This window comes from Heterocephalus glaber, unplaced genomic scaffold (genome assembly GCF_053883595.1).
Source record: "Heterocephalus glaber isolate CG9 unplaced genomic scaffold, H.glaber_assembly_v1.0 deba00000331, whole genome shotgun sequence".
In the NCBI taxonomy this organism is placed as follows: Eukaryota; Metazoa; Chordata; class Mammalia; order Rodentia; family Bathyergidae; genus Heterocephalus; species Heterocephalus glaber.
Window position 1 is genome coordinate 21,566,367 of NW_028258142.1, and position 72,089 is coordinate 21,638,455.

The following is a 72,089-nucleotide window of genomic DNA, read 5'->3' on the forward strand; positions in this document are numbered from 1 at the left end:
AATAATGACAATTTGACTTCTTCATTACCTATCTTTATTCTTTTATTTCTTTCTCTTGTCTAATTGCTGTGGCTAATGTTTCCAGAACTATATTGAACAAGAGTGGTGATAGTGGACATCCTTGTCTTGTTCCTGATTTTAGTGTGAAGGATTTCAGGTTTTGACCATTTAGTATGATATTAGCTGTTGGTTTTTCATAGATGGCTTCTATCAGTTTGAGGTAGAGACCATCTATTCCAATTTTTGGTAGGGTTTTTATCATAAATGCATGTTGGATTTTGTCAAATGCTTTTTCTGCATCTATGGAGATAATCATATGGTTTTTGTCCTTGGCTCTATTGATATAGTGTATTACGTTAATTGATTTTCGTATATTGAACAATCCCTGCATCCCTGGAATGAATCCCACTTGGTCAGGGTGTATGATCTTCTTGATGATCTTCTGCATTCTGTTTGCCAGTATCTTATTAAGGATTTTTGCATCTATGTTCATTAGTGAGATTTGCCTATAGTTCTCCTTTTCGGTTGGGTCTTTCTCTGCTTTGGGGATCAAGGTGATGCTTGCTTCCAGGAATGAATTTGGGTGTATTGCTTCCCTTTCAATTTCACTGAAGAGTTTAAACAGTAGTGGCAGCAATTCCTCTCTAAATGTCTTGTAGAATTCAGCAGTGAAACCATCAGGGCCTGGGCTTTTCTTAGTTGATAAGTTTTTAATGACATTTTCAATTTCATTGGTTGATATTGGGTTGTTTAGAATTTTTAGGTCTTCTTCGTTCAACTTTGGTAATCCATATGTATCTAGGAATCTGTCCATTTCTTCTGTGTTGTCCATCTTATTGGTGTATAGGTTCTGGAAGTAGGTATTGATGATCCTCTGGCTTTCTGCTGGGTCTGTTGTAATTTCACCCTTTTCATTCCTAATTGCATGGATTTGGGCCTTTTTTTTCCTTTTTCTGACAAAGTTGGCCAAAGGTTTATCAATTTTGTTGATTCTCTCAAAGAACCAACTCTTGGCTTCATTGATTTTTTGTATCGTTCTCTTAGTCTCCATTGCATTGATTTCTCCTCTGATCTTTATAATTTCCTCCCTTGTATGAGCTTTGGGGTTGTCCTGCTCTTCTTTTTCTAGAAGCTTGACATTCAGCATCAGGTTGTTTAATTGGACTTGTTCTGTTTTCCTAATATGCATATTCACTGCTACGAATTTCCCTCCTAAGAATGCTTTCATTGTGTCCCATAGATTCCCATATGTTGTATTATCATTGTCATTTAATTGAAGGAACTGTCTGATTTCTTCTTTAATTTCCTCTGTGACCCATTGGTTATTCAGAAGTGTGTTGTGCAATTTCCACATGGTTATGAAATTTTTTGAGTTTCTTTTGCTATAGATCTCCAATTTCATCCCACTATGAACTGATATTATACAGGGGATAACTTCAAATCCTTTGCACTTACTTAAACATGTTCTATGTGTGAGTATGTGGTCGATTTTGGAGAATGACCCATGTGCAGCTGAGAAGAATGTGTATTCTGATTTTGTGGGGTGGAAGACTCTATAAACATCTGTTAAGTTCATTTGTTCAAGAGTTCAATTGAGTTTTAGTATTCCATTACTTATTTTTTGTCTAGTTGATCTATCTATTTGTGACAGTGGGGTGTTGAGGTCCCCCACTACAATTGTATTAGTGCATATATGACTTTTCATGTCCATTAGTATTTGTTTTATATAGCTGGGTGCACTAGTGTTTGGTGCATAGATATTTATGATTATCATCTCTTCCTCTTGGATTCCTCCCTTTACAAGGATGTAGTGTCCTTCTTCATCCCTCTTCATCAGTGTTGGCTTGAAATCTACTTGATCTGCAAAGAGGATAAGTACTCCTGCTGTTTTTCGGGTTCCTGTCACATGGAGTATTGTTTTCCACCCTTTAACTTTCAGTCTATGTGTTTCCTTTTGAATGAAGTGTGTTTCTTGTATGCAGCATATTGTTGGATTTTGCTTCTTGACCCATTCTGCCAGTCTATTTATTTTGATTGGTGAATTGAGACCATTAACATCGATGGTCATAACTGAAACATATTGACTTGTCATTGCCATGACTTTTTCTTTTTGTTGGGTTCTTCCCCTTTACATTTAATTTCTTGTCATGTCAGATGCTTGGGAACTTTTCTGCCATTATTTCAGCGAAGAGATCTTTTATGTCATCTCCACTCTCTCCTGTTTCTTCATTGAGCCCAATCAGTCTTATGTTATTCTTCTTTGCATCATCTAGCAGCTGCTGGATTGATTTCTCATGTTCCCTTAGAATTTTGAAGCAATTTTTCTTTTCCTGGTCACTAATTGCAATCTTATCTTCTATATCTGAAATTCTGTCCTCACATTGGCTCATTCTGCTGTGTAGACTTTCAATGGAGTTTTTCATGTCCTGGAAATCTATTTGCATCTGTTTTATGGATTTCATTTGTTTGTTAGGTTGGGATTCCATCATGTTCCTGAGCTCCTCTCTAGATTTATTAATCATGTCTTGCACTAGGGACACAATTTCTCCTGTTATCTGAGAAATTATTTCTGATTTCTTTTTTTCCAGATCCCCTTTTGTTGCCAGTTCAGTGGGTCCAGGTGGTTGAGTATCAGAGTGTTCCATGTCATTTCCCTTTGGGGTTGCTGTAGGTGATCTGGAAGTCTGGTTTTAAGACTTATTTATGTGTTTTCTCATTTCGACTGGGGTGGGGGCTGTTGGTGCCTGCCCGGATTACCTCCCCTGAGCTGGGAGAGATGGGACAGGCACTGGGAGCAGCTGTAGGGATGGTGGCCCAAAAGCCCTTTCCTGTGGGCTGGGAGCAGCGGGAGGGATGGTGGCCAGGGAGCCCCTTCCTCTGGACCAGAAGCAGTGGGACAGAAGGTGGCCCAAAATCCTTTTCCTCTAGGCTGGGAGCAGCGGGAAGGATGGTGGCCAGGAAGCCCCTTTCTCTGGACCAGGAGCAGTGGGACGGCGGCTCAGAAGCCCCTACCTTTGGGCTGGGAGCAGCGGGACTCAGTACCTTGGTCTGGTGGTCTGGTGTCCTCTGAATCTTTGTAGTGTGGAACCAGGTGGCTGCCTGTCTGCAGTGGGGTGATTCAGTGTCTTCCGCGTGACTGGGGACCTCGGTAGGGCAGCACAGACCTGCCTATCTGCAGCAGGCTGATTTGGCATGTTCCATGTGACTCAGGACCTCAGTAGGGTTTGGGCAGACCTGCCTGTCTGCAGTAGCGTGATTCAGCATCTCCTGTGGGACTCGGGACCTCGGTAGGGCATGCCTACTGAATGTCTTCTTTCAGTAAGGAAGCGTGAAAGTTAAAAATAAATAGTGTGCTAGACGGTATTAAAAGGTTTTCCTATCTAATGAAACTAATAATTGAGAAGGACAGGTAGACCAGACAGAAACACAGGCAGCTGTTTAAGGTATTTATGTCTGAAATAAATTCTCCATACTACAGTCAATACTATAAAATATTGTATACATTTTAATTTCTATAAATCTCAACTTTTCTCCAGAAATAAAGGGCAGTGTTGCCCTAAATTTATTATTTTTTACTATGGTGTAGTAAGAAGGTTTTGGATGATCCTAAACCAAGACAGATAACTGAGCAAAAATGAAATGAAATTTTCAGCAATCAGTAGGAAAACTGTTCAGAAAATGTATTCCCAAATCCACTGACGCAACAAATATTACTTGAGTAACTACTGTGCTATATACTGAGAATATAATCATGAGCAAGACAGAACCTTTCATTATCTCATGAAGCTTATGGAAAGCTGAGTCCAACAATCAAAAAGCAAATCAGATGAAGCACAATGGCATGTTGTTCTGGTATAGAGTGTGTGGTAGATGGTGATGCAATGCCTACCTTTGCTTTCATTGAGGGGCATGCTGAATAGCTGTAGGAGTATGATTAGGAGACAGCTGTTCACACTTCAGCTATCAGGAATTTCAGGCTCTGCTCCAGTTGCTGTGAGCTGCCCAACACAAAGTCATATTCATCCAAAGCCAGCCTGCATTCAGCAAAAAGACAAAGAGGAATAAGCAAGGTTCAGCTATTCTAGCCTAACAGAAAACTCTGGTAGACAGTAGTCATTTCAGGGCATGCTGCTAAGTCAGCTGAGGCTTCATCCTGTCTATGTCATAGTTTGATCAACCCTGGTCTTTTGTTTCTATTGTAGATAGGTAAGTTAATTAGATTACCTTGTAGGCAGTTAAACAGGGCTGCCCTCAAGGAGCCAACACAGTGAGGAGCCAACATGGAGAACAATTAAGGCACATTCACTGGTTAGCATTATAAAAAAGGAAAAGAGGTACTATTTCCACTAGACATAGATAACAGTGATTGATATTCTAAATGGGAAATTCCTTGTATGTGACTTGTTTTCTCATTTGATCCCCATTTAATCAATATTACCTGGGTGACTGTACTTATAATCTGATTGGTTTGTCATGGTTTTGCCCCACCTCATATCCACCTTGTAATTTTCCATTGGGTCTTATAGTTTTGTCCCACCTTGAACCTGCCTCACCTTATGGCTTGCTCCATAAAACCTCCCTGGGAAATAGGGTCCCAGGCAACTCACTTTCCAGTCCCCCTTCTGTCTCTCTTAAACAAACTTTCTTTCTCTCAATAAATTTTTTCTACTCTTAACCTCCATTTTTCCTAGAATTCATTCTTTGATTTTAGAGAACACAAACTTGCATTTCAGATACCAGCAGGTTTGTGAGTTACATCTCTTCCCCCTACATCACTCCCAGTAGAAATGATCCAAAATAACTAATACACCAATTTCCATCTCAACTTCTGTTCCCAACACACTTAGCCTGCAACCGAGTGAATATCAGAAATATTTAACACAGTAGGAAGGAGCAATCAGAGAAAGCTTAACAGAAAAAGTATCATTAAACTAAGATCTAAGCATAGATAGAGGCTCAGGAAGTCATTTTGTAAGATAAAGAACAGAGCACAGAGGAGAACACAGGGTTTCCAGACATAGATCCAAAGTTTTAAGACAGAAGTACCAAAAGAAAAGGAGCAAATTCTCCACAGAGGAAAGAAGCAGGACCTGAGAGACGTTAGGAGTCAGACCTAAAAGCATCTCCCAAGCTAATTTAAGGTCAGAATTTATCATAAGAAACATAAGAAGACTTAAGGAAGGTAGTGATCCTCTTACTTAAAGTTGACACATTTGAAAGGAGACAGTGTTGAAGGCAGGGCACCCAAATGTGCAACTAGTGTTATCTGATGAAATAAAATAGCTCAAATGCACAGAAATGAATTAACACAGCAATACTTAGGTAATAGTATCAATAGAACCTTTTGATTTGTTAGATGGAAGAGGATAAAAGCACAGAAAAATGAAGAATGCTATTTTTTCTACCTCAGGGACCTGTATTGATATTGGCAACATTCAGTGAGATAGGAAACATGAAAAGAGAAGAAGGACCAATAGGGATGATTTCGGGTTTGGATATGCTGAGACTGATATAGAAATCTTCTGTTCAAGAAGGATTCATTAGCATTATCAGCATACTATCAATATAGCATAAGAATATTAGCACCTGATTATTCAATATCAGCATATCAGTATACGGTCAACATATAGGTGCTCACTGTACCTGGGTGTTTTGGAGAACATTTAGAAAGGGACATTTGAGTGTGAAAAGAGAAGGGATTTGGGCATGAGAAATAATATCATCATTAAAGAGATGGCAGAGGAAAGGCAACCTGCTTAGGCAAGGGCCTAGGTAAGAAAAGGAATGAGATGTACAGAATTTAGTAGCACCATGTGGATAAGAAAGGGGAGGGCAAAAGCCAAATTATACTTGTGTGGAAACTTTTCAGGAAGTACAATGTGGCATAGGGGCAAGAGAATGAGAGAGGAGAGTCAAATTCTTGTCTAAAGGAAATTAGAGTTCACCTTTTAGAACTCTATAATCTCCATAAAATAAAAGAGTAAGTCAGCTGCTGAGAGAGAACTTGACTAATAAACAAAGAAATTTGACAACAGAGAAGCTTGTTTTGAAAACAGTTTTGGAGGTTATGGGAAAGAGCTACTAGATGATAAAAGAAACAAGAGTTGCTGTGCAATCGATAAGAAACTCTTTGCCTACACTTATATTTGCTTTCTTCCAATTTAATAAATAGCAGGAGTTTTTATCTGTCACAGCAAGAAGTTTCAGCTTGTTCATATAGTCATCTGTTCACCTGTCACCTTGTGGTTGTTTTATAAATGAACATAGAAAAAACTAGGGCAAACTTGCTTCAAATATTCCAAAAGAAAAATCACATCGAAAAACCTAGATTATAATGGTGCTAAGGAAATAGAATTTAGAATCATGTATGGGGAACTGAAACCATGCAAGTTCCCTAGTCCTATTATCCTTCTGTTTCTATCCCAAAGAGATAGTCATCCATATTAGGCCCATCTTGAGGTGCATTAAGAAGTTGAATTTCAAAAGTCCAAAATATCTTATTAAAGGAGATTTCAAACATAATACATCTCATGGTAAGGAATCTTGGAAGACTTCTTTTGTGAAATTGCAAGCTGTATCTAGAAAGCACAGTCCTTGTAGATACTATAATTTGAAACTTATTAATCATAGTTTTCACTGATATGATGCCATGTACAAGTAGTCATAAATAAATGGCTCATAGAATGTGTCTATATCTTAGAAATAACTACTACAGAAAACAGAATTTGCAAAATAAACATGTAAGTAGAGCATTACTTATATACTGAAATGAAGGCTTGTATTTTTCAGATTACTTTACAGGTGAATTTTTGACAAGAAAATTTCTTACAATAGCATTTCCTAATATATTATTAAGTAAAAATATGGACAAATAAGGTATAGTAAAATCTTATAAGGAAGTTTTATCCTCAATCGTCTTTTCCCTCTCATCTTCTACTTCTCTTGCTCTTTTTCCCATCTGGATCTCTCCCTTTCTACATAAAACAGTTCAATTACCACCCATACTAAAACAAAGAAGAGTTTTATTTATTCATAGATAGACTTCCATATTGCCCTTTATTTATGTACTAGTTTAAAATATTTTATTTTTATGCCACTTGAATTTGCTCTCTCTAAATCAATACTGGCCACCAAATTATCAAATTTTATAATTTTCTATCCTTGGCTATCTCTGAAAAAGTTTATTGCCTATTCAATAGCTGTTTCCTCCCATCTCCCAAGATTATTTTCAGGAATGAGGGGCTCATATACTTCATGACTGCCTCACCCCTACCCAGGAAATCTCCTTCTCCTTCACAATGAATGGTTCAGAGTCCATGATACACCTCAGGCCAGTGGGGTGCATATTAGTTTTCTGTGGCCCCTGTAGCACATTGCAACATACTTGGTGCCTTGAAACAATACTTTCTTTCTCATCCAGCCCCTCTCACTTTGAACTAATCACTTAATCTATGGCTTAAAGCTCCTAAAAATCCACCTTTCCCTTCCTCCCCCAACATACATGCTTCCCTGTTTATACTTCTGATATTTGCTCCTCATTTTGTACCTTACAAGAACCACCCTACCTGCTCTCCTTTCATTCAAACCCTTTATCCACAACCCAGTGTCTCCAATGCTCATACCATGACCCCTCCACAATTAAGATCACATCACTCCATTTCCAGCTGTTTTCACAACTTTTTGGCTAATAATAAACATTCAACTAATTATACAATTGTGATGTAATATACCTTTGTTATTTTATCTCATTTATCTTAACAACTATTCTGTGAGTTACATAATACTATTATATTTATGTAACAGATGAAAGATATAATTTAGAGTGGTTGTAACTTCCAAAGATCACACAGCTCATGAACATTAAAGCTTTGATCTCAATCATTCTAACTCCCAAATCTATGCTTTTAATCATTCATATTCCTTAGACCAGTTCCAACTGCCAAGCCAATGTAACCTATCTGAAAAAAAACTCTCCATAGTCTCCTTTACTCCTCCATCTCCATCTCCCTAGCCATATTTGCCACTTGTGAGTCCTCTAAAGCACCATGAGCCTTGCTTCTCTGTACCACTACACATACTGTTTCAATCTACCAAGAATGTCTATTTCATGTTTTCTTTCATTTGCTAATTGATAAGGCAAATATCTCAAATAGTTTTTTTCTTGGAGTCTTCTATAATATCCCAACAACTGATTTACAATTTCTGTCTTCTGTGCTACCATGGCATCCACATTCACTTAAAATAAAATAAATACTATTTCTTACTTGCTTTGTTATGTGATGCACATACCAGTGCTTTACATATGTAAATTTACTTGATTTTCATAAAGAGCTATTAAAACATCTCAGTTTACAAATGGAAGAAAATGCCCCCAGGTTATATATTCATTTTGTTCTATGATCTATGTTCTACTCTCTTTTCTCTTTTTAGTGCTTCAATATGACTTTGAATATCTAGGACATGGACAAAAGCAAGCTTGTTTCCTGCAGATTTGATGAACAAATGACCTACTGAACTAAGAGATCTATGACAGTGCAAATATGTATACATTCATACACATTATTATATATTTATATTTATGAATATTACATATTCATTTTACCCTCTTTTGGAAAATGCAGAGTTTGGAAATTCAACATAATTATGTTTATTTCCATTTCTCCCCACTTTCCTGTGAGCTTCTTAGCAGTATGAATCATGTCACACTCACCATGTACGATATGCAAACAGGAAAGTAAATTAATCATCACATATGTCAACTCCTAAAGGTGAGTTGAATGCGGATATGATTCAAATGTTTGGAGGTCAATAAAACATTAGAATCTTTAACACAGTTTGAAAATTTAAGATAAGAATTTCACTTTTTAAGAAATGTATTTCCCATAATGTTATTCTTTTGCAGCACATAGCTCATATTTTTCTTATACTAACACACTATTATTGTACTATTATTTTAATCCATAATACTTTGCTAAATAAATTAAAAGATCTTTGGTGGAAATTATACTTTATTATGAAGAGTGCATGTACAAGAATGCTGAAAAACTATTACCGTATCTATGAGATATTCTAAATCTGTATTAGAAAATAGATTACCTCTTTAAGTAGAATCTGTAAAAGGCAGCCAAGCTAAAGACCTGAGTCCTTCAAAGACAGGGAGCATTAATTGGGTTCCTGGGTATTGTGTAGGTATCAGGCAACTTTGAAGAATCCTGGGGGTGATAAAGTTAGGAACAGAACTAACAGCACTGAAAAAGTAAGAAACAGAACACCCCCAAGAAAAGAATCATGGGCTACTGATTTGAAGTGAGCTAAAATTTCGATTTACTCCAAAGGAGATACCACGGATAACAACCCAGAAATAGTCTATGTTCTAGGGGAAAATTACATAGTGAGAACTTTTAATAAATAATGTAATTAGATCTGAAGTGCAGCATTTAGGAAATGTAAAGGATTTTATGCTGAGGAAGCCTTGCTTTTTGTTACCCACAAAAGCACTAGGCTGCCCAGGCGTACTGCATGTGCAAAGGGGTTCAGAAGAGGAAAATGACCACAACCTCTCTTTGCAAATTGGCACCAAAAACAATTGATCAATCTCAGTTGTAACAGAAGTTGGGAAAAGAAGGCCAGATTGGCATCTCATGGGTTTTTTTCTCTAGTTTTTCCTTCTGTGGAAGAATCATTTTCTTATGTATGCTCTGTGTCCATGATTTGTGTTTCTTTGCCTATCTCCTATTTGGGCTTCCTTCTCTCCTGTATAATTCATCATCTTTTTTCTATCTTTATCCTTTTATCTAAATCATCATATAATTTTTAAGATTTTTAAATGAATTTATAATAAATATTTTAAAATATAAATAAAATAAGTTTATAATAAAATATTTATAAATAGCCAAAATTGCATTTAGTAGTTTCTATTAATTTAAAGAGCAGGGAAAATTAACATATATTTTACTGCCACTCTAAAAAATGTACAGCAATTTGCAACTAAAAAGAAAAAAATTCATGCCTACTTCAATTGAGCTCATTTTCTGACAGATTTATCTTAGAAAACTGATTTTTATACTTGCAGAACTTGTAGGCAAATTTCCCTGAATTATCCTGTGATTTAGCATATGTTTCATAACAATGATCATTAACATTCTTATCTTTTTTTCTTTGCTCTTTATTTCTGACTTGATGGCCCTACTTTCTAGTTTGGATTTTCTTCTTCAACATGAGAAGCTGAATATTATTAGTGTGCATTTTAAATTATTTATAGTATGCTAAACCTAGCTCTTAAGAATGATGTTCAAATTCAACTTATAGATAACTATTGATTAAAGAACTATTCAATAAACATACATAAACATAAACTTCACAAAGGGATTGATAGTGAATAAGGAATCCTTATAAATAGCTTACACTAAACAACCATAGGAATTATGATTTAAGTGCAATAAAGTTTATATTATCTATACTATATTAAATATTGGTCAAACTTCTGAAAAGAGAAAGGAGGGAAGAAAAATGGAAAAAGTATTTAAATGTTGATTCTCTCTTTAATAAAACATGAAAAAATCGAAGCTGTGTAAAAATAAGAGAGGTGGAAAAAACATACTATCTCTACCTCTTAAGTTTCTCACAATATTTTTCCTACCCTTAGAAGTACATTTTAAGAAATAATGTCTTAATGATTATGAAATATTTCTAAATTTATTAATTCCTATTTTATTGTCTTAAATTCTGGTAAAAAATAAACATAAGGTCTTACTTAGGAATAATGTCTTTAATATAACATATTTATAAAAGTGTTTCTATTCACCCATCTATTCCCATGATATGTATCTGTACAGATATTCAGAGATAGCTATATATAGATACAGATGTAGATATATTAACATATGGATATATGATGATAATTATATACAAGTAATGTAAAGATAAATAGTGTTTCTTGCTGAAAGTTGACATTTGAGAAAGTACCTTTAAAGCTTTTATCTTTGTACATTATTCCACATGAAACCATACAGTCTACAATATATGACATGGCCACATAAAAATATTCTAAAATGCAAGGATTAAGGTGATGTTTAATCCAGGTATCCTAGATAGTTGCTGGAGAAATTTTACTAATTTACTAAGATTAAAACAAACAAAACGGACTTTATCTAAATAACTATTACAGAATGGTTCGCAAAATTGAATAAAAGTGTCAAATCTCAAAAAAATCTAAAAAGAGAATATACCTGTTCTTATTTTCAGAAAATAAAAAGCCAACATGGTTACAAATTTGGAGGCACTGAGATGGGAGAAAGTAGAAGAGAAGATAAAATAAGTGAAAGATAAAAATGGTTTGACATTAATTTTGATTTTATAACTAGAGAAAATAATGTTCTGAAAAAACTAGTTTTTTATCACTAGCAGAATTGAAACTGACAGTGAGAATACAAACAGAATCAGTCCAGAATTATGCAAGCAATAAAGTTATACTAAAGGGTTTTATTTAAAGTAATTTCTCATTTTTAATGAAGTCATTAGTAGTATTAAGTAATGCTTTGTTCTTCTTTGTGACACATGGAGATGTTATGATTTGACAAACTGCCTGAAACCAGCAGTTAATGTCAACAGGGACTTGATTCATGATATATACAAAGTTCAAAATAACAAATGTCTATCAGCATCACTGAAAAATTTAATATTCTCATAATGTTCAAGTTACAAACATCACTTCTAAGTAGCACATATTACACATGTACACTAATAATTGTAAACTTGAAAAAATGTCTCAGCAAACAAAAGCATGTGGCTGTGATGATTTTTGCAAATGACATGTTACATTAATATTAATTTCATTTTCTACAGATATTGTTACAAAATTCTTTTCACAAATGATTTTAGATTTTACACAAATTATTGTAACTACTTATCTGTAGTTCAAAATAGAATTATCAGTAAAAAAGTAAGAAATAGTGAGTAATATTACTTAATTATAAATTATTTAATAATATTAAGAGTAATATTATGAAGGAAAGGTTGTATCATTTTAAAAGAAACTAGTATGCTTTTGGGGGGGGCACAGGAGATTGAGCTAGGGACCTTGTGCTTGCAAGGCAGTAATATGCATTTTAATTTGCAACTTTTGTTGGAGAAAATAAGTAAAACATATTTATTGCCTGAAATACTAAGAACTAATTATAATTATTTTCCCTTTCAGATAAACTCAGATATTTCTAGTTGACACAAAAGGAGAATGTGTCTATATTCATTGATAACAGTGATATGAATACTGATTTGGTTGGATAAGCATGATCACGAGTTGACTCAAAGTGCAACTTTATCTTCTACCACAATACCTTAAAATTAATATTATGTGTGCAGATATTTCTTGCTACTTGGAGGATGAAATTCAAAGCAAAGTCCATGACTTTTCTTATTATTCTTACATAATAAAAAGTGATACATTTACTTTGACTCACTCAGAGTTTAATTCAATAATCTATATGTCCAGTTTAGTAGAATAGTTAAAATATTCAAAATTAATTTAAGTTCATGGTATCTCTCCTTCTCCCAATCAAGCCTGGTGAGGATTGGCCAATAATGGCAAATAGGAATGAGTTGGTTGGGTTTACTTTTTTCTTTCTCCCTGCACTTTTATGTCTTCTACATTTGTTATTTCATTTAAAAGAGGCAAGAGACAGAAAAGAAATAACAGTTCTTACTTTATAGAGATGATTAAGGTGAGAAACAAGCCCACCCTGCTCATGTTTAGTGTTCAAAGCAGTCTCATTTTTCCAGAACAACTCAGTTCCAGTGTATGAGAACTGACTTCATGGTGCCATGAGATTGAAGACAAAGAGGCAGACAGATCGATGATTCCACAGAGTGCAATTTATTGGTGACTTAGTGTCCTTAGTGGTAGCAAGGCCCATTAGGTCCCTACAATTTGGGTGAGAGAAAAGGGTGTATTTATCAGTTAAGATGAAGTGACTTCATTCTAGTCAGAATTTACATGGTTTATTTTAAACTAACATCAAGTCAGGCATTTTCCATGAACTAAGGTCTACTTGTAAAGCTCCACGTACCACTCTAATGCTTTTACTTATTTATGGTTTCCTAGGAACCTATCAAGAAAAACTGACTAGGTTTAGCCTGGGGCAATGATGGCAGTTATGACTCCAGAGGACTACAATCATGTCAAGCTGAATCTGTGCATTCACATGGAAATATTTCAGTTACTTTTTACTTCCTGCTTGCTTTGCTATGGCCCTTTTTATGCAGTTCCCTCAATACAGACGAATGCACCTTTCTGACTGGTAAACTTTGCCTCTTTCATCAGTCCCTAGGTACCTAGTAGTTTTCCTAAAGGTTTTCCTAAAGGTTTTTGCAATCACTCCAGGCATATTAATTTTAGCATGACCTAATTTAAACTCCGTGCTTTTCTTCTTATTCTTTGCCAGACAACTCTTCAGGACAACAGTCTTAAAGGATGAAAAGTCTTAACCATCACTCCTAGCTCCCCTATAAAAGCAACTAGGCAGCCAGGGTTTAATATTCCTTATATCTTTATGAGACATAAATAAAATCCTAACATAAATATAATTGTTGTCTAAGGGATAAAGAAAAATAGAGAAGAAACAATACAAGATACAAGCTAAGAACTGTGCAAAATTACCAAATGATAGCAAACCCAGAGTAAAGAAGTACTATGCTTAAATACAACATATTAATACTCAATAATAAGTATATATGAGCTTTTCATTCTACTTCATCATCCTGTTATATAATTGTTTCCTTTACTGTCAAGCAGATTAAGTAAAAATCTCTTAATCCTCTAGCATTACAACTATGATAGCAATGTGGCCACAATCAAGCTACTAGAAAGAAAAGTCTATAATTTCTATCTCCATTTCATAGCTTCCCACTTAACTCCTTAAACTACTGGCAAACCCCTCAGTGATCTCTGTACTGCCAATGCTTACCTTAGTTTCTCTACAAAAATCATCACTCTTTATCACTTTCTCCTCACTGATATTTTTTCCTCACTCAGGTTCCATAAATGCTACTCTCTCCTGGTTATTCTCCAACTCTTTTCATCTGTATTACAAACATCTCTTCAACCCCCTTCTTAAGTAGGACTGGGCCATCTTAGTCATATTTAGTCATAACATGCACAATGAGCTTTCTTGAGAAATGAAATGATGAAATAGAGCTTAGGGAAATAAATTTAAGCATTTGTGATCAAAACTGATGTCTTTTTCTTTACACTCTAACCCATTCCCCATTGTTGTGAAATATATCAAATTTCTTTGTTAAATAATTCAGACACTTGGAATTACACATTCTTCTTGTCTCACTTAGCTCAAGCTTTGAACTCTTAAGAGTATTTCAGAGTCTCAAATCCTTAGCTTTCTTCAAGTATTTAATAGATAATCAGACTATGCATCAAATGGCAAAATGATGGATAAAATTGCAATAATCTATAAACATTATATTTTGAGGCACTAAAGTGGTGTGTGTGTATATATATATATATATATTTCTTATAATTTTTTACATAAGTCTTTAACACATTGCCACAAAAAGGCAAGGTCTAGAACTATATATATGGTATAATCATTGTGTATAAATGGAATTAATATTTTATATATGTTTACCTGCATGTATCTCTGTAAATATATCACTTTATAGGGAAATTAAATAATTTCATACTTTTACTAATTTTTACTACTTTTTTTACTTTTACTACTTTTTCTTGTCATGTTTATGTCTTTATCTTTCTTAATGGTTTATTTACCATGAATATGTATGTCTTATATGATAAAAAATATTGACAATACTTAAGCCACACATTTATGACAAAGAACTCAATGGTGATAAAATTTTCTCATTCTATTTAGTAATAAATGTTAGGATTATGATGTATGATGAGAAAATTTTGTAGTAAACAATAGAAATCAACACATTAACTTTATTCATAAGATATTGTTAACCTGGTAATTTCCAACTACACCTGAAGGAATAAAATTAATCTCTCTAAACTGCAGGTTCGAACATATTTCAGTGTACAGTGGTAATCATTTGGGTAATTTCAGATATTGTACTTAAGATGTTTATATGCATAACAGAAGATACATATTCTAAAAGACTTACCAACAAATATTGTGGTCATGGAAGTTTCCATGGCAAAGCTGATAACTAAAAGAGGCCTTGTGAGGAAAGGCAAATTGAAGTTGTTGTTATTTTCCCTCAGGTCAACAGGTTAACCTTTTTCCCTGTGCATTTAAGATCTACAAAGGGAGAAAATATATTTTGAACTCTCTCATGTAGTAGTTTTTTAAAACTTGTAATTTATTTAGGCATATGAACTTTTCTGGTGTCATAAAATCATCAGAAGCATGATTCTGCTCTTTTCGTGATCTTAAGAAAACATGATATTGAATTGTCTGACTTAGAGTCTAAATAAATATCATGGAAAAAAGGAGACTAACTTGAGGCAGGAAGATCACAAGTTCAAGTCCCCACTGAATAGTAAGACCTTGTCTCAAAAAGAAAGAAAGAAAGCTGGAGATGTAGCTCATTGTGAAGGCCCTGTGTTCATTCAATCCCTAAAAGGCAAACAATCAAACAAAACAAACAAACAAACAAAAAAATGACAGAATGGTTTTTGTCCCTGTGGCATGTTACATTTATTTTACAAAAGTATTTACTCTTCTTTTGAGTCACCAAAGAATGGAGATATGAAATTCTTAGCCCTGTACGCTTCAAGATGACTTGAAGAAATCAACACTATCCTATTCAGTTTCTAAAGTCATATTCTGATAGAAGCTTACTTATTCTAAAGAAGTATATGGAAACCTCTACATATCTCAGTGTCTGAAAAAACAAGAGATTATCATTAATCTCAATGGTATCATTCATTTTACTGTGTAAATATTCTTGGAGTTTGGTCTTGAAGGGTACAAGATATAACTATTTCCTGATGATGGGGATAAAACTAATCAGTCACACCACAGAGAAGTTAGAATGATAATAAATTCAGAATTATAGAAATTTTTGACAAAGTTTAACTTATAAAGCTAAATAGCAATACAAAAAACAGTGATTTTGATTGTCCCATCTTTATGTATCCAAATTCAAACTAACAACTTGTTTCTGCCAGTAGTCACAAATGTATCAGGCTTTCATTCAGCTTATTATGGTAGAGTCACTTATTTACAGAAATGATATGGTGAAAAATTGTAAGTGAAATAATTCTTGAAACATCTAAGAATATTTTCTGGTTTTAGAAAACTATATCTGCAAATAAATCATCAATCAAGTCAGACTTGAAGGTGGCAAGGTTTACACACAGCACAGAATATTCACTTCTTTAGTCATTCATACATGATTTTTCTAAAAAATAACAAAACAGGTTGCAAGGTATACTTTCATTTATTTTAGTAAAAAAACTATTTTATATCATTTTTCTACTATAGAAAAATGTCTATAAGGAGTCTAATCCTCACAGAATTTTAAAAATGAGTGTGAATGTACCAAACATTGGACAAAGAAAGAGAAAAATGTGAATTCTTACACCGTAGATACTTAAACATTTAGTCTACATGATATCCTTGACAGAAAATTCATTATACTGCCCTCTATGTAGGGAAAGCAGTGTGAAAGGCAAAGAGAGAGGGATGGAAGGAGGGAAAAAGGAGAGAGATACACCTGGAAATAAAGAATGATGTGTATTCCTGTCACAAAGTACATGAAAAATTAGCTATCACTGAGACTCCCGCAATTGGGGGGGGGGTCTGAAAAATTACTTAAATATATTACAAAGGGAATTATTTATAGTTAACTCCAGAGCAGTCTTATAGACAGCAAAGCATTTCAATTTCAGAAGCACACTTACTTAATCTTTTCATACCAATCTCTACCTACTCTCCCTCACTAGAGATAGGGGAAGGAAAGGAAGAGAGAGAGAAAGAGAGACTGAGAGACTGAGAGAGGACTTGGAAGGAGCAAGATTTATGAGGTAGGGGGATAAATTTGAGAGAAGAAGGTAGGAAAGAAGGGAGGTGAGGAATAAAGACAGACAGCAACAGTTCATGTAGGAATGAGGGGACATCAATTTGGATCACTCTTTATGCCTCAAAATTTAACAAAACAGAACCTACCACCACTCACAGCACAGAGGAGTCTTCTGGGTCAACGTGTCACAGCTCACAGTGCAGAATAAGAGGCTTCTGGGCCAATCTACCACCACTCCCAGCACAGAGAAAAGCCGCTCAGGCACCAGCAGCAACCACCCTCCAACCATCAAAATGAGAAGACATATAAAGAAGCCTCAGAACCAGACTTCCAGATTACCTACAGCAACACCAAAGCGAAACAAGAAGGAACACTCTGATACTTAACCACATGGACTCCCTGGACTACCGAAAAAAAAGAATATGGAAAAAATGAAATCAGAAATAATTTCTCACATAACAGCAGAGATTGCTCCCACAGTGCAAGACATGATTAATAAATCTAGAGAGGACACAGATTAAAAAAATAGAGGAACTGAAGAACATAATGGAATCCCAACATAGGAAACAAATGGAATCCAAAAAACAGATGCAAACAGATTTTCAGAAAATTAAAAACTCCAGTGAAAGTCTAGGCAGCATAAGGAGCCAATGTGAGGACAGAATTTCAGATACAGAAGATAAGATTGCAATTAGTGACCAGGAAAAGAAAAATTGCTTTAAAATAGTAAGGAACTACAAGAAATCAATCCAGCAGCTGCTGGATGGTGCAAAGAAGAATAAAATAAGACTGCTTACAGTCAATGAAGAAACAGGAGAGAGTACAGATGACAGAAAAAACTGTTGACAGAAGTGACAGCAGAAAAATTCCCAAGCAGGGGAAAAGAACTTGATGTACACATAAGTGAGGCATACAGGACCCCAACTAGCCTTCATTAAAAAAGTACACATTGGCATTTAATTGCTAAGATTCCAGAAACGCAACCGAAGAACAAAATTCTACAAGCAGTGAGAGAAAAGAAACAAATCACATACAAAGGAAAGCCCATCAGAATCACAGCAGACTTCTCACCACAAACCCTCAAGGCAAGAAGAGCTTTGAGTGATGTATTAAAAGCCCTAAAGGAAAACAGCCTCCAACCAGATTGATGTACCCTGCAAAAATATCTTTCAAAATTGATGGTGAAATAACATACTTTCATGACAAAGAGCACCTTAGCAACTTCATGAATATGAAACTGGCACTCCAAAATATTTTAGAAAAAATCCTAAGAAAAGACAATGATTATCATAACCCCAGGAAGCCCAACAAAATGAATCCACCAAGCACAACAAGAAATTAACATCAAAGGGGGAGAATCCAACAACAAAAAAAAGTCATGACAATGTAAGTCAATACATATCAGTTATAACCATCAATGTTAATGGTCTCAACTCACCAATCAAAACAAATAGACTGGCAGAAGGGGTCAAGAAGCAAAACCCAACAATATGCTGCATACAAGAAACACACTTAATTCAAAAAGAAACTCATAGACTGAAAGTTAAAGGGTGGAACACAATACTCCATGCGACGGGAACCTGAAAAAAAGCAAGAGTAGCTATCCTTTTTGCAGATCAAGTAGATTTCAAAGCAACACTGACTAAGAGAGTTGAAGGACACTACATTCTACTGAAGGGAATAATCCAACAGGAAGAGATGACAATCATTAATATATATGCACCAAACACTAGTGCACCCAACTATATAAAACAAATACTAATGGACATGAAAAATCATATAAGAACTAATACATTAGGAGTGGGGGAGTTCAATATCCCACTGTCACAAGCATATAGATCAACTAGACAAAAAACAAGCAATGAAATACTAGAACTCAATCAAACTCTTGAACAAATGAATTTAACAAATTTTTACAGTGTTCCACACAAAAAGTCAGAATACACATTCTTTTCAGGTGCACAAGGGTGGTTCTACAAAATAAACCACATACTTGCTCATAGAACATATTTAGATAAGTGCAAAGGAATGGAAGTTCTGCCCTGTATATTATCAGACCAGAGTGCAATGAAATTGGAAATCAATAGCAAAAGAAACCGCAAGAATTTCATAAACACATGGAAATTGAACAACACACTTCTGAATTACCAAGGGGTCACAGAGAAAACTAAGAAGAAATCAGACAGTTTCTTCAATTAAATGACAATGACATTACAACACATCAGAATCTATGGGACACAATGAAAGCAGTCTTATGAGGGAAATTTATAGCAGTGAATACCCATATTAGGAAAACAGAGCAAGCCCAATTAAACAACCTGATGCTAAACCTCAAGCTTCTAGAAAAAGAAGAGCAGGACAAACCCAAAGCTCATACAAGGGAGGAAATTATAAAAATCAGAGCAGAAAACAATGTAATGGAGACTAAGAGAATGATACAAAAAGTCAATGAAGCCAAGAGTTGGTTCTTCAAAAGAATAAACAAAATTGACAAGCTCTTAGCCAACCTTATCAGAAATAGGAAAGAAAAGGCCCAAATCCATTCAATTACAAGTGAAAAGGGTGAAATTACAATGGACCCAGCAGAAATGCAGGAGATCATCAATACCTACTTCAAGAACCCATAGACCAATAAGATGGAAAACACAGAAGCAATGGACAGATTCCTAGATATGTATGAATTGCCAAAGTTGAATGAAGATCTAAAAATTCTAAACAACCAAATATCAATCAAGGAAATTGAAAATGTAATTAAAAATATACCAACTAAGAAAAGTCCTGATCCTGATGGCTTCAATGCTAAATTCTACAATACATTTACAGAGGAACTATGGCCATGACTCTTTAAACTCTTCAATGAAATTTAAAGGGAAGCAATACTCCCAAATTCATGCCTAGAAGCCAGCATAACCTTGATCACAAAAGCAGAGAAAGACCAAACTAAAAAAGAGAACTATAGGCCAATCTCACTAATGAACATAGATGCAAAAATCCTCAATAAGATACTGGCAATTAGGATGCAGAAGATCATCAAGAAGATCATACACCCTGACCAAGTGGGATTCATCCCAGGGATGCAAAGATAGTTCAACATATGCAAATCAAACAATGTAATACACTATATCAATGGAGCCAAGGGTAAAATTCACATGATCATCTCAATAGATGCAGAAAAAGCATTTGACAAAATCCAACATACATTTATGATAAAACTGCTACAAAAAATTGGAATAGATGGTCTCTACCTCAACCTAACAAAAGCCATCTAAGAAAAAACCAACAGCCAATATCATACTAAATGGTCAAAAACTGAAATTCTTCACACTAAAATCAGGAACAAGACAAGGATGTCCACTATCACTATTCCTATTCAATTTACTTCTGGAAACAATAGCCACAGCAATTAGAAAAGTGAAAGTAATAAAAGAAATAAAGATAGGAAACGAAGAAGTCAAATTGTCATTATTTGCAGATGATATGGTACTCTATAGAGAAGACCCCAAGAACTCCACCAAAAGTCTTCTAGACTTAATAACCAAATTCAGTAGAGTAGCTGGATACAAGGTCAACACACAAAAATCAATAGCTTTCCTCTACACAAACAATAGACTCACTGAGAGAGAAATAGGGAAAACAATTCCTTTCACAATAGCATCCAAAAAACTGAAATACCTAAGAATCAACCCAGCTAAAGAAATCAAAGACCTCTTCTTTGAAAACTATAACACTGTGAAAAGAGAGATTGAAGATGATATCAGAAAATGGAAAGACATCCCTTGCTCCTGGGTATAAAGAATTAACATAATGATAATGGCCATACTTCCAAAACTCCTATATAGATTCAGTGCAATTCCAATTGAAATCTCAGCAGCAGGGCCAGGGATTTAGCTCAGTGGTTCCATCGCCTGCCTCACAAGTGCAAGGCCCTGAGTTCGATCGCTGGTACCAAAAAAAAAAAAGAAAGAAAGAAAGAAATCCCAGCAGCATACTTCATTGATGTTGAGAAAACAATCAAAAAATTCATTTGGAACAAGAAGAGACCTAGAATAGCAAAAGCAATTCTAGGTGATAAAGACAAGGTAGGGGGTATCACAATCCCCAACTTGAAACTATACTACAAAGCTAGTGTGATAAGAACACCATGGTACCAGTGAAGAAACAGACCTGAGGACCAGTGGAACAGATTAGAAGATGCAGAAACAACTCCAGACATACTCAGCCACCTCATCTTCATCAAATGAGCCAAACATCCTCACTGGAGGAAAGATAGTCTCTTTAAAAATGGTGCTGGAAAAATTGGGTTTCAACTTGCCAAAGATTAAAACTAGACCTATATCTCTCACCATGCACTAAACTGAAATCAAAATGGATTAAAGATCTAAATATTAAAATAGAAACCCTGAACCAGCTGGAACACAGATTAGATAGAACTCTTGAAGATATTGGTGTAGGAAAAGATTTTATGAACAAAACCTCAGTTGCCCATGAACTAACACAAACAATCAACATGTGTGATCTCTTCTTACTAAAAAGCTTCTGCACAGAAAGACAAACTACCAGCAGTGTGAAGAGATAATCCACAATGTGGGGAAAAAATTTCATCAGCTGTCCCTCAGAAAAATATCTACCATCTCGAATCTATAAAGAACTTAAAAAATCAAACCTCTCAAATTTAAAGACCCAATCCAAAAATGGGCATCTGAAATAAACATTTCTCAGACAAAGAAATAGAAATGGCAAATAAAGATATGAAGAATGCTCAACATCACTGATCACTGGAGAGATGCAAATAAAAACAAGGCTGAGATTCTACCTCACCCCAGAAAGAATGGCTGCTATCATGAAATCAACCAATATCAAATGCTGGTGGGGCTGTGGGGAAAGAGGAACCCTGCTCCACTGCTGGTGGGAGTGTAGACTGGTGCAACCACTATGGAAATCAGTATGGGGATACCTCAAAGAACTAGGACTGGAAGTCCCATTTGACCTAGCTATTCCTCTGCTGGGTATCTTCCCCAAAGAATTAAAAGAATCATACCACACTGATATATGTGCACCCATGTTCACAGCAGCACAGTTTGTAATAGCTATATCTTGGAAACAGCCCAAATGCCCATCAACTGTAGACTGGATAACGAAAATGTGCTCTTTTTTAATAAAGTGGAGTACTACTCAGCCATAAAAAATGAGAAATTAGAGATATTTATTGCTAAATGGATGCACATTGAGGCAATACTCAAGTGAAATAAATAGGACACAAATGTAAATACAGTTTCTGTAAGTGTGAGAAACTGAAAATATAAATAAGGACTAAAAGGTATAATAATGTGAAATAGGAAGAAAATGGGCAAAGGGAAAGGGGAAGTGGGAGTGGCAGAGGAAAGGAAAAAGGGGAATGGAATTAATATGAGAAAATGAAAAAATGAAAACAAAATCTTTGTAAATAGAGAGGGATGGAGGGGTTGAAGGGAGGGCAGGGGAATGGGGCAAAAATAACCAAAAGAGATTATGTAAACATGCAGATTTTCAAGATGAATGTCATTATATTGTATACCTAAAATATACCAATAAAATAAAATTTTTAAAAAGGAAAAGAAAGAACGAAAAAGGTAGAAGAGATTAAAAAAGTCTCATAAAAGGCTATTTTGACTAAAAAAAAATTTAACAAAACACATAGAAGATTCAAGCTGCCTTACATTTATGGTTAATTACTGACCAGAAAAAAGATCTTTGGTTTGTTACTGAGTCTTGATTACAGATTCTGACTTATGGCAGCCAAGTTCCATGAATATATTAGGAATCCTCAGTTCCTCTCCAGAGTGCTATTTATAGCAGGAAATTTTAAAGAGTACTTGAGTGATCTAATCTTGGACAGTAAAAGAAAGAATGAAAGCAGGAAGGAAAGAAGGAAAGGAGGGAGGGAGAGAAAGAGGGAGGATAGAGAATCTATCTCATATCAAAGCTAAAGTAAAATATATGCTTAAATATGGGTTTTACTATTTATTCAGTTTGTAGAACTTGCTGTTGATTAATATGTAAATAACTTGCTTTAAATGATAAAGATTTAAAAAACATGTGGATTGTTTAAATGTTAAAAAATTATTTAAGGTTGTTGATATAAAAATCACTAAACTATAAACTTCAACTCTAATCCTAATGCCAAGCAATTATTTTTTTACTCATTGAACAAACATTTGAACTCCCACACTGAACAGCCCTTTCATTAATAAAAAAAAGATTCTAATACACTACTTTATTCCTTTTTTTTTTTTTGAATTTTAAACATCAGATTTATTTGGAGAAAACAAAACAAAAAACCCCACAACCCAAAGGATGGGATTTTACATCTCAAGACATCTCCCAGGTAGTTAAGTCTACAGATTACAAACCATTTTCGTAGAAGATATTTTTTGTACAAATTTTACATGTATTCAGGAGTGGGACATAAACCAATCCCTGTTTCTGTTTTGTTGGGGCAAGGAAGGGGAGTGGGACAAAATAGCTTTTTTGATGCAACTATTTGGAAGGAGAGCAGACACGAGGGCAAACTAGGCACCAGTGCTGCCTACAGTGGGAACCGATCCCATCTACCAGGCTGACCCCCGAGACAAAGGTGCATATAAAAGTGAAGCTATTGTGTTGCAAGAGAAACCAGGGCCTTGTTAAATAGATCTTTCATCATTTTTTCTTTCAAGGGAAGCTAAAAATCATACTTCCTCCCCCAAGCAAAAAACCACATTGGTCTAGGCCACATTATAAACCCAATGTGGTGTGGGATTTCACTGGAAATTTGTAAAAAGCAAAAACAAAAAACTCCATACCCCACAGTCAAGTTCATAACAAAAGCTTCCAATGTAACTGTCCCTAATCCATCACCAAAGATCAGCCTAAGAGTTTTCTGATCAAAAGAAGGGGTCAGAGCAGCAGAAGCAGGCATGGATGGAGAGGAGGAATGAGAATCAAGACCTCAAAGAGCTGATTTGTTTAAGAAAAGCATTGATTCATCATGTCACAGCATCCAGTGGCTGACATATAAAATGCCCAAGAGGTCACATCTGTGACTTATCTAGAGACTAGTCTTTGGGAGGTGAGAGTAGCATGAAGAACATGAGAGACGGCTAAGACTGGCATTATTATTATTTTTTGGTTTTTTGAGACAGGGTCTCACTATGTAGTCCAAACTGGCCTCAAAATTTGCTATGTAGTCCAGGCTGGCCTCAAACTCATGGAGATCCTCTTGCTTCTGCCTCCCCAGTGCTGGGGTTACAGGTGTGTGCCACAACACCCTGCCCTAAGAGTCTGAATTTGTTAAAGCTTCAAGGTTTAAAAAAATGTGAATATATTTCAACTTTCAGAAAGGATAAGAGAAAGGGCAAATCCAGGACACAAGACTTGGAATTCCCATGACCTCTAAGTGCTTCCTGCTCGAGGAAATAACCATTCACGTGTTTACTAGAGGTCTTATCATTTCCTCCTATACCTGGTGCAAAATAATCCATCACCTCCCAAATGCTTCCTTTCCAAGCATGATTTCCCCATTATTTTAGTCCCAACCAGTCCTATTCTTTAGTGGCCTGTAGACACACTCCCAGCTACCCCCCTGGGGGTAAAAAAATACAGAAATTTCCCCTAGGCTGGCCCCAATGAACAGAATTAAAATAAGAGGCGGGGCTGGCAGCCTCCCAGAGATAAACAGTTTGAGAAACTAAATCTACCTTTCCAAGGATAGAAAATTTATTCAGATAATGCTTGAGAATTCATATATGCCACAATAGGATAAGAATGAAAAGGTAGAAATCTCACTGTTCCTTATCCCTCCCCTACTGCCCAACCACTCCAGACATCGTATCACTGTCATTCCCATTTCTGCTAAATGGAGGCCCCTAGGCACGAATCACACAGGCAACTGCATGATATGCTAAGAACACACCACAACTTTCCCATTAAAAAGCTGTAGTCTCTGTCTCTCTGGCTATACTGGCGATTCTCTGGTGACTTCAATACTTTAAAGGCTGCAGCAGCATGCAAAAGAATTTCATTTTTTAAAAAGAAAGTTAAGAAAGGTCTCCAGGAGATGGTGAGGGTTTTTTTGCCTTGTCTGGATAGAGGTTTGATTTGCTCTCAAATGTTCCCAGGGTGGAGAAAGACTAGGAGAAAGCACAGGATGTCGAGGTCTACTCGGCGTAGTCTTCTCCTTCATTTTCATCTTCACCATCCACGAAGAGAGCAGCATACTTGCTTCCAGAACTGAACTTGGAGGATGGATTTTCCTCAGGTTTCTTTGGCTCAGGTGCAGCTCTAGAGTCTTGATCCTTTTTGCCATCTTTCCTATCTGGCTCCTTCCAATGGTCTTTGTTCCCTCCATCTCCTGGACCACAGCTGGAGTTCCCAGTTTGGCCTTTTTGGACACTCATCCCATCTATTTTATTTTCATCTATCCTTGCCAGTCCTTCCTCAGAAGGCTGAGCTGGAACTACTTTTCCCCCACCACTTGTAGGGGATTGCTACTCTGTGCCTGAGCTCTGAGATCAAGCAGGAGGGTTAGAATTTCACTTCACCCACACATTCTCCTTTGGTGGAGGGGCTGGCATTACCTTTAGAGGCTGATCAGGTTTGGGAGGCTTAGAAGTTGGAGAGTGACAGTCTTCCTCCTTATTGAGTGTTTCATTTTCTAGAGACTTCTCACTCTCTCTCCTTTGGGCATCCTGGTCTGACTTACTTCTGCCAGAAGGGGCTGAGGTCCCAGTCTGTGATGATTCACTTCCTGTCCTTGACCTTTCCCATTCCTGAGTTTCTTCACTTCGCCAGCTTGGGTGTCTCTCCCGAGGCTGTCGTTCTAGTTTTGGCTCATCCAGCTGATGCTGCAATTTCTCCTGCTCCTTCTGTAGCCATTCCCCCACTTCTCTTTCTCTAGCTGCTGTGTCAACAGGCTTTGCCCCTCCAAAGATAGAAGCTGATCAACTGGACTGGGAGGTGCTAGCAGAGGAATCATCTTCCTTAGGAGTACTCCAAGGCTTTAGGTTCAGTTTGGGTCTTTGTGGGGGGACCTCTGTCATCATGCCTGTAATCATCTCTGGAGCCCCAGGGCCGATCGTCCCATCTGTCATAGCGGTCTTCATAGCAGTCTCCTTCTCCTCTGTAGTCATCATCTCTATGGTACCCACTACCAAAGGCTCTTCTGCCAATGCCTATTCTGGAATCGTAGCCTCTATCATAGTCTCTGCTGCCTCGGTCATCATAGCAATCCCGGCCCCCATATCTAGCCATATCCTGGCATGGGCCATCCTGATACTCATCCCGATATCGATCTGAATCATAACGATCTCGATACTTGTCTCCAAAGCTGTCATCACCTCTTCTAGGCGAGTAGTCATCAAAGCTGTCTGTGGCAGGACGGGCCCTCCAGTCTGTGTTTGTTTTGTCAGAATCTCGATTTCTATCTCACCCAAAAGAATGATCATCTCTGTCTTTATCCTGTGCTTGATCAGCAACATCCATTCGAATTCTCCTGTTACCTAGAGACTCTTCATTGAGACTGAGGGCACTGAGCAGGGAATCCAGGTCCTCAAACTCAGCATAACCAAAACCTTTCAACCTCTCTGGATTGCTAGGTTCACGTGGGAAACGCACTGCACTGATATTTAATCCTCTAAAGAATTCCTTAATAGAGTCTTCCGTTACATCATAGGGCAGGTTTCCTAGGAAAGCAGTGTAGGGTGGAGATTTGGGTAGACGGCTCCGGTTGACATTGGGTTCCCGAGCAGCCCATGGAGCAGTGGGAAGGATTGGTCAACTGGAGGTGCCCTGTACACATCGTCGTCATTACTGTGCCAAGTGGTTGAAACATCTCCTTCCAGGTCATGTGTCATCAGCCCAGCTGACTGGTTTGGGGACATAGGTGGTCTCTCCACCAGTCCCTCCATCCTCAGCCAGAAAGTCTGTTAGGGAGATAGTCTTCCCCTTCTTATTCTTCTTTTATGCTGAGGCTGCTATGTTGGGAGAGGGAGCGAGAATGCAAAAGGCTACTTTAGCTCTTATCAAAAAGTATATCTTTTATACTTTCCCTCTTCCACAAATGTGTATCTATTAAACAAAGATATATTCTAGAAATCAATTATTTACAGTACACTACTTTAGCTTTTATCAACAAATGTATCTGTTATACTTTTCCTCTTCCACAAATATGTAAATATCCATTAAATGAGGATATATTCTAGAAATCAATTATTTAATAAACAGACACAAATATTGAATCCTTATGTAAATACATAAAGTTTTGCTGTATAATATGTAAAGTACATTATCTTACCACAACATCAAAAGAATGAGGGGTTCTGATAATTGCTGAAATAACTGCATACACATTTGCATTCTTTTTTGGGGGGGAGGGGTACCGGGGATCGAACTCGGGTCCTTGAGCCTGCACAGCAGGCGGCGAAACCACTGAGCTAAATCCCCGGCCCCCACATTTGCATTCTTATTGGTTGATTGCACACTGGTTATCAGAACAAAAATTTGTCTAAGAAGGCTAAAACAAAGTAAAATTGATCCGATTTAAATTTTATCTTGAAATGTGCTTTATAAAAACCCAATCATGGGCCAGAGATTTACATCAGTGGAACTGTGCCTGCCTCCCAAGCACAAGGTCCTGAGTTCAATCCCTGACACAAAAAATAATAATAATAATAATAATCACATAATTTGGTTGGGCTCCATCCTCCAAGGTATTTCATAAGGGAAGATGAAGCAATGCTATAATTACTTTCTATAGCAATCAAACTTTTCCCAAGAGCAATTTCAACTGACTTAAGATTATGATTTATAACTCTTAAAACTGCCATGTGCTGGCTCTTTGTTTTAATCTTTTGCTTATTGTTATGTTGCTGTCCCTGACATAGCCCGCAATGTACTCAATATCTGTTTTGTTTTCTCTTCTACATATATGCTACTCAATCACATTAGACGTTTGTCCTCATGTTAATAATGGATTTTTTTTTAATTCAACTAAGGGTATTCACCACTATTTTCTCTAAGAATCTTCTATTAATATAAATATTAATAAAAAAATTATAAATAGTTTTATAACTAACTTTCATATTATATTCATTTTAAACATCTCAGATCACTAACTGGTAATTTCCTTGAATCAGAAATACTCACCAGTGTTGTAATAACAGTGATTAGAAGGGGTGGGAAAAATTTATAGTAAATAAAACTAAAAGTTAATAGCAAAAAAAGTTAATAATAAATTCCTATATATTTGGCAATAAGAACTTTAGCAACTAACCTTAAGGTAAAAGAAAGCTTAATAAAAATTATAAAAAATGAAATATGAAATAAAAATAGAAGGTTTACAGAGAGATTTATACCCACAAAAGCATATATTAAAGGAGGAAAATCAATACCAGGATAAAGTAGGCAAGATACTATTATTAATTTTATTTTAAAATGATGAAATTAAAGGTCAGCATTTTATGTTAACATTTATGTTAATTTCCTAAGGTCACAGAGTTATTGGTTTCCAGAACCAAGATGTAAAACAAGTCCTCCTGATGCTACGTTCAGTTAGTGGTCATTTCACTATCAATATGTGCTTGCCTTGTATGAAATGAAATGGACTTCATGAGGATACATATGAAAATATTTATAAAATTTTGTACATACTTCAGAAACAACATAAACTATAAAAATTTCAAAGATTCCTTTAAAAGATTTTTTCCACATTTTACTTCATTTAGCTTGACAGGTAAATGTAAGAGGCTAAATTTTGTCCAAGATCTATAAATCCATTTAGTTTGTTGGAAAAGAATAAATGTGTATCAGTGTACCAGGGGGAAAAAAATAAACAACTACCAAATTCTAACAGTTGATACATATTTATTTAAAATATTGACTTACCAGTTGCCGATTCTTATAAATAAACATTTCCTTTGAGTAATAAGACTTAAATAAGAGAAGGAATAAACTCAAATTCATGCCTCAGACTAACTTTGAGTTCTTTACTTCTCTGGATTATTTAGATTTCAGGCCCCAGCTGAATCCATCTCACACTAATTTGTAGAACCTCAAGATTCTGTATCTACATCCCAAATTTCTCTCTGTCTGTGGTTAGTGTTTGCCACAATTAACTCAATTATTTTAACATCTGTGTCAATATTATCAGAAATACATTGAATTATAATTCTTTGACCTGGTATCTGTTCCTTCAAATTTCAAATTTGGGAGCCTCTTGGGTGGCCATACCACTGTCCCTGAGCCACGAGGAGCAGAGCCACCCCCAGAACCAAGGAAGTGAGCCACATGGGAGCCAGCAGCACACACCCCCACCCCATGCCTGTGCTGAGCCATTACCTGTATCCACACTGCAGAGTTGCAAGGATCATGAAAAACATTGTTCTGAGCTCCAGAAGATAGAGCACAGGTGAACAACAGAAAGAGGGCCTCTCTCAGGCTCCTTGATGAAAATTAAAGTCCACTGCAAAAGTGAAGAAAATCTCTACAATAAAGGCACACCAGACCACCTTAGTTGGGGGACCAGCAGTGTGGACCGGACCACACAAACATATCCCAGCCAGGGCCCTGCCCTGACCCCAGAGGCTCAGAAACACTGGCCCTAGCCAAGAGCCCACCTGGAAAAGAGCTGCACAGACACACAAGCAACAGCCAGAGATTCACTCCAATACCATCAGTAAGTGTGAAAGACCCTAGCCAGAAACTTACTCACACAACAGAAACTGGGTTATACAGGCCCTAGCAAAAGGCCCTCCCAGACAACAGGTACATAGGGGCCCTAGACAGAGGCACACTTAGGTAACATCCCAAGTGTGCACAGGCCCCAGCCAGAAGCTCACCCAGACAATAGGTCAGCTTAGGAATCAAGAAGGCCACCATTCTGAACCAAGGAATTAGTGTACTAGTGAGCAGCAGAGAAAAGGCCTCTCAGTGGCTTGCTGAGAATTGAAGACAACTGGGTGAGCAAAAAGTTGCCTCAACAAAGGCACAGCAGGCTGTTGAAATGAGAAAACACATCAGCAAGCCTCAAAAGCAGACTTCCATCTCACCTAAGGCAACATCAAAGGGAAACAACATGGAACAATCTGATACTCAACCACCTGGACTCCTTGAACTGTCAATGAAAGAGGATCTGGAAAAAATGAAATCAGAAATAATTTCTCAGATAACAGCAGAGATTGTGCCCATAGTGCTAGGCATAATCAATAAATCTAGAGTGGACACAGATTAAAAAAATAGATGATCTGAGCAACATGATGGAATTCCAACACAGGAAACAAATGGAATCCATAAAACAGATGCAAGCAGATTAAAAACTCCATTGAAAGTTTACACAGCAAATGAGCCAATGTGAGGACAGAATTTCAGACATGGAAGATAAGATTGGAAATAGAGACCAGGAAAAGAAAAATTTCTTTAAAATAGTAAGGGACCATGAGAAATCAATCCAGCAGCTGCTAGATCATGCAAAGAAGAATAAGATAAGACTGAACAGAGTCAATGAAGAAACAGGAGAGAGTGAAGATGACATAAAAAAACTGTTCACAGAAGTGAGGGCAGAAAACTTCCTAAGCAGGGGAAAAGAACTTGACATACAGATAACTGAGGCATATTGCACACCAACTAGGCTTGATCAAAAAAAATCTACACCTAGTCATATAATAGTTAAGATTCCAGGAACCCAATAGAAGAACAAAATTCTATAAGCAGTAAGAGAAAAGAAACAAATCACATACAAAGGAAAGCCCATCAGAATCACAGCAGACTTCTCAATGCAAACCCTCAAGAAAAGAAGAGCTTGGAGTGAGGTATTTCAAGCCCTAAAGGAAAACAGCCTCCAACCAAGATTAATGTGCCCTGGAAAACTATCTTTAAAAATTGATGGAGAAATAAGATACTTTCATGAAAAAGAGCTCCTTAGGAATTTCATGAATACCAAACCAGCATTCCAAAAAATGTTAAACAATATGTAGGAAAAAGACAATGAGGATCACAACCCCAGGAAGCCCAGCAGAATGAATACATCAGGCATGACAAGAAATTAAACACAAAGGGGGAGAATCCAACAAAAAGAAAAAGTCATAACAATGATAAGTTAATACATATCAGTTATAACCATCAATATTAATGGTCTCAATTCACCAATCGAAAGAAATAGACTGGCAAAATGGGGCAAGAAGCAAGATTGAACAATATGCTACATACAAGAAACACAATTCAAAAGAAACTCATAGAGGCACAGTTTGTAATAGCTAAAACTTGGAAACACCCCAGCTACCCATCAACTGGAGACAGGGTAAAGAACATGTGTGTTTTTTTTATAAAATGGAGTACTACTCAGCCATAAAGAATGAGAAACTAGAGACTTTTATAGCTAATTGGACACACATTGAGGCAATATTCTTAAGTGAAATAAATAGGACACACATGTGTAAATACCAAATAGTTTCTGTGGTGTGAGAAACTGAAAGTGTAAATATGGATCAAAATGTACAATAGATAATGTGAAATAGGATGAAAGGGGGCAAAGGGGAAGGGGAAGTGGGAGGGGAAGTGGAAAGAAAAGAAGGGAATAGAATTAATATGAAAAAATGGAAATAAAGTCTTTGTCAATAGGGAAGGATGGAAGGATTTAAAGGGAGGGCAGGGGAATGGAAAAAAAATAAGAACCAAGAGAGACTATGTAAAGGTGCAAATTTCCAATGATGAATGTCATTATATTGTATACCTAAAATGTTCCAATAAAATTAATTTTTTAAAAAATTTCAACTTTGATGCTAGACAGCTACTTCTACTTTGTTCCCACTGACAATTATTTCTCACAGAATCAGAGATTTTTGTTTTATCACCTGTGAATTTTATTAGGTCATCTAATATGAGTATTAGAATTTTGTGTTATATTTTACTTCTATTGTTTATTATATTCTATGTGTAAAAAAAATTCATGGAATTTTTGTAAGACGTTTTAAGCCATAAACTAATACTAATCTATTGATGAGAAGAAACACAAAATAATTGTAAGTTTACTTTTTATTTGATTTTAAGAAGACAAATTTTGTAACCAGAATGCCTGTATTCAAATCCTATTCCCACCATTGACTGGCTGTATTCCTTGAGTTTAAATTTTCTTGGCTTAAAATGAAGGGAAAATAATAGGTAGTACAGAGTGCTTCTATGAGCATTAAATGAGCTAATACTTATAAAATGTGTAGAGACAGTGTAAATTTTATGGAATTTTTTATTTTTAAAAAATACATTCTTTAAACCAGGGACTAAGAATATTATCTCAGTCAGTTATGAACTATGTAAGTCAGCATGGCTGAAAAAATACAATTTAAAGAATTCTAATCCCATGAAGAACCAAATTACATTATTCCCCTGACCACCATAACTGAGAAAGTAGCCATTACAGTTGTATTATAAACTTTCAGTCCTTCTCTCTGTAAGCAAAATAATACTGAAGAGATCTTCAAAACCTACTCAGAATGAGTTTATGTCTGTTTTTGTGCAAATAATAATATGTATCTGACAAAGATTGCATAAGGAATATTTAAATCTACTTTAAAAATCTTTTCACTTATGAAAGATATAGTATTTTGTAAAAGCTTTTTAAATACTTTTTGGCTTATAGTTCTATTTTAATTTAGAGGGTTAAAATTTCCAAAGTTGAAAACTTTTTATAAATAGTTCTAATTTTATAGAGCTATAATATTATCAAAATAACTAATTATTCAAGATATAGATAAATTATACATAAATTATATGATAGGGCATATATCATGAATTTATTGCCTGCTGTCATGTAATACTCTGTTGCATATGTCTACAACATAGTGGGCATAAGCATATTGAGACAAATTAAATAAAAGAAAATACACAGAAATCTGATAATAGTTTGGGATTTTGGTAGGATTTGGAAACTAAGAGTACAATTTAATTCCCTGGTAGGGAGAAGATATGTAATTTATTTGAAATATAATCCTTGGTTGGCACTTTTTTCCCTTAATTTTTTTTGAAAATTCTACTCCATTACTACCTTGCTTTAAAGGTTTTTTTCCTTAGAAATCTGCAAAATTCCTAATTATTACCCTTCTTTTTAAAAAATTACATTTTTGTTAGAATATATTTCCTGATTGATTGTTCGGGTCAATCTTCCCAGGTAACCAGAGCAATAAACTTAAAACATTCAGTCTTTATTTCAAAAAGTTTTCTTGAATTCTGATTCTAAATATTAGTTATGTTTTATTGTCCTATCTTCTTTATCTTCAGGAACTCTAATTATAATAAACTGGGTCTTATTTGTCTTCTTTGATTTCAAACACTTTTTTACTTCTTTGTGTTATGTTCATTCTCTTGGTATTTTTCTCCTTTTGTTTAATGTCCTTTATTAATTGTTACTGAAATGTATTCTACAGTTAGCATTACATAATTACTTCATATGCTATCATTATTTCTGATACAATTCTTTATCATTAATCTTTTCTTTACTCACATAATTTTCATTTCCTCTCATATTTTGGTTATTTTATAATTTCAGTTTATAAATTCCAGATTTAACATGATTTTGCTATCTTTAAATGTTTATATGAGAATATTTCAGTCTGTATTGGTTTGTTGCAGTTTTATTCCTTTCTAAGGTTTTGGGAAAATTTTCATCAGCTGAAATATTTGATCGGTATTTTCAGGTTTCTTCTGACAGTTTTGAATGGAATTCATGGTCTTTTCCTCTTTCTAGCCATTTGAAGAAAACTATACCAAGTCCAAGATTACTCTCCATGGTAAGTTTGATGAGGTTTAATTTCTTTAATAAATGGTCATAAATTTGGGGTTGGGGTTGGCATGTCATGTTATAATTTAGTTCTGAAAACTTTTAAATATTCCCTTATTTCCTTTGTTTTCTTCATAACTACATCTCCAAAATGCACCTCTCCTCTATACATTTGATTCTCTCCCTCCAAAATAAAGTTCTTTGAGGCTCTAACTTCCCATTCTGCTTATTTTCAGTCTCCTTTCCTGTAGCTTGTGTTGTAAACTATAGAGCCCTAGAAATGTGCTACCATACTTTGCATTTATTACCAAGCTGGCTTTCTTAGTGTATGTTCCTATGTTTCCTTTCACACTTTGTAGCAGCACCAGCAGCAGCAGTAACTGCTGTGTTCAAAGTTTGAGTTTATTTTTCTGTTTAAAATAATTTGAAACTTATGCTATTCTCTATCTCCAAGTATTTCTGGAAATATCAGTTGCATTTGCTCTCATTGATGTTTGCTTTTTGTTTTAATGGGAGTGGCAGGATGTTTGTGATGATTTATATAAGATAGCCACCATTATACTACAGACATGTATGTTCCAACATAGAATTAATTTAAAATAGAAATTAATTTTTTAATATTAATGATGGGATGAAAAGCCATAGTTTCCATCTCTTCCAAATTCTATTTTCCAAATATCTTCCTGTGTCATCTCTCCATTCTAGAATCTTCTGTTCTCATCCAGATGTTCATTATATCTGGACTGTATCAGTATGACAATCTCCTAGCAAGTCTTAGTGGAATAGGTCTCCCAATTGACAAACACCCTTTGGTACGGCCATCACAGTAACAGCTAAGCTCTAAGTTAAGACACGGTTAGTGTCCAGTTTAAAAATTTCCAATTGCCTATAAAACAAAGAAAATATTAATAATAAGCTTTGACAAAAGACAGGAGATCTTTTTCAGTAATTACATCATTTTTCAATATAGTTTGTCGAGTCTGCTTTAAAAATTTAATTTTAAAGCCTTACATAAGTTACAAAAAATAGAATCTCACAATATTCTCACCATTTCTTTCCCTCTGACATTATATATAATTATAACACATGTTCAGAAAGTAGAAAGAACACTTAGCAGAGAAAGTAATCCAGCTTGCCACTGTGATCTCCACCTTTGCTCTCTGGTAAATTGTCTAACAAACATATATTTTTCTTCCCTGAAAATGTGTACTGGGGTGAATATAGGCTTGGAGCTTTTATTGCATAGGTACTTCAAAACTAAGCATATCTAATACTCAGAATAGCAAAGAACTATGAATTAGCTTCAACTTTCTATTGTCAAGGTAAACCAAAGCACATCACTGCTGTAGGACCTGTATTAGTTTTTGATCCTCACATCTGTCAGATTCTAATGCTACAAATGCCAAAGACAGCAAATGACAAGTTAAATTTATTCTTAACTATAAAGTGCCCACCTGTCCAAAAATGAAAAAGAATTTCATATGTCAAATAACTGAGGCCTGTAAAGAAAACTTCAATCCTTGAGTAAAGATTCTAGAGTGTCTTTATTTATTTTAGACATACAAATGCTATTTAGGTATTTATTCATATTAATGCACAAATAATTTGTGGATGTATTCTACACAAATATTACTACCAGCACCAATAATATAATAAAATAATATAAAACAAAAAGTATTATTATCATGTATCTCATTTTTTAGAATGTTTTGAAATTCCTCAAACTGTACCACATCTCAAAATTTTTTTTCTGAAGAATGACCAAAATCGAATTTTTTTTTGGTACCAGGGATTGAACTCAGGACCTCGCACTTGCAAGGTAGGCGGCAGAAGCACTGAGCTAAATCCTCACCCCTAAATTTTTTATTTTTTTAACTGTATAAATGTGATCCAAATATGCCCACCACTAGATTTTCCAAAAGAAACATGCTATAAATAAGCAAACTACATCTGCTCACTGATGTGTATAGACTCCCTAGATGTCTCACTGGGCTTAATTACAGACCATTCACAATAATAGATTTTTAGTATAAATTGTAGCATGATGTTAAGCCATTTTACCTTCTGCACATACATGTTGCACTTCTGACTGATAATGAAGAACAATTTGCAACATTACACTGTTAGTCAAGTCACATTCTTCCTTTTAAATGGCATCGATGTCGTTGTCATCCTTGTTGTCAGACTTCACAGTTTCAACTTTTGGTACCCTGGCAGTCTTTGAATAAATCACCTCAATGTTCTCATCTTCATCATCTTCTTCACCACCAGAAGATTCTTCCTCTGCCTCCTTCAACCATTTTATAAATGGCTCAGCTTTGACACAAATCTCTTTGGCAAGTTCTTTTGAAATGCACTTCTTAGAGGCCTTTTCCAAACAGCTGATGATGACCTCCTCTTCCAAAAGGTGTGCATCATACATCTCTTTCAAGATATGCAGGATCTTAGAGAGGAGCAGAGCTTGATGCATCACCAGCACACATGCCAGACCATGAAGAAGATACTGCTGAGCTTTTTTGTTGTTGTGACAGAATTAGAGGAAATGTCACCTGTATTTCTTAATTTGTTCTCTAATATTTTCATTAAAAAGAACTTCAGGCAGAACAAGAGCCCTCATGGCTTTCACATCTAGTCTTTCTGCTTCAGCAACAATTTCTTTCTCAGATGAGTCAATAATGCCCTATTTTTCCAGGCTCTTGTACCACGGCCCCCAACACCAAAGAGCAGAGCCACCACTGGCAGTGAGGAGGTGAGCCACACCCAACACTGAGGAGCAGAGCTGCCCCCAGCTCGGAGGAGGTAAACATTCTGGGCTACCATACCACTGCAACCACTGCCAAGGAGCAGAGCCACCACCAGTGCCAAGGATGTGACACATGCAGGCACCAGCACCACAGAGTCCTCCTGCCCCTTGAAATGAGAAGATGTATAAACAAGTCTCAAAAACAGACTTCCAGATCACCTAAGGCAATGTCAAAGGGTAACAACATGGACCAATCTGATACTCAATCACCTGGACACCTGGAATGGCAAGGAAAGACGATCTGGAAAAAATGAATTCAGAAATAATTTCTCAGATAACAACAGAGATTGTGGCCATAGTACAAGATATGATCAGTAAATCTAGAGAGGACAAAGACAAAAAAATACAGGAGCTAAGCAACATGATGAAATCCCAACATAGGAAACAAAAGGAACCCATAAAAAAGATGCAAACAGATTTCTAGGAGAATAAAATCTCCATTGAAAGTTTATGCAACAGAAGGAGCACATGTGAGGACAAAATTTCAGATATCGAAGATAAGATTGCAATTAGTGATCAGGAAGAGAAAAATTTCTCTAAAATAGTAAGGGACCATGAGAAATCAATCCAGCAGCAGCTACATGATGCAAAAAACATAACATAAGACTGACGAGAGACAATGAAAAACAGGAGAGAGTACAGACAACATAAAAAAAAAACTGTACACAGAAGTGATGGGAGAAAATTTCACAAGCAGGGAGAAAGATCATGACATAGAGATAAGTAAAGCACATAGGACTCCAACTAGCCTTGATCAAAAAAAAAAAATCTACACCTAGTCACATAATAGTTAAGATTCCAGAAACCCAAGAAAAAAAATTCTACATGAAGTTAAAGAAAAGAAACAAATCATATACAAAGGAAAGAACATCAGAATCACAGCAGACGTCTCAACACAAACCATCAAGGCAAGAACAGCTTCAAGCAATATATTTCAAGTCAACAGAAAACAGCCTCCAACCAGGATTGATGTACACTGCAAAATTATCTTTCAAACTTGATAGAGAAATAGGATACTTTCATGATAAAGAGAACCTTAAGAACTTCATGAATACAAAACTGGCACTCCAAAAAATTTTACACAGTATTCTAGGAAAAGACAATGAGGATCACAACACCAGGAAGCCCAAGAGAATGAATCCATCAGGCATGACAAGAAACTAAACTCAAAGGAGGAGAAACCAACAAACAGAAAAAGTAATTACAATGATAGGTAAATATGTAGCAGTTATAACCATCAATGTTAATGGTCTCAATTCAACAATCAAAGGAAATAGACTGGCAGAATGGGTCAAGAAGTAAAATCCAACAATATGCTGCATACAAGAAACACACTTAATTTAAAATGAAACTCATAGACTGAAAGTTAAAGGGTGGAAAACAATACTCCATGTGACAGAAACCCCCAAAAAAAGCAGGAGTAGCTATCCTCTTTGCAGATCAAGTAGATTTCAAACCAACACTGATGAAGAGAGACAAGGAAGGACACTACATACTTGTAAAGGCAACAGTTCAACAGAAAGAGATGACAATCATAAATATCAATGCACCAAACACTAGTGCACCCAACTATATAAAACAAATACTGATGGACATGAAAAATCATATATGCACTAATACAATAATAGTGGGGGACTTCAATACCCCACTGTCACAAATAGATAGATCAACTAGACAAAAAATAAGTAATGAAATACTAGAACTCAATCGAACTCTTGAACAAATGAACTTAACAGATGTTTACAGAGTCTTCCACCCCACAAAATCAGAATACACATTCTTCTCAGCTGCACATGGGTCATTCTCCAAATTAGACCACACACACATGCATAGAACATGTTTTAGTAAGTATAATGGAATTGAAGTTATCCCCTGTATATTATCAGATCATACTGTGATGAAATTGGAGACCCATAGCAAAAGAAACTGGAAAAATTCCATAAACACATGGAAATTGAACAACACACTTCTGAATAACCAATGGGTCACAGAGGAAATTAAAGAAGAAATCAGACAATTCCTTCAATTAAATGACAATGACAATACAACATATCAGAGTCTATGGGACACAATGAAAGCAGTCTTATGAGAGAAATACACAGGAGTGAATCTGCATATTAGGAAAACAAAATGAGCCCAAATAAACAACCTGATGCTGAGCCTCAAGCTTCCAGAAAAAGAAGAGCAAGACAACCCCAAAGCGCATACAAGGGAGGAAATTATGAAGATCAGAGGAGAAATCAATGCAATGGAGACAAAGAATGATACAAAACATCAATGAAGCCAAGAGTTGGTTCTTCGAAAGAATCAACAAAATTGACAAACCCTTAGCCAATCTTATCAGAAAAAGGAAAGAAAAGGCCCAAATCCATGAAATTAGGAATGAAAAGGGTGAAATTACAACGGACCCGGCAGAAATCCAGAGGATCATCAACACCTACATCCAGAACCTATACGCGAATAAGATGGACAACACAGAAGAAATGGACAGATTCCTAGACACATATGAGTTACCAAAGTTGAACGAAGAAGACCTGAAAATTCTAAACAACCCAATATCAACCAATGAAATTGAAATTGTAATTTAAAAAACTTATCAAATAAGACAAGCCCAGGCCCTGATGGCTTCACTGCTAAATTCTACAAGACATTTAGAGAGGAACTGCTGCAACTACTGTTTAAACTCTTCAATGAAATTGAAAGGGAAGCAACACTCCCAAATTCATTCCTGGAAGCAAGCATCACCTTGATCCCCAAAGTAGAGAACAATCTAACCAAAGAGGAGAACTATAGGCCAATCTTACTAATGAACATAGATGCAAAAATCCTTAATAAGATAATGGCAAATAGAATACAGAAGATCATCAAGAAGATCATACACCCTTAAAAACTTGGGATTCATCCCAGGGATGCAGGGATGGTTCAACATACAAAAATCATTCAATGTAATACACTATATCAATGGAGCCAAGGACAAAAACCATATGATCATTTCCATAGATGCAGAAAAGCATTTGACAAAATCCAACATGCATTTATGATAAAAACCCTACAAAAAATTGGAATAGATGGTCTCTACCTCAAACTGATAAGAGCCATCTATGAGAAACCAACAGCTAGTATCATACTAAATGGTCAAAAACTGAAATCCTTCACACTAAATTCAGGAAAAAGACAAGGATGTCCACTATCACCACTCTTGTTCAATATAGTTCTGGAAACATTAGCCACAGCAATTAGACAAGAGAAAGAAATAAAAGAATAAAGATAGGTAATGAAGAAGTCAAATTGTCATTATTTGCAGATGACATGATACTCTATAGAGAAGACCCCAAGAACTCCACCAAAAGTCTTCTAGACTTAATAACCAAATTCAGTCAAGTAGCTGGTTAAAAGGTCAACACACAAAAATCAATAGCTTTCCTCTACACGAAAGACAGACTCACTGAGAGAGAAACAGGGCAAATAATTCCTTTCACAATAGCATCCAAAAACCTGAAATACCTAGGAATCATCCTAATGAAAGAAATCAAAGACCTCTTCTCTGAAAACTATGGCACTCTGAAAAGAGAGATTGAAGATGACATCAGAAAATGGAAAGACATCCCTTGCTCCTGGATAGTTAGGATTAATATAGTGAAAATGGCCATACTTCCAAAACTGCTATATAGATTTAATGCAATTCCAATTGAGATCCCAGCAGCATACTTCATGGACCTTGAGAAAACAATCCAAAACTTCATTTGGAACAAGAAGAGACCCAGAATAGCAAAAGCAATTCTAGGTAACAGAGACATGGCAGGAGGTATCACAATCCCCAACCTGCAACTACACTACAAAGCTACTGTGATAAAAACAGCATGGTACTGGCAAAGAAACAAACCTGATAACCAGTGGAACAGATTAGAAGATGTAGAAACAATGCCAGACACACTCAGCCATCTCATCTTTGATAAAGGAGCCAAACACCCTCACTGGAGGAAAGATAGCCTCTTTAATAAATGGCGCTAGAAAAATTGGGCTTCAACTTGCCAAAGATTAAAACTAGACCTATATCTCTCACCATGCACTCACTAAACTAAAATCTAAATGGATTAAAGATCTAAATATTGCAATAGAAACTCTGAACCAGTTGGAACAGAGGCTAGGTAGAACTCTTGAAGACGTCGGTGTAGGAAAAGATTTTATGAACAAAACCTCAGTTGCTCATGAACTACCACATGAGTGAATAAGAAGCTTTTCTTATTAAAAAGCTTCTGCACAGCAAGAGAAACCACCAGCAGTGTGAAGAGACAACCCACAATGTGGGAAAAAATCTTCATCTGCTCTTCCTCAGACAAAGGTCTACTATCTTGAACCTATAAAGAACTTAAAAAGATCAGACCTCCCAAATTTAAAGACCCAATCCGAAAATGGGCATCTGAAATGAACAGACATTTCTCTGACAAAGAAGTAGAAATAGCAAATAAACACATGAAAAAATGTTCAACATCACTGGTCATTTGGGAGATGCAAATGAAAACAATGCTGATATTCCACCTCACTCCAGAAAGAATGGCTGCTATCATGAAATCCACCAATAACAATTGCTGGTGGGGCTGTGGGGAAAGAGGAACCCTGCTCCACTGCTGGTGGGAGTGTAGACTGGTGCAACCACTGTGGAAATCAGTATGGAGATACCTCAAAGAACTAGGACTGGAAGTTCCATTTGATCCCGCTATTCCACTGCTGGGGATCTTCCCCGAAGAATTAAAAGAATCATACCACAGTGATATATGTGCACCCGTGTTCATAACAGCACAGTTTGTGATAGCTAAAACTTGGAAACAGCCCAAATGCCCATCAACTGGAGACTGGATAAAGAAAATGTGGTTTTTTAATAAAATGGAGTACTACTCAGCCATAAAAAATGAGAAAGTAGAGATATTTATAGCTAAATGAATGCACATTGACGTGATACTCTTAAGTGAAATAAACAGGACACACATATATAAATACTGAATAGTTTCTCTTGTGGGAGAAACTGAAAGTGTAAATAAGGACTAAAACATAATAGATAATGTGAAATAGGAAGAAAAGTGTCAAAGGGGACAGATAAGTGGGAGGGGTAGGGGAAAGGAAAGAAGGGAATGTATTTAATATGACAAAATGAAAACATGTAAACAAAGTCTTTGTAAATAGGGAGGGATGGAGGGGTTGAAAGGAGGGCAGGGGAATAGGGGAAAAATAAGAACCAAGAGAGATTATGTAAAGGTTCACATTTCTAATGATGAATGTCATTATATTTTATACCTTAAATGTACCAATAAAATTAATTTAAATAAAAAATAATGCCTCTTCTTTCTTTTTTCTTAACAGAATCAAAAAGGATATTAGCAGGATATCTACAGTTCTTTCTGAATCATCACTGAGTGTCGGGTCTTTTGCATGGTCACTGATTTCATCCATTCTGCACCTCTGAACTTCCTCAGTTGTATCCTACCCTTAGTCTTCATCTTCCTCCTCTTCCACAATGTGCTGGGGAGGACTGATTTCATTTAGGGGTAGTGGGGGCAGTGTCACTGCTGGATACAGAGCCAATTTCCTTGTCTTTGCCCTATTTTTCTTTTCCTTTTTTTCCTGTACCACTGTCACTATTCTCATGTGGGTTTTGAAGAATGAATATGCAGAGTTTATTACATGTGTCAAGCATGCCTTGATAGCCACAGGCTTTACAAGAATTACCTATTGTTTGCTTCTTCAGATTCACATGCAGATCTGTTTCAAGAATCTCACACTCAGGACAAAGAACAAATTTTTTAATGAATCCATCCCACGTGTCTTGCAGCTTATTCGCTTCATGAGATCCATTGACAATGTAACAGTCATTCTTTACGTCAAACTGGGTCTATGCTCCCGGCTCACAACCAAAGTATTTGGTGGGATACATTGGAGGATGATTAAGCATCTTTGCAATGTCAACCATGTTGACTATAACTGTCTTGATTCCATTTCCTTTGCCCTCAATCTTGGCAATCATACAGGGCATCTTGTAGGGATAGAACTGGTCTGAAACAGTGCAGTTGACATTGACAGACATTTTGGCTTATTAGTGACTTTATCAATAAGATGAAGAGATCTTTGATTGCAACTTTTTGGTATCTTCTGTCTGGAGAAGTAGGGATGACATAAACAACTGCAAGAGTTCTCAGTCTCTGACATGAAAAAATTTTCACCACTGAGGCTGTAAGCTTCTTGCTTGTATGCTGTTTCCCCAATACAGGTACCAATGGCTGCACAGCAGCTCCTTTTCATCAAATAAAGACATAAACCCAACACAGCTCACCTTGGACTAGGAGGCAGAGGCACTGGAAACTGGGTCCAAATTTAATGTATAGGTAATTATAAATGAATAAATTTTCTCAGAGTAGATTACTGGTTATCAGAGCCTGGGAAATACATGGGGGAAGGGACATAGAAGATAGTTAACAGGTACAGCAGCACAGTCAGATAGAAGGACTAACTTTTAATATTCTGTAATACCAGTTTCCAACCTTCTTGGCACCAGAGATCAGTATTGTAGAAGACATGTTTTCCATGGACCAGGGCACTTGGGGTAGATGGTTTTTGGATGACTCATGCATATTACATTTATTGTGCACTTTATTTCTAGCTGTTACATTGTAATATATAATGAAATAATTAGACTCCCAGAATGCAGAAGTGAGTAAATAAAATACGCAGACTAAAATAAGTGTTAAATTTTGATGTAAAATGTACCATCTGATCCAGTTGTACAATTGAAGTACATCAATTCACTTGCCACTATAAAGTCTGTCACCATGTGCAGTTTGTCAATTGCCACTGTCTGACAGGGTTTTTATATGAGACTGGAAATGTCACATTATTAAACATATGTATGTTTACTATGTGTTAATTAAACATAAAAGCATACAAATATGCTCTTAAATACAGAGCTATTAAACATATTTCTTTAATAAAAATGAAATTACATTTCATTTCTCTTGCTTAAAAATCTAAACTTTATCTCAATGAGAGGGAGGAGAGGGGCAAAGGGAAGTAAACGGAATTAAAATGCAATATGTATATGTACTAATTCCCCATGATGAACATATTCACTATGTATCACAAAATGCACTAATAAAAAATTAATAAATAAAAAGCTTAAATAAATGGATATGTCAAGAGAAACAATTTCTTAAATAAAATTTATCAGTTTATTTATTTTAACTTTGTATCTCTGTTTAAATAATTTTCAAAACTATGGTTAATATTCTGAGCCCATTAGTTTAGTAATGATGCCAGAAAGCTAACCTGTAGGGTGGGCATTCTTAATCTGAGGATTCATGGATTACAATTGCATGCAAATTTGAAAATGCATGCCTATTCCTGTACCCAAATATATTTTAGGCAGGAAAGAGGGCAGGAGAGATGGAAGGAGAGAGAAAGGAAGGGAGGGAGGAAGGGAGGGAGTCAGAGAGAGTGAGAGAGAGAGAGAGAGAGAGGAGAAAGTGTTAGTGTTCAAGTTCAGAGAGTTCAATATACTTCCAAAAACTAAAAAGTGTTACTCTACATAGAAATATCAGCATTTTGAAATTTTATCTTTTTTGCTGCAACTCTATCTGCAGTCTGCCTTTAAATTGTAAAAATTATTTGGAATATGTGCCAATTTGAATTTAAAACATTTCTGAAATGCAACTGTTTAATGAATTTCTTTATGATAAGGATTAATGTCTAATGTAAGCAAATTTCTTATTATACTATATGACCATACAAAGTTAAAATGAGATAATGGTTTACTATTTTGTAAAAATTGCAAGTACACTAATAAATCAAAGTGTTATTTTTCCTTTTTTGTAATTGTTTAGAATTATAAAGATAAATTAATAAATGTCAACAATAACTGATGTTGCAAGTTAAAAGTCGTACATAGCTTACTATTTTTGCTAAAATTCCACTAGTGATAATAATGGTATTTTTCATTAAAATGTCCAGTCAAGCAAAAATTAGTTTAAAGCACTGCATTTCTGTCAAAGTTTGATATGATCAACAATGAATCTCCACTAATTGCAAATGATTTAAAATATATTCAGTGGTTTCCTTCAGGAATCCATTGCACCTCACTTGCTTTAACTATTTTTAGGGCATTATCTTTCAGAGACTAAGGTGATATAGCAGACAAATAATGTAGTTCCAAAACATATCATTTTAAAAATACAATAAATATTGACTTATAAAAATTGTAAAGTAAGCCACAAAAACAAAACTGCATGAAGGGGCCTGGGGATTTAGCTCAGTGGTTCTGCCACCTGCCTCACAAGCAGAAGGACCTGAGTTCAATCCCTAGTACCAAAAAAAGCTGCATGAAGAACTGAATATTATAACTACAAATAACTATTACATTTCAGAGTGACTCTTGCCCATAGATCATCACTATTTTATTTTATAACTGTAAACTAGTGGTGTTCGGTAGTGTTCAAGTTACTCTAAATACTGAAATGCAATCTTAAATGTTACTGTCAGGCTAGTATAACAGCAAACATTATATCCATGTCATCTGCAGATTATGCTTTTAAAGCATGGCCTAATGAGATGCAGCCTGAACCTTCTGGAGGCTAGCACACTGAGAGCAGAAATAATGAGGGAGGAAAGGATGGTGCTAGAAAGGTTATGTTGAACAAAATAATGCTATCACATAGGTGGGACCAAAGAAGGCACAGCGCAAAAGCAGTAAGGAAGCTCCAAAACATGCACAGTATCTACTAAATTATGCCATTGGAGGAGTGTTTGTAGATGCCAAGAAGGTGAGATAAACAGTAGAGGTAGGAAAATGCCATAAGGGTCAGTCAAATAAAGAGTGAGCAAATCTGGTCCTGGTGGCACATGCCTGTAATCCCAGCATTCTGGGATTCTGAGGAAGGAGGATTGCAAATTAAACTCAAACCAGGACTACTTACGGAGATCTTGTCTCAAAAGAAAAAATATTTAAAGGCAGGGAAGTAGCTCAGTGAGAGAGAGAGAGAGAGAGAGAGAGAGAGAGAGAGAGAGAGAAATCTGACATTATTGAGACCATAGCAAAAAATAGGTGAGAATCTTTACACTACTCAAAAAATTTACATTACTATTTTATTTCACACTTGCTCTGTGATTGTATGACTCACTTGGGCATTTCATATTTTCCTGTGTTTTTTTGCTTATACTCAAGAATATGAGCCCTACCTAAGCCCTGGGTCCCGTGGAAGACACCGAATCACCCTGCTGCAGACAGGCAGCCACCTGGTTCCACACTACAAAGACGCAGAGGGCACCAGACCACCAGACCAAGGTACTGAGTCCGGCTGTTCCCGGCCCAGAGGTAGGGGCTTCTGAGCCATTGTCCCACTGCTCCTGGTCCAGAGGGCGGGGCTTCCCCATCACCATCACTCCCGCTGCTCCCAGCCCACAGGAAAGGGCTTTTGGGCCACTTTCTGTCCTGCTGCTCCCAGCCCAGAGGAAGGGGCTTCCAGGCCACCATCCCTCCCACCACTCCCGGACCAGAGGGAGGGGCTCCTGAGCCCACATCCCACTGCTCCTGGTCCAGAGGAAGGGGTTTCCCGGCCACCATCCCTCTGGCTGCTCCCAGCCCACAGGAAAGGGCTTTTGGGTCACCATCCCTACCGCTGCCCCCGGCCCCTGTCCCACCTCACCCAGCTCAGAGGAGGTAATCCGTGCAGGTGCTAACAGCCCCCCACCCCAGTCAAAATGAGAAAACACATAAATAAGTCTCAAAACCAGACTTCCAGATCACCTACAGCAACCCCAAAGGAAAATGACATGGAACACTCTGATACTCAACCACCTTGACCCACTGAACTGGCAACAAAAGGGGATCTGGAAAAAATGAAATCAGAAATAATGTCTCAGATAACAGGAGAAATTGTGTCCCTAGTGCAAGACATGATTAATAAATCTAGAGAGAAGCTGAGGAACATGATGGAATCCCAACCTAAGAAACAAATGGAATCCATAAAACAGATGCAAACAGATTTCCAGGACATGAAAATCTCCATTGAAAGTCTACACAGAAGAATGAGCCAATGTGAGGACAGAATGTCAGATATAGAAGATAAGATTGCAATTAGTGACCAGGAAAAGAAAAATTGCTTCAAAATTCTAAGGGAACATGAGAAATCAATCCAGCACCTGCTAGATGATGCAAAGAAGAATAACATAAGACTGATTGGGCTCAATGAAGAAACAGGAGAGAGTGGAGATGACATTAAAAAAAATCTCTGCACAGAAATAGTGACAGAAAACTTCCCAAACAGGGGGAAAGAGCTTGACATACAGATAAGTGAGGCATATAGGACTCCAAATAGCCTTCATCAAAAAAAAATCTACACATAGGCATATAATTGTTAAGATTCCAGAAACACAACAGAAGAACAAAGTTCTCCAAGCAGTCAGAGAAAAGAAACAAATCACATACAAAGGAAAGCCCATCAGAATCACAGCAGACTTCTCAACACAAACCATCAAGGCAAGAAGAGCTTGGAGTGACATATTCCAAGCCCTAAAAGAAAACAGCCTCCAACCCAGATTGATGGAGCCTGCAAAACTATCTTTCAAAATGGATGGAGAAATAAGATACTTTCATGACAAAGAGAACCTTAGGAACTAGGTGAATACCAAACCAGCACTCTAAAGAATTTTACACAATATCCTAGGAACAGACATTGAGGATCACAACCCCAAGAAGCAAAGCAGAATGAACCCATCTGGCATGACAACAAATTAAATGTAAAGGGGGAGAACCCAACAAAAAGAAAAAGTCATGGCAATGATTAGTCAATACATTTCAGTTATAACCATCAACATTAATGGTCTCAATTCACCAATCAAAAGAAATAGACTGGCAGAATGGGTCAAGAAGCAAAATCCAACAATGTGCTGCATACAAGAAACACACTTCATTCAAAAGGAAACTCACAGACTGAAAGTTAAAGGGTAGAAAACAATACTCCATGTGACAGGAACCCAAAAAAAAGCAGGAGTACTTATCATCTTTGCAGATCGAGTAGATTTCAAACCAACACTGATGAAGAGAGATGAAGAAGGACACTACATCCTTGTAAAGGGAAGAATCCAAGAGGAAGAGATGACAATCATAAATATCTATGCACCAAACACTAGTGCACCCAGCTATATCAAACAAATACTAACAGACATGAAAAGCCATATATGCATTAATACAATTGTAGTGGGGGACCTCAACACCCCACTGTCACAAATAGATAGATCAACTAGACTAAAAATAAGTAATGAAACACTAGAACTCAATCGAACTCTTGAACAAATGAACTTAACAGATGTTTACAGAGTCTTCCACCCCACAAAATCAGAATACACATTCTTCTCAGCTGCACATGGGTCATTCTCCAAAATAGACCACATATTCACACATAGAACATGTTTAAGTAAGTGCAAAGGAATTGAAGTTATCCCCTGTACATTATCAGACCATAGTGCGATGAAATTGGAGATCAATAGCAAAAGAAACACAAAAAATTTCATAAACATGTGGAAATTGAACAACACACTTCTGAAGAACCAATGGGTCACAGAGGAAATTAAAGAAGAAATCAGACAGTTCCTTCAATGACATGACAATGACAATACAACATAGCAGAATCTATGGGACACAATGAAAGCTGTCTTATGAGGGAAATTCAAAGCAGTGAATACACATATTAGGAAAACAGAGTGAGCTCAATTAAACAACCTGATGCTGAACCTCAGGCTTCTAGAAAAAGAGGAGCAGGACAAACCCAAAGCTCATACAAGGGAGGAAATTGTAAAGATCAGGGCAGAAATCAATGTAATGGAGACTAAGAGAATGATACAAAAAAAATCAATGAAGCCAAGAGTTGGTTCTTCGAAAGAATCAACAAAATTGACAAACTTTTAGCCAACCTTGTCAGAAAAAGGAAAGAAAAGGCCCAAATACATGCAATTAGGAATGAAAAGGGTGAAATTACAACAGACCCAGCAGAAAGCCAGAGGATCATCACTACCTACTTCCAGAAACTATATGCCAATAAGATGGACAACACAGAAGAAGTGGACAGATTCCTAGATACATATGAATTACCAAAGTTGAATGAAGAAGACCTAAAAATTCTGAACAACCCAATATCAACCAAAGAAATTGAAGATGTAATTAAAAACTTATCAACTAAGAAAAGCCCAGGCCCTGATGGCTTCACTGCTGAATTCTACAAGACATTTACAGAGGAACTGCTGCCACTACTGTTTCAACTCTTCAATGAAATTGGAAGGGGAGCAATACTCCCAAATTCATTCCTGGAAGCAAGCATCACCTTGATCCCCAAAGTAGAGAACAATCTAACCGAAGAGGAGAACTATAGGCCAATCTCACTAATGAACATAGATGCAAAAATCCTTAATAAGATAATGGCAAACAGAATGCAGAAGATCATCAAGAAGATCATACACCCTGATCAAGTGGGATTCATCCCAGGGATACAGGGATGGTTCAATATATGAAAATCAATCAATGTAATACACTATATCAATAGAGCCAAGGACAAAAACCATACGATTATCTCCATGGATGCAGAAAAAGCATTTGACAAAATCCAATATGCATTTATGATAAAAACCCTACCAAAAATTGGAATAGATGGTCTCTACCTCAAACTGATAGAAGCCATCTATGAAAAACCAACAGCCAATATCATACTAAATGGTCAAAAACTGAAATGCTTCACACTAAATTCAGGAAAAAGACAAGGATGTCCACTATCACCACTCTTGTTCAATATAGTTCTGGAAACATTAGCCACAGCAATTAGACAAGAGAAAGAAATAAAAGAATAAAGATAGGTAATGAAGAAGTCAAATTGTCATTATTTGCAGATGACATGATACTCTATAGAGAAGACCCCAAGAACTCCACCAAAAGTCTTCTAGACTTAATAACCAAATTCAGTCAAGTAGCTGGTTAAAAGGTCAACACACAAAAATCAATAGCTTTCCTCTACAAGAATGACAGACTCACTGAGAGAGAAACAGGGCAAATAATTCCTTTCACAATAGCATCCAAAAACCTGAAATACCTAGGAATCATCTTAATGAAAGAAATCAAAGACCTCTTCTCTGAAAACTATGGCACTCTGAAAAGAGAGATTGAAGATGATATCAGAAAATGGACAGACATCCCCTGCTCCTGGGTAGGAAGGATTGATATAGTGAAAATGGCCATACTTCCAAAACTGCTATATAGATTTAATGCAATTCCAATTGAGATCCTAGCAGCATACTTCATAGACCTTGAGAAAACAATCCACAAATTCATTTGGAAGAACAAGAGACCCAGAATAGCAAAAGCAATTCTAGATAACAGAGACATGGCAGGGGGTATCACAATTCCCAACCTGCAACTCTACTACAAAGCTATTGTGATAAAAACAGCACAGTACTCGCAAAGAAACAGACTTGAGGACCAGTGGAACAGATTAGAAGATGCAGAAACAATGCCAGACACACTTAGCCATCTCATCTTTGACAAAGGAGCCAAACACCCTCACTGGAGGAAAGATAGCTTCTTTAATAAATGATGCTGGAAAAATTGGGCTTCAACTTGCCAAAAATTAAAACTAGACCTATATCTCTCACCATGCACTAAACTAAAATCAAAATGGATTAAAGATCTAAATATTAAAATAGAAACTCTGAACCAGTTGGAACAGAGGTTAGGTAGAACCCTTGAAGACATCGGTGTAGGAAAAGATTTTATGAACAAAACCTCAGTTGCCCATGAACTAGCACAAACAATCAACAAGTGGGACCTCTTCTTATTAAAAGGCTTCTGCACAGCAAGAGAAACCACCAGCAGTGTGAAGAGACAATCCACAATGTGGGAAAAAATCTTCACCTGCTCTTCCTCACACAAAGGTCTACTATCTCGAATCTATAAAGAACTTAAAAAGATCAAACCTCCCAAATTTAAAGACCCAATCAAAAAACAGGCAGCTGAAATGAACAGACATTTCTCAGACAAAAAGAAGTAGAAATAGCAAATAAATACATGAAAAAATGTTCAACATCACTGGTCATTCGAGAGATGCAGATGAAAACAACGCTGAGATTCCACCTCACTCCAGAAAAACTGGCTGCTATCTTGAAATCAACCAATAACAAATGCTGGCGGGGCTGTGGGGAAAGAGGAACCCTGCTCCACTGCTAGTGGGCGTGTAGACTGGTGCAAGCACTGTGGAAATCAGTATGGAGATGCCTCAAAGAACTAGGACTGGAAGTCCCATTTGACCCCGCTATTCCACTGCTGGGGATCTTCCCCAAAGAATTAAAAGAATCATACCACAGTGATATATGTGCACCCATGTTCATAGCAGCACAGTTTGTAATAGCTAAAACTTGGAAACAGCCCAAATGCCCATCAACTGGAGACTGGATAAAGAAAATGTGGTTTTTTTATAAAATGGAGTACTACTCAGGCATTAAAAATGAGAAATTAGAGACATTTATAGTTAAGTGGATGTACATTGAGATGATACTCTTAAGTGAAATAAATAGGCCACACATGGGTAAATACCAAATAGTTTCTCTTGTGGGAGAAACTGAAAGTGTAAATAAGGACTAAATGTATAATAGGTAATGTGAAATAGGAAGAAAAGGGGCAAAGGGGAAGGAAGTGGGAGGGCTAGGGGAAAGAACAGAAGGGAATGGGATTAATATGAGAAAATGGAAAAATAGGAAAAAAATCTTTGTAAATAGGACTGGAGGGGTTGAAGGGAGGGCTGGGCAAGGGTGAAAAATAAGAACCAAGAGAGATTATGTAAAGGTACAAATTTCCAATGATGAATGTCATTATATTGTATACCTAAAATGTACCAATGATTAGAATGAATAATCAATAATGTAAAATAGGAAGAAAAGGTCCAAAGGGGTAGGGGTAGTGGGAGGGGCAGAGGAAAGGAAAGAAGGGAAAGGAAAATTGATGAGAAATGGAAAAAATGGAAATAAAGTCTTTGTAAAGGAGTTTACAAAGGAGGGGGTGAAGGGTGAAGGGTTAAGAGAGGGCTAGGAATGGGAAAAATATACGAACCAAGATGCATTATGTAAAGGTACAGTTCCCAATGAGAAATGTAATTGTGTTGTATACCTACAATTTACCAATAAAAGAATTTAATACAAAAAAAAAGAATATGAGCACTACCACATTCATTGTAATACTTTTTAAAACAAATAAATGATTATAAACCATGTTGAAAATAGGATGTCATCAATGTTCTTTCCTGGATTCTCTAAGTATATTAACAATCCAAATTTTTCTTTCTTTAATTACTTCTATTAGATATTAATCATCCAGAATTTATAGAATACTTAAAAGGCTTTATGTTATACTTGGCTTATCGTAAGGCATAGCAGAGTGAGGAAAAATAAAAATGTTCCTCTCTTTCTGGAAGAACTGAAGTGCATGACAAAGTCCCTTGCACATGTTAGTCACTCAATAAATATTGGCTGTATTTAAGATTTGGTAAAGAAGGAGTAAAGAAGAGTCATAAAGCAACATTCTTAATAAACAATTAGGGCAAAATTATACACAGATAGTCACTGACATATTGGTTTGACTTAATGATTTTTCAGCTTTATAATGGAGCAAAAGCAATACACAGTCAAAGACAAAGAGCATCTGCATTTCAGACTCAAAGCAAAGAAGCATTTCATTGAGTTACAGTGTGGTAGGTACTATAAAATAAAAGAAGCACTGTCTACACACTAAGGTACCAGAAACTAACCAGAGCAAAACATAATTTCAAAAAGAGTTTTGTTTCTGGAAATAATAGACAGAAAACTCAGACTTTATTTTCAACAATAAAAAGAATTACAAAGCTCAAAATCAACTTATGGAAAATTTAAATCCATTTTAAAGGGGAAATATTTCCTACAAGAAATACATCAGTCATAATAAGAATCCAACTTTTATGATTAAATGAATAAAAGTAAATAAATTTCTATTAAATTGTGTATGCTCTAATATTTTAGAACCTCAATTCCATACTTTTTTCAACTTGATTTTAAAAACTTTTGCTGATTAGAAAGGAACTATCATGATTAAAGCCTCATGAGATAATTTTCACTGACCTAATTAACTGCAAACTACCTAAAGATCTACTAGAAAATAAAAGTTCCTGAATCCATTCACTGCTCTGTTGTTGTGCAAGAGTGGAGGGAAGATAGTGTCAGGAGTGTCATGAGAGTCAGGTATACAGTGAATTGCTTAAGTATGGTTAGCCAAAAGGAGGCTGACAACATAATGTATGAGCTGACGTGTTGGTGAAGAATGGAGATTAGTGGTAAAGAAGGAAGTTAATGGCTTGACCAGAAGGTATCAGAGCCAGAGCTAGAAAAAGAGCAACTAAGGAAAGCTGGATCTGGCATTTCATTTTCTAGAACATTTCAGGCAGCTACAAATCAGCTATTGATAGGGACATCTACTGCTTTAAATGAAAGCTAGAGTCTGCAGGACATTGTGTCATGTCAAGCAGCAGTGTGTGTCTTCTGGAGAGACTGTAAACTCAGCTGTGTGGTGAGGTGTTATAATCCTGGGTGCACTTCTAAACCTTTGATATCTTATTTGTATATCAGGAGCCAAGGACAGTGGCCAGGCTTTGAAAAACATTGAAAGACAGATATCTTACCATAACATTGAATTGTATCTTCTCACTCAGCTGGAGTGTGGAGTACCCCTTCGTACTCCCACACCATCTAGGTATCTCCAATTGCCATCATATTCAGGATTCAGCTCTTCCACCGAGTATTTTCTGATTGATGAGGAGATAAGGAGAAGTCTGATCATTTTTCAACAACTGTCTTTCCTCTGGAGTTTCCTATACTAGTCTTTTTGAAGTAAATAATCCATTCTGCCAAATTATTCATATATCAAATTCAGTGGATTGTTCTAACCTTGACACTTCTTAATTCTTCCTACTTTGTCTTTGGACTTGACCTCACTATTATTGTACAGAGATAATATGAGGCTTTTTTTAACTTTTTTTTAGGAAATAGAGCATAGCACAGCAGTTGAGCATATAAGCTCTGGTCTTAGACTGTCTCAGTTCAAATTCCACATTTCTTTGGTGAGTAACTGAGCAACTTAGCCCATTGTTTTTTCTTCTATGGTTAAAATAAGAGACATGTAACTTGAAAAATTCATAGTTGAAAAGCACTAAAACACAGTGCCTGGCACACTCAATAAAAATAAGCTATTATTATCCTGCAAGGCTTCCTGTATTAGAGATCTAAAATGTATTCCAGACAATTCTTATTCCCTATCATTTCTGCCATGTTGCTGTTGACGTGTCTAGATGACATTTATTCTATTAAGATCTAATCTGTGTAGAACAATCAATAAGGGAATACAAGTTTTACTTAGATGATGATCTTTCATTTTCTCAGCAATAGAAAAAAAGACTCTAAAATAAGTTGTACAATATGTGTTTAATGTAAGAAAACAGAACAAATCACATTTCACAATCCTTAGGCTGGCACTTTGTCTACATTATTCTGCTTCTTAGAAGTTTTATTAGTGTTTATTTTTTGTGGGAAGAAACTATATACCTATCATATTTCCAAACAGGCATGAGCAAGCACAATATCCTATATTGTTCTTAGTGAGTATTTGTGCAGATGAACAAGACAATTCTGATGAGAAATCAGGGAAAAGAATAAAGCTTGAATATATCATAAAGAAATACATTTCTACCAGAAGTATCAGTAGATTTCATGTCATTTCAAATCTTCAAGTGTTATTCTGCTATTTCATTTATGAGACAATGTATGACAGAACTTGCTACCTTTGGATGATCCAATAATAGATTTTTCAATTCTGAACATCAGTTTGGGAATGCTTTATTAAACACAGAATGTGTTCCATCAATATCTTTAATAAGTGGAAATATTTTTCTTATGATGTTTTTTATTCCTCAATGCTATTCCACTTCAAATCTTTATCCTACCCTACAGGACATAGATATACTTCTGAGTTACCTTGAATATTTATCCTTTCTAAATACCTATTATGGACCGAATTGTGTCCTACCAAATTCATACTGAAGCTTCAATCTTCAGCACCTCAGAATAAGACTATATTTTGGAGGTAGGGTCTATGAAAAGAGGGGATTGAGTTAAAATGAGACCATTAGGATAGACTCTACTGCAATATTGAACAAAAATCCAAAGTAAAATGAACTACAACCTGTGAGAAAATATTTATGATATACAAAATAAACAAAACAAATAGTATTCAGAAAGCATGAGGAACTTCTATACACAGTGGTATCTCGGTTCACAAACAATTCATTCCAAGAGTCTGGAAAAGATGTCCATGTTCATGTTCCTGTGAGAAAGATGCCCATGGTCATGTGTCATCCAATGCACCATTCTCAAATAAAAACAAAATTTTGTCAAATGCTTCTGTTTGCAAATCAAGCTGTTCACAAACAAAAGCATTCACGAATGGAATCAATAAGAAAAAAGTAATCTTATAGTACATGGTAAAATGAATTGACCAAAAATTTTAGAGACCACCAATGACCAATAATCATATGAAAAAGGGTTTAATCTCATTCATAATCTGAGAAACACAAACTTAAAACAGAGATTCCTGGCTGGGTATGGTGGCACTTGCTTGTAATTCCAGCACTCTGGAAGACTGAGACAAAGAATTGCAAGCTCAATCTCAACATGGACAATTTAGTGACCTAATGAAACCCTTGTCTCAAAAAATAATTTTAGAAGGACTGGAGATGTAGTTCATATTACCAAAACATTGAGTCTAGTCAATTCCAAGTATCATTTGTATAATAAACAACATAAATTATCCCATAAATGCTCTTTCTATTGGAGAGTATAAGTTTAAGCAGTTAGAAAAAATTTTCTAGCAAAACTTATCAAGTATATAAACTACTTCCATCCAGCTACTACTCCATGACTAATATATACCCTAAAAGCCCTTGCAAATACATAAGAAGAAAATGCATAGAAACAATATTCACAAAAACTGAAATAATCCAAATGCACACTGACTATGAAATAATGACACTATGGAAGTTATAATATATTCTTATAAAAGTATTCTAACTCCTTTCAAGGGAATTTTTAAAGAAGTTATATGTCAAAGCAAGTAACAGTAAGGCAGGCACAGAAAAACAAACATGGCATAATTCTAATTATATAAGAAATCTAAAAAAGCTAAGCCATAAAAGTTGAGGAGATGATGGTTACCAGAGGCTGAGGGGTTGGGAAGATCTGGAGTCATTAATGAAAGGGTATCAAGTTTCAGCGAGACAAGAGGAATAGGTATGGAGGTTTATTGCATAGCAGGGTGATCATATTCAACAAATAATGTATATTTCAAAGTCTCTAAGGCAATGGTGGTGAACCGATGGCACACATGCTATTGTGTTTTTCTTTTAAGACAAAAGAATGTTAATGTGGAGTTGTTTTTCTGAACTAAAATCTTAGTTTTCAGGTTTAATTGCAGTGTTGGCACTTTGTGATAAATAAATGGGTTTGACACTTGGTCTCTAAAAGGCTCACCATCACTGATCTACTCCAACAAATTTCAAATGCTTCTTGCCAAAATGATCAGTAGCCAAGGTGATAAATATGGTAACTAATTTGATCTAATCATTCTATATGGTATAACTACTTTAAAACATCACACTATACTCCCTAAAGATATACAATTATTATTTTTTTCAATCAAAATAATTATTAATAAAAATAAAACATAGAAAGTCATTTAAGACAACATACAGAATGATTCCACTTATAGAAGCTCAAAAAGAGGCAAAAGCAATATTTAGTTTAGAGGAATGAACTGGAGATATTTCAGTAGCACAGTTCATAATAGCTAAATCTTGGAAGCAGCCTATATGTGCATCAACAAATGAATGGATAAAGAAAATATAGTGTTTATACACAATGGAGCACTGCTTCACTATAAAGAAAGCTAAACTTGAGTCATTAGGAAAATGGATGCACCTGGAGAACATAATGTTCGGTGAAATAAAGTAGATACACAAGCTTAAATATTGTATGGTTTCTCTTATATGAGAAATTTAAACTTTGAATAAAGACCAAAATAAAAGATTGATGATAGGAAGTAGGAAAATAGGTCTTTCTCAAAGGCAAATGGGATTCAAGAGATTGAGGGAGGGTAGAGACAGGGGGATGAAAAGGGCTGTTAAGGTATGTTATGTACATGCACAAACTCCACACAAGAAATGTAAACATAACATTATATACTGCAAATATATCCAAAAGAGGGAGGAAGGGGATTAAAAGATTGAGGGAGCAGTATGGTAGAAAGGGAAAGGGGATAAAAAATGAATTAAGATGTGTTATTCATTTGTACCACCCCATGCAAGGAATGTAAACATTATGCATTACAAACATGTTAACAATTTTTCTCAAGAATTGTGAAAAGAACCAAAGAATGGTTAACAATATGTAAATAACAGTTTTTGTCCAATCTGAGAGGGAGAAAAATGCAATTAGGAGGAACATATCAGAAGTTTCTGAGGCATGGCAATGTTCATTTTATCATGATTAAAACTATACGCATATGGTTCCATTTTATTTTATATAAATTCTGCACATTACATTGGGAAAAAAATAAATCACTAGTCTCTGTGCTCCACATTTGGTGACACTTTAATATTCACAGCCATGACCTGTCTTCCAACACAACACATGCCGAGTCTCTCTCCCCAGGATTTAATCCCATTATAATATGATTTGCCATTGTCCAAAAGCCATTTGCTTTGAATCTGCCTTGATTTATTTCTGGCCTGATACTTCTGTTTATTAGGTCTCCTGTTCTTCCCCATTTGCTCACTGTTGGGGAGAGTTCATTTAAATACCATCGTGTCTGCAAAACTTCCTCAACCCCTGCAAACAGAGTGAATCATTTCTCTTGTGACCTCCTAGTGCACTCTGCTTGTTTCTTTTACTGATTTCCTGAAATTGTGTAAATTATTCATGTGCCTTCTTCTTGTTCCCTCTATATTATGGGTCTGGAGATATCAGCTCTTGCCTCTTTTTAAAAATTATCCAGTTCTGAAATATAATAAGTTTTTGTCAAGTTATTTAACTTTGAGAAAGAGTTCATAAAAACTGTTGCAACACGAAGCATGATACTGTCAAGTTTTGGGTTGTATCATGAACAAAAGTCATCATTAATTACTAAAAAATAATCCTTGGAAAATGAATAAGCAGTCCATATAGAATAAGATAGAAAAATCAAATGATGTCAGACATCCCAGGAGAAGTTAAGAGATACGTGAGTGTAATCTTTTTTCGAAGACAGAAACTTTTCTTTTTGAAGTGGGATCTTACTATGTTGCCCAAGCTGGTCTCAAACTTTTAGGCTTATGTGATCCTCCCATCTTAGTTTCTCAAGGACAGAAACTTCAAAAAGTCAGAGATTTGGTACTTTCAAGTAGATAATTATCTTTCTAAAATGATAGATGAAGATATACTCTTAAAGACATCCCATAATTTTTCCTTTCCCTTCTTTCCTTTACCCTTCCCCTCCCACTTTCCCTACCCTTTTGGACCTTTTCTTCCTATTTCAAATTATCAATTATTCATTTTAATCATTTTTAAAATGGAAACAAAGTATGTAAATAGGGAATGGTAGGGGGGTGAAGGGCGCACAGGTAATGGGGGAAAAAAAAAGAACCAAGATACATCATGTACAGGTATAAGCACCCAATGATAAATGTAAAGCTATTGTATACCTAAAAAGTACCAATAAAAGAATTTAAGCGGAAAAAAAAGATAAGAAATCCCACAAGATTTTCCATAAAGCCACAGCCTTGAATTTTTGAATTCTAGAAATAGCAAAAGAAAAAATATGCATAAACCAATGTTTTGCTGAGGAATTTAGTGAACAAATTTGAGATCTAGTGTTTAAAGGGGGCCTGAGTTCCTATCTGCTAAGCAAAGTACAATTTTCTCAAGATCAAAAACATACATGCTTCCAAATCACAAGTGAAAGCATTCTAGTGGACACTGTACACATCTTTGGTGGCACTGTGATGCCTAACTGTTCACCAAAAGTCAAGTTTCAGTTTGTAGAAAAAAATGGATGCTTTTTCTAGAATATAAAGTAGGAAATTCCTTAATGCTCTCCTTACACATAATGATGGGGCTCTAGCTCTTCATCTTTGGACTAAATCATGATTTTCAAATTTATGTATATTTAATTCAAAACACTTTGTTACAAGTCACCTAGAAACTTGCATTCCAAACCCAAAGATTTGCTGTAGTAGATCCTCAGTTTAATGCAAATTTATTATAAAAGCAACTGGAAAGTAGAAGCCCCAAAATATTTCTATAGTGGCACTTTAAAGCACTTACTTTTCATGGGAAATAGTACTAATATGATATTTTTTGTTAAAAAGCAGCAATCCTCATGAAATCATATAATTTCTAATAAAAATAACCTATAAATTATAGAATGTAAGACATATAAATGTCTTTTATTTCATCTCCTTCACAAATCTACTCTTCCTTAACATGAAAAACGTGCCTCAATATACTGAATAGTAATTAAAATAGAAACTATAAATAAGGATATTCTCAGCTGACCTAGTCAATGTATCTTTTTTCATAGTATAGCTATGAATAAAAATCAGGCACACACTGGTTCACATCATAAACTGTACATTTGTGGGGACACATGGCACTGACAAAAGCCTCATAAAATGAATATTTGCTGTTCTTTGGGATTTCAGTCAGTGTATATTAAAAAGTATCTAGCTGCCAACACTTTTATAGCCTCTTGGTGGAGTTAACAGTGGCCAAAGGAGACTAGCTTTATTTTGTTTTTAAAAGAAGACAGGAAAACATGTCCACCAAAGCACATGGACAGACCATGTCTATAGACCTGATAAGGGGCTAGTTTTACATTTTTTCAATACTTTATTGACCAGGCTGTCAGGGAATTTACCCAGAAAGGTTTTCTCTTTTTCTTTTTCTTTTTTAAGTTTACTTTCTGAGATTCATAGAGAGTAATTCAGTTTGATCCACTGTATTTGAGTTACAGGATTAATTCCTAAGATTTTCAGTAAAATGCCCATAATAGCTGTAGCCTTGAGTAACTGGTGTAACTACTCATATAATCAAATCCTCCCAAAGGTGCACTAGAATGACTCCTCAAGACCTGATATTTAAAACAATCTTCCTTAGTGTTACTGGTAATGTACTGACAATTCAGCCAAATAGAAGATAGGCTTCTGCACGGATCATTTAGCACTATTATTCTGAAAACAGCTCAATGGCTGAAAACAACATCCCAAACCCCAGTGTGCCACAGACACATTAAAAGGATGACCTAGAGTCAGAGTAGAGAAGACACAACAAATCCTTACAGAGCATTGTACAATATGCACTAGAGTTTTAGGCAATTATAGTTGCTTAATAAATAGCGAATATTTGTCCACACATTTTTTAGATAAAAAATACCGAACTGTGAAATATGCTGAAAACTTGGCATATCATGGCCTCATTCCAACAGTAATGTTAAGTGTTAGAGTCATTAATTAATTCTTTTTAAAAGTTTGCCATTTTTAGGCTACTGATAAAAGAGCAAAAGAGTCTATCAATCTTATTTTCATTAAGCATTGCTATTTTCTCTTTTGGTAAAAGACAGTGTGGGCATTTAGATTCATGTTTAAGCCAGCTCCTTAATGTGAGAATATCTCAAAAATATATTTTCTATTATATAGGAGGTAAACCACTAATAGTATTTCATAAAATTTAATGCTAAAATAAAATTATTCTCACTAATATAGTGTCAACTTGCTATATGAGGAATTTAAAATCTTTTTCTCTTCTACTTTTGCTAAATAATTGATCTGTGTCACAAGTTGGGGTAAAAAATTTTACTAGGTTTATTTGAGGAATTTGATTCCATTTTGTTGAAAATGGGCACAGCTTTCAAATATTCAAACTTATTCTCACCTTATCTAAAATGTCTAATTGCCTGAATTATACCTTTTAAAAGATGAAGTAGATGTACCTTTTCCTACTCTTCCTATCTAGTACAACTAAAAACTGTGGATGTATATGTATCAAGCAGAAGACACTGAAAGGTGGAAAGAAGGCAGCAAATCAGCCAGGGAAACTGCAGTCTGAAAAATGACAGTAAATCTTCTGGGTTTTCTTTTTGTCTTATATATCCTGGATTTAGAGCTGGAGAAGTTGGCATCCCAGAAACATCATTAGGAACAAACAGAAAAAGATTCCAACATAGCCTGCCCTTTCAAGCCAAAGTATCATAAAAAGGGCAGCTCAGCTAGAAAGAAAAGTTTTAGACAACCACTTTATAGCAGTCAAATATCAAAGAAAATGCAGCCTCACCTCCACCTCCTTGTAGCAAGGCCTGGACTCCCAGTCACCCACCGATAATGAGGAACTAACCACCTCTCTGCGCTGTGCCAGGTCCAATAGTGAGAGTCAAGACATCCATCCCCCTTCAGTGTCAGTGAAGCCAGTACCTCTCAAATACCCTCATAATATGACACTTCTGCCCACTCAGCTAAGGCCTAGTGAGGAGTCAGACTCTCACACCTGTCCAGTAACAATGAAGAGACCCTTTTTCTATTGCATCCAAAGTCCCTTATGTCACTGAAGGAGGAGAGAAGAATCTGGATCTCCTTCCCTACCTGGCATTAACAAGGCCATGACATCCCTTTCCCCTGCTGGCATGGCTTCTGACAAAGTTAAGTAAAATCAAAAGATTGAAATTAGATGGCTCTATAATATAAACTCCATATGTCCAGATTTTAATTTTGAAAAGTTATTTTTACTAAGAAGTAAGTAAATCAGAACTTACAATCAAACAAGAAGACAATTAATAGATATGAACATTGAGAAGAGAGAGATGTTTATCTGACAAAAACATTAAAGCAATCATCATAAAAATGGTTCCAATTGTAAGTATAAGTACACCTGAAACAAGTGAAAACAATAAGTCTTAGCAAAACATTAGAGAATATGAGGAAGAATCAAATGAAAATTTGAGAACTGAAAAATACAATAACCAAACTTTTAAAAACTCATTTGAAGGGTTCAACATTAGAATGAAGAAGACAAAATAAGTAATTAATTTTAAAGCCAAGAGAAATTATCCAAGCTGAACAACAGGTAGAAAATAAATAGAAAAAGGGATACAACTTTAGTGACCTGGGAAATGCGAAGAAAATATCTAACATTTGTGTCATCAGGATAAAAGAACAGGGAGGGGAATGATTGGGAGATGGAAAAAAAAGTCAAAGAAGTAAAGATTGAAAACTTCACAAGTTAAATTCTGTAACCTTTTTTCTTTTATATGACAATGATTTTGACTAAATTATTCCAATTTTATTTGTTTTGGGTTGTCTTAGAACATTTTTATTTTTTCTCACGCCTTATACTTCATCCCTCAAGTAATGCTATATTTATGAATACATGAAAATTAAAAAGCACATTATTGACAGTTAATGATATATTAATAAGATATAAAAACTTTAAAAACAAGGCAGAAGTGAATATCTAGGAAGAGTATAACCTGAAACATAGCTAAGAAAAATACAAGTTGAAAATTTATAATTATAATAAAATAAATACTAGATTTATTTCTACAGTATCCACTAAATGTTTTTGCATCTTTTTATTTATTCTTTGGGTTATCTGTATGGATTTTGTATTAGCTTACTGAAATCCCATTAGGAGAAAAATAGTAACAAATCACTAACAAAATAAAATTCTCAACAGAGAGCAATTATTCATCTTGTCTTATTTACCAAGTACTGTTTTAAGCATTTCTATTACTCCAAATAATCTTTAAATGACTCTGTGATATACTACTATTGTCCTATTTTATGGATGAATAAAGTGAGGTAGAGGGTAATTAAGAAACTTGACCATGATCATATAACTATTAGGTGGCAGAGCTAGTACCCCAGGCAATCCAACTTCAGTAAGTTATATTAGTCTTGAAAGCATCAAGGTATATGCAACAAGGGTAATCATTTTCTAAAAGAATTCTTTTTACTAGTAATGACACAAAAATATTTGATATATCAGTTTTAATGAATAGCTAAAATTTTTTTAGCATATCTTTATACCAAATTAGCATATTGGGCTTAGTAGCCCAGAAATATCAATTGTACATCTGTAAAGTATCAAGATAACAAAAGAAAAGTAAAATCTTCCTTATATTTCTCCTAAAATCTTACCTGATCAAATTTGCTAAGAGTATGGATTACAACAAAGAAACTAATGTTTAATGTAGCAGTTCTCAGAATATCTGATGACTATTTCTAAGGTGCTGAGGGAAATTGATAGAAAAACTTTTCATAAAAAAAGTATTCTTAGTAATTATAGTATTCATCTTACATTATAGTTGCATCACTTTGTCAATTGAGGAAAATTATATGAAAAATTATTCCAAGAGTTTTAGTATTCAAGAACAGACAGAATAGTACTATAATTTATTACTCTATATAGATGCTTTTGGCAAATATGACAGAGTATAATTATTTTCCAGACAATGGTCTTATCCAGGCCCTGAAAGAACTCATGATATTCCTATCCTCATCACCTTCCAAACAAAATTTCATATTTACCCTCTAGTCCTTTTTCTTTTCCATGATCAGGACTAATGGAAATTGGATGTTCATTACTTCTCTTGGATATCTCTTTCTTTTACTAGGACAAATCTTGGGGAGAAATTAACTAAAATGATGATGATGCCAAAATTAAATATCCAATGTCAAGAAGCAGCTAATAGTAAAATTGGAAGATTTTCCCAGGATCCTTCAAATCTCAGTGTCAGAGGGTTCTTGATTTTCTGTATAAGGTCAATATTATGTATACCAAATGTATTGAACAAGAGGAATATTTTCCAATAAAGATGAAGCCAGAATAAGGTTGAGTTCTCAGAAAAATAACTATAATAAAGCTTACCAAATTAGAAGAGAGCACAGAATAATTTTAGCCCTATGTTGTGATGTGGTTATTGATATATTTTGTGATTACCAAAAAAAAATTTCCCCATCCACAATCTGAAGAATAAAATAATATTGGTAAAACAAAATTTGGAAAAGTCATCTATTTTTTCTGTAAAGTTTCATTAAGCACACTGTTTAGTGCTAAGCAGCTCATGGTCAGAAGAATGAAGCTAAGTAATGTAAAAAGAAAAAAAACATTAACATGATAATCTCTATGGAAAATACATCAGTATGAAGTACAGGTACTATGGGAATACAAATAAGAGCAATGGGTTGGTCCCCTTTGTGGTTGCCACTGCAGGTGGGTGGTAAAACCTTGCCTGCAAGAGATCTGAGGACTAATGGCCCCTAGGTTCTTCAGGTGAGCCCAGGCCAGGGAAGGGAGGAAGAGGACGCCCCTGCTGACTGGGTTGTGGACTCCTGCCTCAGAGCCTCCCCTTAAGGACTTGGTCTCTTGAGGACCAGCAGGACCACTGGGGCCTGGCTTCCTTTCCTCAGAGAAGTCTTAGGAGCAGAATTCATTTAAAAATCCCTAGAAGACCCTTTTCAATGAAGAATTAGGCACAGCTCAGCTTTCTCTGGGCTTCTGTGTCCTCGCTGATGGAGGTGTCAGCATTCAACTGCTCCATCCTCCATTGAGCCTGGGACTCCTTGGCTTCCAGATGCTCCCCTGGGCTTCTCTGCCCCTGCTAATGAAGGTGTCAGTGATCCAGTTCACCAGCTCCAACTTGGGGTGGAACACCTTGTCCTCTTGGTCTTCACTAAGAAGCCACAGCAGGAAGCTCATCCTGGAGATGAACATGGCACAGGCCCGGGGGTATTGGGCTCAGCACAGTCCATTTTTCAACCACAGATGAAGGGGGAAGTGAGTCCTTTTATCCAGGAGGAGCCACTGAAGCAGCTGATCCACTTATGTTTCTAACTCATCACCTGGACCAGCAGTGCAGAGGGGAAGTCTTTGGGTGGCAAATCAGTACCTGCGGCAGAGTCTTCAGACACACACAGGTCTCCTGGTGCTGACAGGAAGCCTTGTAAAGGGGACCCATGCTCTGCTAAATTTTCTAGCAGACAGGGGTTATAAGGTTTCTAGATGTAAAGCACAACTTTGCAGCCTTGAGGCAAAGTATTTGGGCCTTGTATCTAAGGGAACCTGAAGACTGAGGGAAGAATTAAACCAATACTTTCCTTCCCAAAGCCCACGACTCTAAAACAGCTAAAGGGATTCCTAGGAATTACATGTTTTTGTCAGCTTTGGATAGCAGAGTATGGTGAGATTGCAGGACCTTTCTATCAGCATATAAAAGAAACCCAAAAAACAGATACCCATATTTTAACCTGGGAAGATGATTCCCAAACTGAATTCCAGAAACTTGCGCTTCTAAATACTTCTGCACTGAGCTTACAGACAAGACATCATTTCAATTTTTATATTGACCAAAGGTGGGGGATGGCTTTGGGAGTGCTTATGCAGGATCCAGGACCCAACAGCCTGTAGGGTATCTACGTCATGAATTAGACATTGTAGCAAAGGGATGGGCTGCATGCTTTAGACCTACAGCTGCAGTAGCTCTCCTAATACCAGAGGCAATCAAGATGATTTTAGGTGAGGATCCCACTGTATATACACCCCACGATGTGGTAGGACTTTTTTTTGTCCAAAGGGAGATTGTGGTTATGAGACAACTGACTTCTTAAATACCAGGCTCTACTTCTTGAAGGAACAGCCATTCAAATAAGGACATGTTGCTCTTAAATCCTGCCACCTTTCTACTAGAAAGGGAGGAAATTGAAACTGACAGTCATGACTGCAAACAAGAATTCTTCACACATACTCAGCCTGAGAAGACTTATTAGACACTCACCTTCCTGACCCTGACTTGACCCTTTTCTGTGATAACAGTTCCTTCATGGACAATGGGACAAAAAAGGCAGGATACTCGGTAGTGACTCCGCATCAGACATTTAGAAGCTATTACTGGCTCTTCCTGTTGGAAACTATTTGTTGGCTGTACTCAAAATATTTGTCTTACTGATCTTATTGTTTGGCCCACGTATACTTAAATGTCTCCTTGGCCTTGTCTCTTCCAGGCTTAGAGCTATACACCTACCCATGATGGAAATGCCTGATGCCTATCAAGGGCCTTTAGACAGACCCTCTGGAGGGTATCTCTGACTGCCAATCACAACTACGACCCCCTTCAGCCAGAAGTAGTCAGAGCTGTCATCACCCCTTGATCCCTCTTGGCAGTTTGGGATACCTCTTCAGAGGGGGGAATATTATAAATAGATGATCTAGGTAGAAATATTATAGGCAGTCAGATAGAGCTAGGTCCTCAAGAGGGTCAGGACAAAGATGAAACACCACACCAGCAACTGGAAGTAAGTATCATTGTTAATGTCTGTTTTTCTCAGGAGCCTCAGAAGTCAAAAATGGGTGCTCTTGCTGCCTGGGAGAAGGTTCAGTCTCCCTAGGAAAGCCTGGAGGCTGAGATACGACCTCCTGATGGACCACCTTCTCCTGCTCTTAAGTTACATTGATAGCCACATCAACTGACCTAATGCCTGGGGGTGGGAGGGAGCTGGGCTTCTCCTCTTTCACTCCTTCAGTGCTTCCACTCTTGGCACAAGAGACACTCCACAGCCTGCCAATTTGTGAATGTGTCTAACTGAGTCAGGGATCTGCTGCCTGCAAAGCCTTCTGTCTCTAAACACATGGACTGTGTATTCTTAGCATTGAAGAAGTGAGCCATGCACATGTTGGGCTAGAACCATCCCTATGGGCCAGGGATGTAGCTCAGGGCTGCCACACCTGCCTGGCAGGCCCTACATCCAAAGGTCAATTCCTGGTACCACACACACACAAAAAACTATCCCACTAGGCAAAGGACAGTTGCAAATAAAAGGGAAAGGAGCACAGTAGAAAGGAGACTGGGATAAGGAAAAGGTAAAAGTGGAAGGTCAGTCCACATGGGTTGGGAGGCAGAGACTGCCCAGGGACCTTGAGGAAAGGCTGCCAAGTCACGGATAGTGGGGCACACAGAGGAAGAAGGTGACAAGATGGTGAATGTGGTGCTGTAGGTGCTGGGCTCTATGGCAGGCACTCCGTGCAGCCTGTGCATAGGGCTGAGACCAGTACCAGACAGGATCTCCTGGCAGAGCTTCCATATGTTGCTGTGTGTCGTGGTGCTCTGTTCACTTTGCACAGTTAAATCATTGACCTCTGAAGGTTGAGTGGTGACTTTAGTGAGCTTTGGATGCTGAACCTGAACTTAGTCTGTGTGGAAGCATCACCCCAGTTTGTGTTGCAGGAGGAGCTATAGACTTCTATAGGGCTGGAGAGTGTGTAGCCTCCATGGTGGGCATGGTGCCTGTGGTCAGCTCCTGGTCAAAGGCTGGCCTGTGATCTCAGGTGATGCTGGGTACTGAGGAGGCTCCTGAACTGCTGTTCCAAACTCTTATCTTAAGAGGTGCTAGAGCCTCAGCTGGGTCTGGAGGCTGAAAGGAGCACTCCTGCATAGCTGGAGAATCTCTAGCTTCTGCAGTTGATGGTGGAGTTCTGGTAAGCTCCAGGTCCAAAAGTCCATCTGTGCCCAGAATCAGGTTTGGTTGTGGAAGTGTCACCTCGGGGTGCCCTGCACCAAGAGCTGTAGACTTCTGGAAGGCTATAGGAAGTTTACCTTCTCCAGTGGGTTCTAGTGATGGTGACTTCCAGGTCCAAAGGATGTCATGTAACACTGGGCAATGGTGGCAGCAGAGCTTGGTCCTGAGCTGGTGGTGGAACTGTCATCTCAAAATGGGCTGCAGGGTGAGCTACACTTTCAGTGGGTGGCTCATGTGGATGCTGAGATGGTTCCACTGCCTGAGCTGGAGAAAGTTCTACCTCTTCAGGAGGCTCTGGGGGTGGAGACGGGGCTGGTAGCAGCACTGGAAGGGCCCCCTCCCCCCCTCCCTGCCTTAGGGAGTTCTACAGGCTGAGGTGGTGTCATCTGCTGATCTGGAGAAGGTTCCATCTCCTTAGGTGCCCCTGAAGGTCAGGCTGCAGGCTCATAGGGGGACTGGAGACAGTACCATGTCCTCAGGTGGCTCTGAAGGCTGGGCTGAAAATGCCATAGTAGCACTCACAGAGGGTCTCTGAGGCTGAGCTGAGAGCTCTTGGTGGACTGATGCAAGAGCACCTCAGGAAGTGGAGTTTGAGGACAGAGCTGAGCTTTCCTGCTGCTGTGGAGAATGCTCCTTAGGAAGCTCTGCAGGCCAACTTGGTACCCTGCCATGGGATGGAGAAGGTTCATCCTTTGCAGTAGGGTTGGGCTGCTGAGTTGGAACCTCTTCCTTGATGAAAGCTCCAAACTGCTCAGGGGACAATGAAAACTAAGCTAGGGCCCCTTGTTCTATTGAACTTTCAATTGCAATCTCTCAAAGCTCTGGAGGCTTAACAGTGACACGGTCCAATGCTGGAGGCTGACCTGGGATATCAATTGGAGGAGAAACCTCATGATGTGCTGGAGGCTGAGCTATGATTTCATGAGGGAGCCCTGGAGGCTGAGATACAGCCTCTTGAAGGGTGGAAGATGGTTCAACCTCCTTGGGGGTTTGGAGCTGTTTGTCTGTGGCCTCCCACTGGGTTAAAGAAGGTTCACCCTCCTCAGAAGCCGGGAGACTCCCATCCAAGGTCTCCTGCTGACTGGGAGAGACTTGCTTATCCTGAATTGGTTCTGAAGATGGAGATACAACCCTCTGCTGAAATTGGAAGGATACAACTCCATCAGAGGGCCCAGGAGGCAGAGTCAGGGCCTCCTTCAGGGTCATGGGGAGTTCCACATTATTCAGTGGAACTGAGACTTGAGCTGTAACCTCACAGTGGGTTAAGGAAGTTCTCATCTCGGCAGTGGATTCTGGTGTTATGGTGAGCTGTACTTCTATAGGATTCACTGTCAGGTTAGGTGAGTGTGAAAGCTTAGCATGATGGTGACCTGGAATTGGAATTATTACTTCATGATGTGATGGAGTTTCACCTATACTACCTAGAGGGGTTTCTAGAGCTGGAGTATCTTTCTGGACTGGAGATTTGACTTCCTCCAGAGGATTTTCAGTTTGAGACAGAGATTTCCAACTGGCTTCCAGAAGTTTCTACTTCCTCAGGAGCCTCAGAAGTTGAAAATGGCTGCTCTTGCTCTCTAGGAGAAGGTTCAGGCTCCACAGGAGACCTTGGAGGCTGAGATGGGTCCTCCTGCTGGACTGGAGAAGATTCAACTTCTTCAATGGGCTCTGAAGTTTTTGTAATTCCACATCTGCTAGCCTACCTATCACATTAGACAAGTTATGATCAGGAGCTAGATTCTGATCTTTAGGTTGCATTCTCACCTCCTGATGTGGTGGGATTTCACCTATACTCTCCAGAGGGCCCTCTGGAGCTTCACTGTCTTTCTGGATTGGAATTCTTACTTCTTCCAGGGGATTTTCAATTTGAGCTGAAGCTTCTGTCTGGCTTCCAGAAGGTTCCACCTACTCTGGAGCCTCTGCAGGTTGATCTGGCTGTTCCAGCTCATGGGGAGAAGGATCAGTCTCCTCAAGAGAATGTGGAGGCTGAGATGTGGTCTCCTGCTGGGTTGGAGAAGTTTTCACATCCTCAGGACTTTCTAGAGAACAAGACTGTTGTGCTCAGCTAGCTCTGTTCATATTTGTGTAGACAAAATCATCCTTCAAGGTTCACTTCTGAAGCTTAGGTTTTACAAGTTGATATGTAGTTCCAACCACCACCCCTTCAGAGAGTCACCCATGCTGAGCTGTATCCTCCTCCTTGTTCAGGTGAGAAAGAAACTTTGCTGCTTTTGATTTCCAACTGTCCAGATGTAGAACAAGCATTTCACATGCCTGGTGGTCTACAGCCTGATGGGGCCTGGCAGTTTGGATCTTGCTTTTGAGGCAAGAAGGCAGAGTTAGAGATTGATTCTGATCCCCATCTAGCATCAGAACCAGCTCTGGGAGCCTCTTTTGCCAAAGTAGCGTGGCCCACAGACCTTGATGTGGGGCAGCAACCTTATCCACCTCTGAGGACAGATGTACAGCAAACTTCTGAGATGAAGACAGCATCTTGGTGGGCACCAAGGAATCCAAGTAATCAAAGCCTCCAGGCTCTTCTCAGGGAGTAAGGGCACTGAAGGATTTGAGTGAGATCAGAATGGAGGGAAGAGGGCTTATTTGGTGCTAGGGGCTTGGAGTTCAGCTGAACTGATATGGGGTCCAGTCTGGCTGTGGGCCAGCCAGGACAGGCAGATGCAGCCCAGAAACAAAGCAAAAACATGATAGGGCAATGTTCGGTCACACAGATCTAGCCAGTAGGGTGCTGACCCTAGGTCTGCTAGGACCTTTTGGCAGCCACCTGTGTGTCAAGTGCCTTGGTAACAATACATGCCCACCTTCTGCCACAGCCCACCCTTTACTTAGACATCATAGTTAAAGAAGCCTTTAACAGGTCTTGCCCATCAATGACCAGGCATGACTCCCTTTCCCTTAAAAGGTGACCGTGGCCTTTTGCAGGGCCTCTTCCCCTCATAGCAATGCACAATGTGCACCTGCACTGGATGGTCTTGGGGCTGCAGCAGCCATGGGTTGGGGTGGAACAAAGCTTTTCACAGAAGTCAGGGCTGGGCCTTGGGATACTCAGAAGTACTGGTCCAGCCCTGGCAACTGGAGCTCTTCCTTTGCCATGCTGAAACCCCAGAGATTGTCTTCCTCCCATTGGCTGCACTGCTTCCAAGCAATGTCACCTACTTGCAAAATCAGGACCAGTTGGGGTGGAGTAGTAGAACACATGAAGGTGATTTGTTCCACAATGTTGCCATTTGCTCTGAACTCAGTAAGGGGTTCCATGCTTCATAACTCATTCCTCTCTGTCAGGTTGGGGCTTCATAGACAACCACATTGTGATGACTCCACAATATCTGCAGGAGGAGCTTGGGTAGTGGGCACTAGAACCTTGAGTGACAAGGTTTGAATCAGTGCACACTTGTTTACATTCACCATTCTACTGGGGCTCAATGCAGTCATTGGTCTAGAAATGACCCTACCTTTCCGAAATCTACCCGGTATAGACACATGGAGAAGACACTTAAGACATTAAAGTCTGCAGTATAAATACTTTTCTAGAAACACTACTCCAGATTGACTTCCTTCACAGTTCTTTTTAGATTAATTGCACTACTTCCTTCTTGTCTGCCATAGCCCTAGCATGTAAAATCCAAGAAGAGGCTTCATCCTCTCATCCCGGGTGCCTTGCACATGGCTGATAATGATTTTAAAAGTGAACTGATTCCGAAGTTGCCTCATTCAGGGGTGGGTCTGATACATGATTAGATTTCTGAAGTCAGTTCTGACTCTGTCCTGTCACTTTTCAAAGAAAGGCAGACTGCTTAATGTTTGAAGTTGCCTTGGCTGGTTTTATTTCAATTGAACTAAAGTTATACTTCTACATGTAAAAAACTTCAAATACTTTTACAGAAGGCAACTACTTTATCTTTTCAAAAGAAAACATGTTAGGACTGTGGGGGGAGTTAGTTAAATAATCTCCAAATTAAATACCTACTGGGATGAAACACATTTTTTGCCCCCTCCTTCCTAAGCTAAATGTCATAAATAATGATTTTTTTTTTCTTTTAGAAATTACTCTGGCAAAAAAGAAAAAGAAATTACTTTGTCAACTTAATCCCTCATTAAGTTTTTTATACAACTAATTTACAGAAAGTTTCTTCAGCAAAATATTGTACTCCAGATGCAGGGAGAAGCTGAGAACTAGGTAACACACTGCATTCAAAGGCAGCATTGTGTTCAAAGCTGCAGTGCAGTTGCACTAAAGGCTGTGCTTACTCTGACCCCTGGATCCTATCTGCAGGAGGTAGAGGACTTCTCCAGGCCCTTGAGAAAAGCCCAGCCCCTCCCTTGGGTCCACAACTGCAGGAGAATCTGAGAGGCCTCATTGTGTTCCCCAAACTTCAAACTAGGAGTCAGGCCACAGGGTGGGACTTAAAGAAAAGCCCCAGAAATTCCCTGTACTAAGATACATCTGAAATCTTCCAAATCCTGTTGGATGGGTTTTTAACTTGTTTTTCAGTTTTATTTTTGCACCATGAAGCTTGAACAGGGGATCTCACATGTAGCAAGCGCTCCACCCCTGACTTTCATCCTTACCCTTTTTTATTCACCACTGCTACTTGTTTTGATTCTTGGCTGTATTGGCTGCTCCCACACACATGAATTAAATTCTGCAGTTCTGCTTCAAAAAAAAGAGTAATGCATTCTAATTTAGACATTTGGAGGAAAGATTAATTAAGACAATCACATTTGATTTATGACTTATGGAAGTCTGCTAACTAAAATTACACAGGGGAAGTTTTTCTGACAAATAATATGAAGAATGGAATAAAGG

At 37.0% G+C, this 72,089-nt stretch overlaps 2 pseudogenes; both read right to left on the minus strand.

Annotated features, from left to right (window-relative positions):
• Positions 1-25,191: 25,191 nt before the first annotated feature.
• On the minus strand, positions 25,192-29,886 carry LOC101715649 (eukaryotic translation initiation factor 4B pseudogene; annotated as a pseudogene).
• A 6,035-nt stretch (positions 29,887-35,921) lies between these two features.
• Positions 35,922-42,817, minus strand: LOC101725208 (eukaryotic translation initiation factor 5-like; annotated as a pseudogene).
• Between the last annotated feature and the right edge of the window lie 29,272 nt (positions 42,818-72,089).